Source organism: Chenopodium quinoa, unplaced genomic scaffold, assembly GCF_001683475.1.
Source record: "Chenopodium quinoa cultivar QQ74 unplaced genomic scaffold, ASM168347v1, whole genome shotgun sequence".
In the NCBI taxonomy this organism is placed as follows: domain Eukaryota; kingdom Viridiplantae; phylum Streptophyta; class Magnoliopsida; order Caryophyllales; family Amaranthaceae; genus Chenopodium; species Chenopodium quinoa.
This window is the reverse complement of record NW_018743047.1, coordinates 908,808-980,896: the sequence shown is the minus strand read 5'-3', so window position 1 is coordinate 980,896 and position 72,089 is coordinate 908,808. Positions and strand designations below refer to the sequence as shown.

The window sequence follows — 72,089 nt, the reverse complement described above, 5'->3', positions numbered from 1 at the left end:
GAGTAGTCTCTTAGCTAGGGTTTCGGGATGAAACCCGACCTAGGTAACCTATGTAATTGAGGATTGATTTTGATAAACAGATTGTGATTAAATTGATTATATGCGATTGCATGTTAATTCATTATAATAGGAGTAGCTAACCTAGAATCTTGAATTTGATTGCATGATATCCTTGATTTGAACAAGAGATTGTGAATTGAGTATTTCATTGTTGAATGTGGTTTGATTATGTATCGAGTAATGTTAAGTGCATGAGAAATCCAAGCTTAATATTGCCCGTTGTCTTCCTACCTCATGATATTGATCAGACATATAGTCTTTGCATATCCCGTTTGTCTCTGTGATTCCTTGTTGCGTAGTTACCGATGGTTTGGTGAATTCCCGTCTTCCCTAGTGTCTTAGTTTATTTGGTTTATCCCATCTTATTAGTAGTATTTTAGAACACCATTTTCCTTTGATTTCGAACTAGCTTAGGTTTAAGATTGATTTGCAATTACTCTTGTTCCTCGTGGACCGAACCTTTATTTGCCATTATACTTGGTTATAGGGTGTTCGTATAAGTATTGTTTGATTGAGAGTTAGACTGTAGCGACCGATTTAACCCTTGTCAAAGCCCTAAACCTAGATCCCTACGCCTAAAAATAGGGGTCTTCATTCAGCATTAAGATGACCGAAAATTCAGAATTAAAAATCTAGTATTCTCAAAACCCTAATCTCTCAACTTCTCTTACTATCATACTAATTTTCCCTATTTCTTCCCAACTAATCTTCAACCCTAATCCATCCATTGAAGCTCTTGAAGGTACGAAGAAGAAAGAAAGTCCATAAACACATTAAACGGAGATTTAACATAAAAGAAGAACGGTTAGTTTCCTGAGCACTTAGATAAATCACTTTTCCTTTATTGTTTATATAACTTTAATTGAATAAATAGTGTTTTTTGATCACTTTAAACAAAATTTTAATTAATTAATTCACATAGTATTCTTTTATTAATCAAGAATAGAATTTGATAATTAATTTTTGTTTTATCACTTAAGACGAGGCAAATATTGTTTATTTTGTTCTTTTCACGAATATTGATTAAATAAAGAATATCAACTTTTGCAATGTAATTCCTACGTGATAAATGCTTGTAAATAAAATAACCTAACTTAGTCTTTAGGTATCACATTGCATATATTGTTTGGTAATGAAATTGTGAAAAAGGAATAGCTAGTAGAGGTCGTACTAAGGCTAGAATAGCGATTCCTCCGTAAAAGGAACATTATTTTAGTACCCTCGCTCCCGAACTCATATCTTGTTTATGTAGACCAATTTGGGCATGGGTAAACTTCTGATTCGTGCTAATTATTCCATGAACTCCACATGGAAGAAAGGCATGAACGAGGTTTATGAGTTTTCCTAAATCTCATTGGCAACTCCTACTTGTTTCTTACAAAAAAGCGTGATGAGAGTATCATTTCTAATTCAAGGTCTCCCAAACAGTCAGGAATTCAAATCCTAATACACCCTAACAAGTGTAAAGTCCTAGGATTTTAAGCAGCCATGGGCATCTAAGGAAGGACCCCCTACAATGGGATCACCCTCCTTACAGTGTGCCTAGTGCTAATGTATGAGGAATTATGTTTGTAAAAGGCTAGGCTAGAAAGAGGGAGAGAGAGAATAAGCTTTAGCTTAGAGAGAGAGAAGAACTAGAGAATTGTGGTTAAGAGTTGATGATTAAAAACGGAGGTCCAGGGACCCTATTTATAATAAAATAGTCCGGAATTGATGGAACGAATCAGAGTTTGAAAAGGAATAAAATACGCCTCTGTCGCCAGGCGACAGGGTCTGTCGCCAGGCGATGCAGGACAATTTTTTACGGGTTTTTGTTTTTATCATATCTTTTAATCTAAAAGTCCAAATAAGTCATATAATATGTCGTTGGAAATCTCTCAAAGTCTAATTTCAAAACCAATTAAAAACAGATTAAAATATTTTGTAGATAAAAAGATATGGCCGAAATAGTGGAAGGGTGTCAGTTTTGGGTAGAGTTTCGTATCTCATTCATATCTTTTTCGTTATAGCTCGGAATTAATATTATAATATATCATTGGAAAGATAATTTCAAGATATATACATCCATATAAAATTTGGATAAAATATTATGAGGTACCAAAATAATATCAGAATATATTCCATTTCGTACAAAACGAGGATTCTCAAAAGGAGTAGTTTTATTCAATTTCAAACTATTTAAAACATCCTAACTCCATTAGGATTTAAGAGAACCTTCTAGAGTATTCTAGAAGACTATAATCAATCCTAATAGCATTAGGAATGATAATTAATAATAGATCTTCCTCTAGATCATTGGACCGCATGTAAGAACTAATTCGGGCCTAGTTTAGTATTTTGGCCATAACTTCCTCATTATTCATCGGAATCAAGCTTATAATATATTGTTAGAAAGGTATTTTAAAGCCCCATCCAAATACACTATTATTGGACCCTTGTCATGGATCAAACTAAACTGGATTGAATATTTTTATAAAATAGAGCAGGTTTTCGAAAACAGAAAGAGAGATTTTTTTAATAAAAACTAACCCCAAAATTAGACTTTCCACACTTTCACCTCATTTGATTATGATTTGATGCAAAAGGTATTCATCACTGGGTTTGGTTTTTGGGAGACACATTTGGGTGTCTACATAGACTCAATCCAATCTTATCGCAACCAAAGCTCCCACTCAAATCATCAGGCAACCAGGAAACACCCTTTATAATCTCTAGTTATGGGAAGACGTTTGAATGTACACAGTTACATCAATCATTGAATGGAATCAGTGTTCCACTCATATCAAAGGAATCCACTAATATATCAGGAAGCTCTACACTTGAGCTTCAAAGTAGGTCTATAGTTCGATCATGCATCATTCATTCATATCTATGTGATTAACCGACCTTCAACACACTCCTATAGCCCATGAAACAACGCTATCCAATAAATCTTACATGATAGTCCATTTAAAGAGGTCATTTATGTCCATTTTAATAACTCCGGACTAGGAACTAGAATAATATATGGATTTTGTTCAGCTGTGGGGTTTCATTCACCAGGTCATCAACCTGATGAGTCCATCAATCCATAATTATTTTGGACATTTTATTTAATATCAAAAACCATAATTAAATAAGATTGAAACTTTGTTTCAATTGATAAACATAATTTTGCAAGTTGATGTAATATGCTTTCTCAAAACATATACAACTTAAATTACATAACTTGCTTCAATCCAAGAATCCTTAGTATGAATCTCATACCTTGATCATGAAAGGGGTTTATTAAGTAGAGTTCATGAGACATTCTCATAAACACGATTTTTGCAACTTCTAAATTTTATAATAATATTTATCTCCATACACTAAGAATTCTCCTTCGTCCTTTCGCAAGGAACTTAGGAATTTCTAATTTATATTCCAACGTTACATTGGATTTCGATTTGAAATCTATCATCACTTGTCTTTAAAACACGTGAATCAAATAGACGAGTATAGTCCATGATATGCATGATGCATCCTTCGCAAACTGCTTAAAGAGCATCACTCAAAACATTAACTCATCAAACTTTCTTATTAAAGCATTCAATCTTTAATCAATGTGTCATGGGACTGAAACTCCTTTCAATATAATGTTGAACTTTATAAGAATCTTATCAATATAAGTTTCTTAACCATGCTCAAATATACTTTAAAACCTATCTCTATAGATCTTGAATCCCAACTGTACTCATCTTCCTCTTCCAGGTTTTCTTATAAAATGCATTACTCACCACATGACTCTTTAAGCAATGATCGAATAATGGCTCTTTATACTAGACCAAGAAGACTGTAAAGCTCCCACTAAACATCTTGTATACACAAGACCTTTTCTTTGTTTTACGAGAACATCAAACGATTTGATTAACTCGCAAAATTAAGAACATCAATCAACTCCATGATGCTAACTTCAATCCATTAAGGATCTTTTATGCATCCTTAGGATTATTATATTTTCAAAATCATTCTGATTGTATCATATACAAATCTTCTTTCATGAACAATTTCAAGAAAGTGTTTTGAAATCCATCTACCAAATCTCATAAGGTAGAAATCACTAAAATATCTTTAATAGATCTTTGCAACATGACTAATATAAATTAAATGTTTCATCGTAGTCATAGTAATACTATGAATTAGTTGAATCCTTTAACAAGTCGTTGCTTAGTTAGAAAACATTTTCTTTCTTGTCTGTTTTGCTTATAATGGGTCTCACCCAATTAGGCAAATTAATCAAGTGTCATACACCTGCTTATAGACTAAGAGTATATTTCAGATTTCCTGGTTTTTAAACCACTTGGAGTTATCACTTGTCAAATCATCTTTATTATTTGCATAATCATCATGTTCTAAAATAAATTTTTTATAACTCTTAGTCAATATGAAATTATATTTCTTTGGCTAAGTTTTACATATGCTAGTCATCATTGTGGGTTTTTATGCAACGATTGAAACTTATACAAAAACTTTGTGTAGTTTCAATGAGAAACGACAATAGAGGATGTGCACTAGAATGTACTACCTTTGACACATGGTTATTATTCCCATTTCATTTAATGAGACCACACGTTGTCATTTGTAACATGAGGTGAATCATGCTCATATTGTTGCTTTGATTCGATTACTTCTCAAATTTCTTCAAGATATTCGAAATCACTTTTCTTGAACTCTTTCAAGGCTCTCAAACTTTTCGAGATTCTTATACTCCCACTTGCATTTTAAGGAGGCATATTTAGCATAGGGTGAACCAATCATGGTTTGAACCACGCTTGTTTGTTTCTTTTCTCGAACTCTTTCGAGATTTATACTACTCCCACTTGACCTTTTAGAACAATTTCCATAAGGGCACTTGCTTGAGCAATAAAAAGTTTGTGCTAAGTATGATTTGTGTAGTAGTACCCCGTGCTCTGTATAGGAATTGATCGGGCATTAAAGGATTTAGTACAACTTTTATTCCTTGCTTTGTAGAAAGACTTTATAAGACCTCTTCTTATCTATATAATATTTGGAGTCTTTGCTACATTTGATTTGACATATATAGTTTGTTTAGTTTTGTAACTATCTTACAAGTATATCCCTTGAACAATGGTTGGAAGATAGGTAATTTTCATCCATTATCGAAATATATCTCATATAGATTGATAGCTCCCTTCATAAACACTTCACAAGTTTTTCTTTCGAAGTTTGTCGTAAAACAATTTCACAACTCTTGAATGTTCATCAAGGACTTGGCTTAATTCTCATTGTTACGATCATATCGCAATATTTTGAATGTGTTGCCAAGTAAATGTCTTAACTCAAACTTTCATCATTACAATCATATTGTAGTGTATTTATTATCTTGTCAAGTTGATTCTGAACTTCATACTGGACGTTTTTGAACTTTTCAAAACTTTCACAGTTATGCTTCAACTAAGCACAAGTGATCATATCACAAATGAAGTTTCATTGTCCGTCTCAAGCCTTTGAACCTTTGGTTTTCTTACATCAATATGTATTCGATCTCGAGTTCGCATTATCATTTCTCTAAATGGTGACTTTGTCAAAATGTCAAATTAGAATGATAATTACATATATCAAGAGATTCACAATCTAATGATATTGAAAGTCAATCCCTTTGGATTTTGCGCATGTAACGTTCATTTTTCCTTCGAATTAATTGACATATTAGAGACAATTTAAATATAGAAATGGTTTAACTATTTCTATCATATAGAACTTTAAACCTATTTAGCAATTCAAAACATATTATGACTTAATGAAGCATAGAATAACATTTAGTCCATGTTTTTTAATCTTCAATGCTTAGTCATTACTAACATTAAATGGGTATGTTTTGATAATGACAAGAATGAATAACATTTATTTAATTCTAGTCAATAACGAGGTAAGGTGAAATATAAGTTCTAATTGTAAAGTTGCAACTTTTGCTTCTAAACTTGTACATTTTACTTGTGAAGTAGCAACATTTGCTTGTAAACTTGTAGATTTATTTCTCCCTTAGCCATAAATTCTTCCTTTAGTTCAATCACATTGTTTAATGAGTTAACTAAACAATACATCGTATGTCCAAGAAGTAACAATATGCTAAATCAATTTCTATAATATACTTCTTAAATTGGAACATTTCCATTCTTTTACCTTCCAACTATATGAGGTAGTTTCTAATCAATTGGAATTGGTTCATTCAATTTGAAACATTTGTTGCATAACAACTTTTAGCATGTAAGTAGTTCTAGATTTGAGAAGTAGCAACTTGTTTGCATTTCTTGGCCTATAACTTCTTAATGCAATCCTCATATATTCCTAAACCTTTCCCATTTGAACCACTTAGAACACTTCTCTTAGGTTCAAAATGATGCTTTGCTTAAATACTTTAGCACATTTCATGATTTTGCTAAGTATATTCAATCATTATTCATATTAGAGTTTAATCAACCATTTAACTCTATATGAAATGGATGAAGAGTAATGTCATTTGATCGACTTTTGATTATAGATATTTCCAATCACTTTTTTATATTCAATCACATTGAAGATAAGAGATTTAATTGGACTTTTGTACTTGTCTTTTCAGAGGATTTGTACCTCCTATCTCATTATATCCCTTGAAACACCTTTCAAAATGAAGATGTGTTGGCATTTTACTCAAACATTATTTTAATAAAACCAACCTTAGACATGTGACATGGGTTTCTAAAACTTTCCTTTTGGAACCATCTTAGCAAAATTGGAATATAGGTTTATGGATTATCTTTTAACCTTTTAAGAACGTTTCTCAACTTTATTTTCAATCGAAGAGATTATATATATAATAATAAAATTAGAATGACATGTTACTTGTAAGTAAACACAAAATTCAATTATGTTTAATAAAATTTTAAAGTACCATAAGCGAATTAAATTGGTAACTTTAAAGCATTTATTCAATATTAAATTGATCCCTATTGAATTAAATGATTCCAAGACCCTTTATTTGTGTAATAGTTGACCGGATTGAGGCCCTACCATCAAGCATTACATTTTCAAGGTGAGTAAAATTTTTATTGATTATAACTGTTGTAATTCTTTGTTGAATAATTAACCATCACATGTTTAATTATTACCCTTAGCTTCAAGGTTCTTAATGCTTTAGGTAACCTTGTTGAGTATAACCAATTAAATGTGTAGAACGTGATCCACCCCAAATTACCTACGATAACAAGTGACACTCTGCTGAGGCTGACCCATCACTCATGATCTAAGTATGGTTGGGTATTCAATTGGAAAAGCTCAATATTACTGGGACCTAGATTATTCATTTATGTTGTGATTATTTAGTGAATTCTAACGCATCATCAATCAAAATAAAATAAATCTAACATGCATAATCTACTAATGCATAAATAAAACATGACATAGTATGGCCCCTTAATCCTAAGAAAACTAATAAAGCAGAAAAAGCTCCCACTTGAATCTTCATGGATCTTATCCATCTTATTCCTTTGGGCCTCCACTCCATTGGATTCTTGGATTATCTGCAACCTGTAATATTGTTCTATTCTATCTACTACTTAAATAAAATAAAATAAAATTACAAAAATACTTAACGGTACACAGACCGTATTTAGATTACAAAAATACGAAACGATACGCAGACCATATTTTAGAGTCTATGGGTCATACTAGTCTATACATAGCAATAAATAATATCATATATTATAAAATGCCACATAATAAATCACTCATCATGCTTTCCTAAACTACAAAACCAAATGTTCACAATTAAGGAAACATGGCTCCAAAATATTTCATATTTTAATTAATTACTGCAATTAGCTAATATAATATATTATTTCTAACCAACCATAATATATCATATATTTTATTTTAGGTAAGAGATAGAATCAAATCATATTTTAATTATGGAAGATAAATCATATATATTTTCCATGATTATCGTAACTAATTTAAATAAAAACAAAACATATTTTGTTAAAATTAAATTAATCTTAATGTGGTCCAATTAATTTTAAAATTAAATCATATTCAATCTTGAAATAAGGGTTCTTCATGAAATTAATCCCTAATTTAATTTAACTCTTAAATTAAATAATTTGATCATGAAAAATTCATAACTTAACATGAAATCAAATAGATTAAATTCTTTAAACACATAATTATCGAATTAAATCAAAATCGAAACAAAAATTTCACAAATTAAAGTTTAGGGTTTCAAAATTTTCAAAATTTAGGGTTGGGGGTTCAAATTTTTTCGAGTGATTAGGGGCAAAAATCGGATATCTTCATGGCTAATTTGGAACAAATTAAACAACTTTTAATGATTCTATATTGTTAAATCACATTTAAAATAATAATTGACCCATAATTAAATTATTCTCCCTCCTAATTGAATTAAAATTGTGGACTATCAAAGAATTAATATACAATATATGTACATGCATAGGCTAACTGATACCACTACAGGAGTTTATAGGTAAGAATGCGGAAAACATGAATCATATTCATATAGCACCTAATCCCAAGATCATGCATAACAAATAAATAATTAGGATTAATACCTTTGAAGCATGATTCCACGTGTGATCGAACAAGAACAAGGGAGACAAAGAACCTCCAACGTGATTCCTCTACTTGGTCCATGGGCACGGATTAAGACCTTCACTAATGCTAGTTAGTTGCAATTGAACCCTTCAATTGACCTTCTAAGGAGAAGAACGAGCAACGAATCAACCACAAACCACCATGAATCACTACACGTGCCATTGAGGGTGGCCGGTCGTGAGTCCAAGGGGGGAGGAGAGAGAGTCGTGGGTTAGAGAGAGAGTGTGAGGGTTTTGGGATTTCTAGTTTCTTGATGCACAATCAACTGTTAATTGTGTTATCTTATACAACCCTAGGCATAGACCTTATTTATATATCTCATCTCTAAATAACAGTCCATGACAAAGCCCAAAACCTAACTCTAATTTAACTATGCTAGGCTAATCCAATTCATGATTAGTTACTTGTTCATGAGGCCCATCAATGGGCCTCTAACTTGCTTAACCCAATACCTTTGTGTGTGACATCATATGATCTATTCTAGTGGGTTTTGGACTATTTAACTAGCCTAAAGATCATTGATCACAGTTTAGCAACAGAAAATGACGACCCAAAAGAACGAACTTATTATCTCCATAATAGTGGTCCTTGATATATCTAGTAATTGCACTTATCGAAGACAGAACTCCTTCATTAACGTCTTCAGCAAGGGGAGTCCCCACAGAACTTGGACTGCGTTGTACGTATGTGACGAACAAACTAGACCAAAAAAAAAATTAATAAACTAGTTGCACAAAATTTAAAATTAAATAGACTATACACAGATTACTTACATAATCTATGACTATGTATAAAACGAACATGAATATGATAGATTTCTAAACAAAGATTTAAATTTTTTTAAAAAAAGTACTACTTACTTTAGATGTCTATGTGAATCTTGTGGTGGAGGCTGACAATTAGCAATATGATTGCATGTGGTGGTTGATTGTCTGAATTTATATGGTCTTGATCTCTCATAAATTACGTTTTGAAGGAGAAAGAAAGTAGAAATTGATACAGAGACTTAGAGAGGAAGAAGAAAGAGGGAGTGAAGGGAGTAGATGAGAATTAGAGTTAAATGTCGGCTAGCTACTGGAAACATCATAAAAAATCAGTAACCCTAAAAAATTTAAGATCTTTATTTTTATATTTGTTTATAAAAATATATATTATAATATTGTAAAACGGTTTGTGGTGCGGTTTGGTTTGAAATTTTTTTGAAACCGCACCAAACCGCAAAACTGCGGTTTGGCCAAATTTGAAAATCGCACCGCAATTTTCAAACTGCAAACCGCACCAAACCGCAAATTTGCGGTTTGGTTTGCGGTTTGATGCGGTCTAGACCGTACTCTGCACAACCCTAACTATATTTGTTTTTATAGATTAAGATAAATTTAAAAGATTCTCTATTTTTTTTAAAAAGTCAAAGATTCCAAATAAGAAAATCATTGTAGAATAGAGGGAGTATAATTTTACCACCACTTAACAATTTCCGTCCAAGAATCCGTTATTTGGAGTCTATAGTGACACGTGTTGATATACGATTTGTTAAAATAAAAGAAAAAATAATTAAAAAAAACCATACACCGGCCAACCACCACCACCAACACTTCATCCTCACCCCACTTGAACCCACCTACCACTAGAACCCAGCTTCAACCTGCCAACACCGTAACCGAGCCCCGTCCACCAGAACCCACCTTCCTCCACAACCCTGACCATTGGAACCCATCCCCACCCATTCCCGCACCTGTAAACCTTCCCAAATGAAACCATAAATTCTGAAATGGCAAGGAAATCGGCCAATTATGGCCGAAATTGTCTGTTTTGGTGCTGAGTGGCATTAACCAACAGTGGCCAAAATAGTGGTCGGTTGGGAAAGGGAGCTGCGATTTGGCAAAGCTGCGGTGGTTATGGCTGCGGGAAAAAGGAGGGGGTAGGTTCCAGTGGGGCTGGATTAGGTTAGGGGAGGCGGTGTGCCGCATGGAGCAAGGGCCAGAGTCTTCGCTAGGTGAGGGCGGAGAACAGGGAGGCCCTGGTGGCATTGGGATGGTTGTGTAGTTATAGTTTTTTTTTTTTTTTTAATTTTTTTCTTTTTTTGACCAAACACAAAGTGACACATGGCACTGTGGACCTCACTTAACGGATTGTTGGACGAAATTAATTAAGTGGGTTAATCAAATTTGTATAAAAAATTTTGGTGTTAAAATTAATTTTAATTGGGGTGTTAAAAACCATTTTCTAGTTTTTTTTTGGGTGTTAAAATAAAAAAAAATAAAAATTAAAAAAAAATTAAAAAAAAACTGAAGTTGTTATTTTAGTAACCGATAAATGATATTAATTATTTATTTATTAGTTATAAATTCAATTGAATTTCTACATAACTATCTAACATCAATAAATAAGGTCATTATATATACATAAGTGTGATAAATATTTCCTAAAAAAAGAGTAATAATTGATAAACAATAATTCATGCTCGCTTTTTTTTTTTTTCTAACAAGAAATAGCTAATTAATCAAAGTACTTTGTATCATATGTTCTAATTAAGAAAATGATCCTTTTGTTGATTTACATTTAAAAAAATTGCATCAGGCTATTATTTAGATAGGCAATATAGAACACCTTAGAGGCGTACTTCAACTAGGGTGCCTTATAAAAAATAAAAGACGCCTCTTGAAGGCATTCTATATTGTATTTCTTACAAATTGCCTTACTAAGCTAACGGCTTCCAATTTTATGTCCAAAATAACTAAAAACATGGAGAAAAGAACGGTTAGCTTATGGCAGGCGTTATGTATTCATATAAAAGAGAACGCCTAACATAGGTGACAGTTCTCTTTTTTCCTTAGAATTTTTTTATTATTATAATTATAACTATAATTATTATTGTAATAAAAATTACTATTATTATTAATTTTCTTTGAATCAATTACTTTTATGGATTAATAAATAGAACACCAAAATTACAACATTTTATTAATTTTTACAATTTTTTTTTACAAGTACTGTAGTATAATTGTTGTAAGTAAAGACGAAATAAAAAAAATGTCAACAATACTCTTCTTCAATATATTAATACAAAGTATTTCAATAATACAAATTCAATATTTTACAAAGAATTAATCAAACGAACTGAATGACTTGGAGCATATTCAAGTAATATATTAGATTACAAAATAATGAACCAAAAGAATCAATACATTCTCCAATTGAACGAAGTTTCTTCTTCTTAGAAATTAAACTTGCAAAAGAAAATTCTATATTGTCAAAGTATATACGATTGATCCATATCTTAGACTTTGTTCAATCTAATAGATTTAAGTATGAGGAGAAAAGGTAAAGGAAGAATTTTTACTGAAGAGAATGTGCAGTTGGATGAAGAGAGGGAGAAAACAGAGATGAGGAAATAGTAGAAAGGAGTCAGGAACAAATATGAGGGTTTGATTTTTAACTAGTGGAATGGTGGGTTAAATAAAATAAGTAGTACGAGTAACTGATAAATCAAATAGAACTATTAACAAGGGGGGCATTCTATTTGATTTGACTTACAATACGGTCCTCGAATTAAGGCGTTCTATTTGATTCTAGAGAACGCTTGTCCAACTTGACATTATGTATTCAGTGTTACATTTTTCACATTTTGTGGTAGTAATTCTCTTATGGTGGACGATAACAATTTTTATTATTATTATTATTATTATTATTTACTAGTATTACTACCAAAATTTATAAAATTATTTATTTTTGATTGTTTAACTGCCTTCATCTATGAATATGTTAAATGGAGAGAAAATAATAATTTTCAGATGGTCATTTAAATAAAATTATCTAAGGTAGTTGTATGGAATTAAAACTCGCTTTACTCCATTATGTAACATAATTTTTATTTATCGCTTTTTCTTATAAGGAATAAAAGTAATTTAGTAATTAAGTATTCATTTTATGAAAATGGTATTCCGTATTTTAAGTGATTATTTGTTTTCTTTATATGTTATTGACTCATTATGATAGTATACTTATATTATGTTAAAAGAATATATGCTTTATTAGATTTTAAGAGGTAAACAAGGCATAAAACCATTCATGTGAATTTTTTTTGAAATGTTTACACTGTGTTACCTGCGGTCCATCCTATTTATCTTTTATAAGTCATTTTTGTGCATTGACCACAAGCTCGTTAACGCGATCGAGAGTGCAGCCATGGTTTTTTTTTTTTTTTTTTTTTTTTTTTTTTTTTTTTTGGCTATAGGTGGTTATTGTAGGGGATAGCTCCTGCTGAGCTATTCCTTCCAGCTGGGCTTAGTTAGAAAGACTTCAAAGCGCAAACAAGAGCCGGCATGAGTGACCTCATACCACCTCTTGAGGGGCTATTTGTATAGGGTAGCTCCCGCCGAACTATCATCCGGCTCCCAAGGTGCACACTTATCGATGGAAGAATAGCTAGAGGGGCTCACTAACCCGATAGAGTCATCCCACGGGCTTACCAAATAAGAATCCCCACAAAGGAGATCGTACACCTATAAATAGAGGACAAAGTACAACGGAAAAGAGGTTAGCCATACAAGTTATTACACTCTCTCTATCTAAGTGCACTTTCTCTCTCTAAACGAATTCTAACTTAAGATTTGGAGGGGGTTCCTCGAGCCACCCCTGAGGGTAGTTTACGTCTGCTACCTTGCGCAGGTTGTCAACAGGACCCCGTCCGTACCAGCAGAACCCTTGGATCCACAAATTGGAACAATTGGCGCTAGAAGGAGGGGAAAGGTCATCTAACCTGAGGTTCCAGCTGAGCAAGGGACTAGTTGACAGACCACCATGGCCGGAGAGGAAGCTACGCAAACACCGGTTTCTAAGATCAATGACACTAACCAAACACCAGAAAAAAGTATCAATAACACTCGATCCGAAAGGATCAACCGAAAAACCCAAATCTAGCATTTCCAAGAAATCTAACCCCGTTGGATCAACACATGCTGCAACCAAAGCGGCAGTAAAACCAGCAGATCCGGTAGGATCTAGTTCTTCTTTCAAGTTCGGAATGCCACCAACTGGCACGAACAACGAGCCCATCATTTCAACACTAATAACCCAGAAATTACAGCTCGTCAATATGCCTGCAATCCAGCAGAATCTCTTTAACTGTTGTAAGGAGCGACTGACAGCTATGACGACAATCCTTACCAACTTCGGTAAGGGAATAGACACCTCGCTAGTAGCCACCGCCACAGAGTCGACCATGAAGAAGGCGACACCCATGACTTTCACCCTAGAGCAAGTAGAGTTGGTCTACCTGAGGAAGAAGGTACTGGAGCTGAAGGCAAAAACCTGAATTGAGAGTGGAGTGTAGACGAGGCAGCCCTAGAAAAGGGCAGCCTGAAGGTTCGGATTACCTACAATAGATCACTAGCCTCTGAGCGGAGATCACGCATAGATAGGGAGAAACGAGTGCGAATCTAGTTTATTCTAGATGATTCCCCATTTTGTAAGGAGATTTTGGAAGAACCGATGGAGAAGATAAAGATGTCTCGCTGTAAGTACAATTGAACCACCACACCGAAGAACCACGTGTTAGCGTTTGAAAATCACATGGTGCTGTACACTATGATAGACTCAGTCTAGTGTAAGGCATTTCCACCGACCCTAGAAGGGTTGGCAGCTGAGTGGTATGGGGCCATCCAAAAAGGATCTGTGTACTCTTACAACCAGCTGAAGAGGATGTTTATGGAGCAATTTATCACCTTGGTAGATCGTACAAAAATGACACCAAGCTGATGTAATTGGTTCAAGGAAAAGATGAACCTATAAGAGAGTTCATCACCCGGTTCAACAAAGAAGCGACAACCATCCCACACATGAGACAGGAGGTAGCGTTGCTGGAAATGCAGAGTGGTTTGTTGCAAATCTCACCATTAAGAGCGTATATGGGGCGTAAGATCCTCAAAACATTGGCCGAAGCGTTGGGAAAAGCGCATGAATTCATAAAAGCAGAAGAAACTGGCAGGGTAAGGCTAAATAGGAAAGCACCAAATGACCCAATTAAGCAAACAGAAGTCACCCGGGCTGAGCATACGGCCAAGGTGGATCAACCGAACAAAGCCGAGCAAGGTCAGAGGGACGCAGACAGAGCGGTCGAGGTGATAAGGTCGGATTAGAACCGAGGAGGTAGACTAGGAAGGTTTGACTATTACACTCCGCTCACTCATTCGAAGTCTCAAATTTTCATCGTGAACAAGCTGGTGACAAGTGGCAAAGACAACCCAGAATGGTGAATAGAAATCATGGCCCAAGTAAATGGTGCAATTTCCACAAGGACCATGGCCATACCACCAATGAATGCACGCACTTGAAAGATAACATAGAGGACTTAGTTTGAAAAGGATACCTGAATTAGTTTAAGCAGCACTCTAACTCTTCCAGGAGAAGGGAACAGGACAGGTCTTGCCATGACCGTAAAGAAGGTCACAAAGGTCAATCTGGGGGCAAAGACCGAGACAGTAAACAGAAGGGCAGAGTATATGTGATCAATGGATGACCAGTGTATGGTGGGACTGTGAAAGAAGCGCAGGCTGACTTGCGAGCAATGATATAGCAGATCAATTACAACGAGAAGCGCAGGTGGCCACCTCTTCCCCCACTGCCATGAGCTACATTTGATGAATTTGACCAAAAAGTCATAATTTTGATGACCCTCTGGTAGTAACAATGAAAATTGTAAATTGGGAGGTGGACAAAGTATTTATAGATGGTGGCAACTCAGCCAACATCATATACATCAGTGCGTTTAAAGAACTAAAGTCGGACAAGAAGGATCTGAAAAGGGTGAGCTACGAAGTCACCAGGTTTAACGGATCTGGGTTAATCCCTGAGGGTATAATTGAACTTTCAGTCCGAGTGGGAGAAAGGTCAAGGATACATGATGTCCGAGCAAAATTCTTGGTGATAGACTCTCCATCGTCGTACAATGTGATCATGGGAATACCGCTCATTCACAAGATAGGTGGGGTGGTTTCCACCTACCACCTTGCCATGACATACACAACCAATGAGGGGCGGTCAGCAAAGCTTAGGGTAAGTCAAAAGACAGCCCAGCAATGTTACATACCAGCCTTAAAGTAGCCAGCCAGGACCAAGCAGCAGTCAGGTAGAGAGCCCAAGTCCGTTGAGCACGCTGAAAGGAAATCGAGGAAAAGGAAGCGAGAAGAATATCACAGGGAGAAGAACAAGCAGAATTTAGCCATGGAAAACTTCAAGCCGACAAAAGAAGAGGTAGCTAGATCACTTCTAAGCGGGGAGCACGTAAATATTGAGCTTATAGAGGGTGATAATTAAAGGACAGTTTAAATTGGAAAAGATATTGACGCTGGGGTAGGGTTACACCTCATAGAGATGCTAAGGAAGAATAAGGACATCTTCGCATTCTCCGCGAATGAAATGCCGGGAATTAACCCCGGTGCGATGGTTTTCACAGGTTCAATGTGAAAGAGGACATCAAGCCGGTTTGGCAGAAAAAAATGATGCTTCTCCACGAAGAAGAATCAAGCAATCACGGAGGAGGTGGATAAGCTCTTAGAAGTGGGATTCATAGAGCCTTGTTATTATCTGGAGTGGTTAGCCAATGTGGTCATGGTCAAGAAAGTAAACAACCAATGGAGGACGGACGTTGACTTCACAGATCTCAGCAAAGCATGTCCAAAAGACTTCTACCCACTGCCACGGATCGACCAGCTGGTAAACTCAACCAACGGTCACGTCTTGCTAAGCTTCATGGACGGATTCTCAAGGTACCATCAGATCAGCCTGCACAAGCCAGACAGGCAGAAAATCGACTTGCCTCTCGAGAAGCGCTTCTTTATAAGGTCACTAGCTTGACCATGAGAAAATTTTCATTAAGGAGGAGGCTTGGGATCCAAAGGATTAAGCCGTAAACGTTCAATGAGACCGTTCGCATCTAACTCAAAAGAACTATAGGGAGTAGTCTTTGATACCACAAAAGGCCTCGACCATTTGGACTTGAGTTTTCCAGGAAATAAACAAAGCCTTGAGTTGAAAAACAACACCTTATCTCCAACCTTAAAGCTCTTGTTTCTTATATGTTGGTCGTGTCACCTTTTGGTTTTCTCCTTGTAAAGCCTTGAGTTTTCATATGCGTCATATATAAGCTCCTCATGTTCATTGAGCTTGAGCAATCTCTTTTCACCGGCCAACGACATATCCATGTTTAGCTCCTTAATAGCCCACCAAGCTTTATATTCCAATTCCACCGGCAAATGACAAGGCTTCCCATAGACTAACCGATAAGGGGTTGTACCAATTGAAGTCTTGTATACCGTTCTAAAATCCCATAGCGTGTCATCGAGTTTGAGCGACCAATCCTCCCTCGATTTTTTCACCATCCTTTCAAGAAGATGCTTGATTTCTCGATTCGACACCTCCACTTGCCCTTGAGTTTGAGGATTGTAGGGAAGACTAACTTTGTGATAAACCCCATATCTCTTGAGAACAACTTCAAATTTCTTTTTAGCGAAATGGGAGCCTCCATCTCTAATTAACACCCTTGGAACCCCAAATCGAGGAAAAATGATCTTCTTTAGAAGTTTTAGCACAACCTTATGATCATTGGTAGAAGAAGGTATTGATTCAATCCATTTAGTAGCATAATCCACCGCTACCAAGATATATAAGTTCCCACAAGAGGAAACAAAAGGCCACATAAAGTCGACTCCCCACACATCAAAAGGCTCAACTTCTAAAATGTTTTGTTGAGGCATTTCATCTCTCTAGGTTATGCCACCACTTCTTTTACACCTATCGAATCTCAACATAAACTTGCGAGCATCCTTATGCATCGTCAGCCACAATAAGAGAGATTGGGAAATATTTTCCACCGTCATGTCAACTCCGCCATGACCTCCACATGGCAACGAGTGGCAATACTTAAGAATTCCATCAATTTCATGGTCTGGCACACATTTACGAAAAAGGGCATCTCCACATTTTTTGAAAAGGTATGGGTCATTCCAAAAGTATCACTTCGCCTCCTTGAAAAACCGTTTCTTTTGTTGAGAAGAGAGTTCCGGGGGAATTCCCCCACAAGCAAGAAAATTTGCTATATCGGTATACCATGGGCTAGATGCCGAATCCATATCCATATGGATTTCAAATCCCATTTTGGCATTGATTGTCACATCCTTCTTGTTCTCAAACGGAAGCCTAGACAAATGATCTGCCATATAGTTCTCTTCTCCCTTATTGTCCCTTATTTCCATGTGAAAATTTTAGAGAGAGAGAACCCAACGGATAAGTCGTGGCTTTGCTTCGTTCTTAGTCATGAGATATCAAATCGCTATATGATCCGTGTACACAATCACCTTAGAGTAAATAAGATAGGACCAAAACTTGTCAAATGCAAACACCACCACTAACATTTCCTTTTTCGTTGTAGTGTAGTTCCTTTGAGCCTCATCAAGAGTTCTACTTGCATAGTAGATGACATATGTGAAGGAAATATGTCATCGACTCTCGTGCAATTACTAATATAATATGGATCGTATTATGGAGATACTAAGTTCGTTTAGTTGGGACGTCTTTACGTCTTGCTAAAGACCAATATTGATAATTGGGTTAAACCAATGCCAACTAAATGGATCCTATGAGGTCACACGTTAAAGTGTCAGGTCGAACAAGAATACCGAGTCCAAAAGTTGGGCTTACTGAATGAATGGCTATAAGGAGTAAGATAGGAATAAGTCTTTCCCTAATTAGATAATATGATTATATATAATAAAGGGCTTGGGAAAAAAATACACTGACGTTAATCTTTCATAAATAAACAATGTAATATTTTTCCCTTCCTCTCTCTTTACAACCGGTTAGAAGTTCTCCATAGAAGAGGAGATTAATCCCTCCCATCCAACTAGCATTAGTAAAGGTTCAATCTACACTCGTGGACCAATATTAGAGGAGCAACAAACGGGGCTCTAATCTCCGCAAGAAGGTAGAAGAAAGCTTGGGGAATTCACGCATCGAAGGTTAATTCTAAACTATTATGTGTTCCTTTATTTGTATATGCATGAGATCCTGTTTAGGTATGTATGAATGAGATTCATGAAATTCCGCTTAGAGTACCTAAAACCCTATAATGGTATCAGTTAGCCCCTTGCATATAATTTATCGGTCACAATAATATGATTATTTTAATGTGCAGTGTTTTATGTGAGTTTTAATTTGATTAAGGGGAGGAATTGAATTATGGATCGAATAACCCAATTAAAATATGTTTTTGATTGATTAGAATTGATTAAATGGAGATTTAATTGCTCAATTTTATTCTAAACCCTAGCCGAATTTTTTAAGCCCTAAATGCATTGATTAATTTTCTAATTTTTGTTGTGTTATGAATCCTAATTTCGAAAATTATTGTGTTAAATTCATATTATTTGATTTAATTTCTCATGCTTAAAAGTTTTTAGTGTGATTAATTAATTCATAAAAGAGTTTTATATGAATTAGAAATCGAATTCTATGAAAAGCCCTAAATTATTTAAAATGGAGATTCTAGATTAACTTTTGAAATTATGCATAAAGGAGTTTATGTTGTTGCGGTGGATGTGACGTGGCTGGGCAGTGTGTTCAGTCACGACAATCCCCTGTTTTTCAAAAAAATTAAAAAAAATAATTAATTTGAATTTTGAAATTTAAATTTAATTATCGATAAGTTTTTCAAAATCTTTTTAGGAGATAAATGAGAAATTCCAATTATGGCTATTTGACTTGGTTTATGTGATAATCCATAATTTGATTTTTTTAATCTAATTAAAATTAGATGGTTAACTAGTGATTAGGATGGAATTTTAAATTGGTTAAGATAATCCTAGAATATAAATGTGATTTATTTTCTTAGATTATATATTTATTTCATTTCTTCTCATTCCTAATTTAAATATATGAAATTTTAATTATGGTAATGAATAATATGGAGACATTATATAATCATGTCTTAAAATATGTGATATTTTGAAATATATGTTGCCTTAATTAATAATATCGAATATTTTAGTTTAGGCAAAGTATGATATGGAATTTATTATGTGGCAATTGTATGTTATATATGATATATTATTATTGCTATAAATGACTAGTGTGGCCCAAAGCTTAAATTAGAAAATACGATCTGCATATCGTTAAGTATTTTTGTAATTAATTTGAAGTATGAATTAGTTTAATTATTTAAATACTTGATTAATCCAAAGAAGAGCCCAAAATGAGAAGGCCCATGACGAAGGTGGACGGAGATCCGTAAAGAGTTCAAGGAAGTGTCTAATCAAGCTTAGTTCTTAGGATTAGGGGCCATACTAGCTCATATTTAATTTTATTCATTTTATTATTATTCTTAAAATGTTTATAAGTTTATTGAATGTTGTTATCAAATGCGCTAGAGTTCACTAATTTATAATAACATAATAAACTTAAGTCCCACAAATATTGAGGCTCACTTTTCCAAATATAAAGTACTTATTAAACCCTTGATTAATAGTAATGGGTCATGCCTCCGCAGGGTATTATTAATAATCTTGGAAGGTAAGGTGAAATTGCAAATTTTGCACACTTAATTTGGTCATCCTCAACAAAATCGTCAAAAGCGTTTTGGATTTTGAAGCAAGGGGATAGTTGAACATGTGATGTTATCTATCCAACCAATAATTACAAGAATTTGTAATTAGTAAAGAAGTTTACTTACCTTGAAAATGTAACCTTAAGGAAGGGCCTCCGTCCGCTTAAGGCTACATAGGGATAGGATCTTGGAATCACGTTATTCATAAAGGGACACAAAATGAATATAGTGTAAAGTAGATAAAATGATTTCAAAGGATATTTGAATCATAAACTACTTTGATATGCATAGTTGAACTTTGTATTTATTTGCAAATATTATATCTTAATTGATTAATTTTCGTGTTATATATGTTATCTCCTCGATTAAATGAAATATTGAGAAACGTTCTCAAAACTAAAAGAGTATCCGTAAACCATTATCTATGCTTTGCAAAAAAGGTTTTAAAGGCCAAAAGGAGTGTTAAAAAAACCTATTTAATAATGTCACATGTCTAATTATAGCTTCCAAGAACTCAAAAAGTTTGAATAATTCAATGGCTCCACCATTGACTCATTTTGAAAATGTTTCAAGTTATTGGACTCGATGGAGAGGTACAAGACCTCTAAAGACAACATGAGTGCGACTCACATGAAGAACCCAATATTTTTATTTATCTTTGATCAATATGATTGAACATGGTGAATGACTTGGATTTTCATACTGTCAAATGTTGACTAATTTAAGTGACATCATTCTTCACTTATTGCATGCGGTGTTAAGTAAAGATTAAACTCCAACATGAATTGTGTTGAATGGTTTTAGCAAAATTATGTAAGATGCTTACAGTAGTTGAGCATAGTATCATTTTGAGCTTGAAAGAAATGTTCTAGATGGTTCAAATGGGAAAGGGTATAGAAGGATGGGGACGACAATAAAAGCCAAAGGATAAAAAAAAGAGACAAATAATTTGTCAATTGATCTCAAGGCTATAAAATGTCAAGTGCTATTATGAATAGCAAATGTTTAAATTGAGGACTAGCTCCAAGAGATTGAAAACTACCCCATAAAGTACAGTTGGAAGTTAAAGAATGGAAATGTTCCACATCAAGTATTTATAGAAATTGATTTAGCAAAAAAATCTACTTATTTGACATGTGATGTCAAGATTAACTCTCTCATTGAAGAATGAGGTTGAGCTAAAGAGTTGAAACTTGGTTAAGGGAAAAGTAAATCTACAATGTGAGAAACAAATGTTGTTTTACATGTATGACTTTACATTTCACTTAACTATATATAGTTTAGCATTGACATAAATAATCGTTATTACATTCTTGCTATAATCAAAACATTATTCCATTGTAGTTATTAGTGAATGTTAAAGATTCAAAGCATTGAACAAATGTTATTTTGTGCTTAATTGAATCAAGAGATGTTTTGAAACACTAAATAGGTTAAAGAGTTCTATATGTTAGATATAGATGAACCATTTCTATATATGAATCACTTCTAGAAATGTCAATTCGATCAAAATAAAATAGAATTGCATACGGAAGGTCCAAAGGGATGGACTTCTAACATCATAAGATTATGAATCCATTGATGTATGCGAATCTTAATGTTGTTTGATGATTGAAAAGTTTATCTTTTGGAGAAAAGGTGACGTGAACCTATGGTTGAATACATAACGATGTAATTAAAAAACCTAAGATTCAAAGGCTAGAGATGAACATGGACCTTCATTTGAATATGATCACACATGCTTACATGAAGCATGAATCTGAAAATTTTGAAGAAGTTCAATATGGTTCAAAATGAAGAATAAAAGAGACTTGACAAGACAATAAAACATTGCGATATGATCGTAACAATTTATTTTTGAGTCAAATTGCTAACTTGGCAAGAATTCAAAATCATTTACGATATGATTGTAGTGATGAGCATTGGAGCAAAGAACTTGATGATCATCTCAAGGATTGTAAAATTAGTTTACAACCTACTCCACTAAGAGAAAATGTTTTCAAATGGAGGAATTAAACTATATAAGATATAGCATAATTCATGATGAACTGTACCTATCTTCCAAACAATAGTTCTAAGGATACACCTTTAAATTGAGCTTTTTACACTAATAAGGATTGCGTCAAATCACAATGTAGATAAGACATCATATAAGATATGGATAAGAGAAGTTCTTATTTTGTTTTTCTACAAATTTAAGAATAAGAAACTTGTATTAAACTGTTTAGTGCAATGTTGAATTCTAAAGCTCAGTACATGGGTACTACAATCACAAAATGTTTTGAGGATAAATTGTTTTTTATTCTAATTGCCTTTTGAAAAAGATATCATTTCTAAAAGGAAAGTGGGAGTAATTCTCGAAAAGGTCGAGAAGAGAAACAAACTGGCTTATCCTATGCTAAAAGAGCTTTTTTCATAAGGCAAGTGGGAGTGTAAGTCTCGAAGGTGTTCGAGAGAACCAAAAAATGAGAATGATTCACACCATGTCAAAAACAACAACACGTGGTCTCATTAATGTAATGGGATACATAATCATGTGTCAAGGGCCACATTCCATGTATACCCATCTTATGTTGTTCTTCATTGAAAATAAGTTTTTACTTGTTGCGTATAAACCCACAAAGTCTAGTAAATCTAAGCCAGATAAATAATTTTTATGGTTAAGAAATTCTAAAATATTGATTTTAGAATGTAAGATTTGACGAGTCACAACTCCAAAATAGCTTAGTACAATGAAAATCTGAAATGGTTTCCATGTCTGAAATTGAGTGTGAGACACTTGGTTGATTTGCATGAATTGGGAGAGAACCATTGAATGCAAAGAGTAGACAAAGAAGGAATTTTTTTTTCTAAGCATTGATTATATAGTCACTAAAGGATTCAACGAATTCATAGTATTGACTATGGTGAAATCTTTCGTTGCTAATATTGCTTATATCTATTCAAACTCTTCTCGTGATGTCAACTCTATGTGATGTGGTTGATGGAGTTCAAAACGCTTTCTTGAAATTGTTCATGAAATATAATGGGTATGTGATACAAACATTAACGTTTTGAAAGACCAGGAAGTCCTAGAAATGCATGTCCATTAGTGGATTGAAGTAAGCATCATGGAGTAAAATCTTCGATTTATTAAGTTAATCAAATTGGTTGATAGTTTATAAATGAAGAAGCTTGTACATATAAAAATTTTAGTGGGAGCTATGTAGTATTCTTGGTTTTGTATGTATATGACATACTTCTTACAAGATACGATGTTCCCATACTTGAATAGGTCAAGTAATGGCTAATGAATTGTTATTGTATGAAAGACCTTGAAGGATTAAATGAGTACATCTTGGGAATCAAGATTTATTGAGATTGGTCTTGAAAGAGGATTGAACTTAATTGAGAAACTTATATAGATGGGGTTCTCTCTAGGTTCAAGCATGAAAACTCCAAAATAGGTTTCACTCCTGTGTAGCATAGCACATTGCTTATCAAGACTCAGTGCAAACCAAAGACTAATGAGATTTAGCGAATGAGTAACATTCCTTGTGCATTTGCAAAGGATTCTTCATAAAGGCTACGTAGTATACTCATTAGATGCATTTGTGCAATTTTCAATCGAATTCTGATATGTGATATTAGAAATTATAGAGTTAAGAGTTTCCTGAAGTACTTGGAGAAGAATAAAAGGCAACGTCCAAGTATATGGAGATAAACTATCATAAGAGAAAAGGTCGCAAAGTTCATATGGATGAGAATGTCTCAAAATTTGTTAACTAAACTATTTCAAAAGCCTAAATATGAAAGTCATATTAGGTTCAATAGAAATTGAACATATTAGATGGCTTTGATTATATATTGGACACAGTTGAAAAGCTATCAATTGTGTTCTCCTTATGTTTATCAACGTGAAACAAAGTTTCATACTTATTTAATCATGGTTTAGTATTAAATTAAATGTCCAAGATATTTTATGAATTTCAATGGGTTTGTCAAATTCGTGATTTGATGAATGAAACCCCATAAGTGAACTGAACTGAATTCATGGAATATTTAAGTTCCTAATCCAAGTTGTTAAACCGGACATAAATGACTTATTGAAAAGGATTAGCATATAAGATTGATTAATAGCGCAGTTTCATGGGCTATGGGAACATAGAGATGTTCAGTCAATTATATGGATTTGTATGGTTGATACATGATCGAACTGACCTATTTAGAAGTTTTTGAAAACTTTGCAATTATATTAGTGGATTCCTAAGACATGAGTAGAACACTACTTATCTTAATGATTAGTGTAACTTTGATGTTGACAAACGTGATGCCGTAAAAGGGGGCTTTAAAAGCAACACTTAGGTTATACTAAAAGTTGAGTGGGAGTTTTGGTTGCCACAAGATTGAAAAGGTCCTCCTATATTAGATAGGATGGGTGTCTTGGCCTCTTGAAGAGTAAGGATTGGAAATGCATGGCCATGCTCAAATGGATTACTAGATAATCATTTGTTTAGCAATTCGAACACGAATTTCAAGAAACGATTTGTGTACTAGTATGGATGACATAGAGATGTAATCATACTATCAAATTGGACACTAAGAGACTTAAGGAATTTGAAGATTGCACGCTTGTCTCAGACAAGTGGGAGATTGAAGGAAATGTGTCCTCGACTCTCGTGCAATTGCTAATATAATATGGATCGTTTTATGGAGATAATAAGTTCGTTTAGTTGGGTCGTCTTTACGTCTTGCTAGAGACCAATATTGATAATTGGATTAAACCAATGCTAACTAAATTGATCCGATGAGGTCACACGTTACAATGTTAGGTCAAACAAGAATACTGAGTCCAAATGTTGGGTTTAGTGAATGACTGGCCATAACGAGTAAGATAGGAATAAGTCTTGCCCTAATTAGATAATATAATTATATATAATAAAGGGCTTGGGAAAAAATACACTGATGTCAATCTTTCATAAAGAAACAACGTAATATTTTTCCCTTCCTCTCTCTCTACAACCGGTTAGAAGTTCTCCATAGAATATGAGATTAATCTCTCCCGTCCAACTAGCATTGGTGGAGGTTCGATCTACACTTGTGGACCAATATTAGAGGAGCAACAAATAGGGCTCTAATCTCCGCAAGAAGGTAGAAGAAAGCTTGGGGAATTCATGAATCAATGGTTAATTCTAAACTATTATGTGATCCTTTATTTGTATATGATTGAGATCCTGTTTAGGTGCGTATGAATGAGATTCATGAAATTTTTCTGAGAGTACCTAAAACCCTAAAATATGATCTTCCTTATTTTTTTTGTCCAAGCACGACACCTACTGGAAAGTCACTAGCATTGCACATTAGCTCAAATGGCAAGCTCCAATCCGAAGCTTGCACAACGGGAGAGGAAATGAAAGCTTCCTTGAGCTTGTGAAATGCCTCAAGGAAAGCCTCATTGAAGCTAAAAACAACATCCTTTTAGAGTAATTCAGTCAAAGGTTTGGCGATTGATGAGAAATCTTTAATGAACCTTTGGTAAATACCGGCATGCCCAAGAAAAGCTCTTACTCCCGTGATGGAGGTAAGAGGGGGCAACTTTGCAATCACCAAAACTTTGGCCGGATCAACCTCAATGCCATTCTTTGAAAATTTACAGCCAAGGACAATTCCCTCCTCAACCATAAAGTGGCATTTTTCCCAATTCAAAACCAAACTCGTCTCTTGACACCTTTTCAAAACTTTTTCAAGATTATAAAGACAATTGTCAAAAGACGAGCCACCAACACTAAAATCATCCATGAATACCTTAATTTCTTTTTCAAGAATATTAGAGAAAATAGAGGTTATGCATTGTTGGAAAGTTGAAGGAGCATTGCATAATCCGAATGGTAATCTTCAGTATGCAAATGTTCCATATGGACATGTGAAAGTAGTTTTCTCTTAGTCACTTGGATGGACAGGTATTTGAAAAAATCCAGAGTACCCATCCAAGAAGCAAAAGAAAGCATGGTGAGAAAGTCTTTCCAACATTTGGTCCATGAATGGGAGAGGAAAATGGTCCTTCTTTTTATTTTTGTTCAATCTCCTATAATCAATACACATCCTCCACCCGGTCACCGTTAAGGTGGAGATATATCCTCTCTTCCTTCAATTTTGACGATGGTCAATCCACCCTTTTTTGGAACTACATGAACTGGGCTAACCCATTTGCTATCGGAGATAGCATAAATGATGCCCACTTCACGTAGTTTCAAAGTCTCTTTCTTGACACCTCTTAGAGGTTAGGGTTCAACCTCCTTTGAGGTTTAATGGAGGTGGATTGATCATCTTTAAGGTGAATAGGATGCATGCACAAGGAAGGGATAATACCCTTGACATAGCCAATGCTATACCGTATCACATCTTTATATTTTCTCAAAACATCAAGAAATTTTTCTAAATGAAGTCCATTAAGGCTAGCATTGAAGATAGTGGGATATTTTCCTTTATTATCAAGAAAAGCATATTTTAAAGAGGGAGGAAGGGGTTTGAGTTCTACCTTGGGAGGATGCTTTCTTGTTCAACCTTGATTTCCACTTTTTTTTTTCATTCTCATCCACCTTCGAGTTTCCTCCAAAGCCCTAAAGAAATATCTTGCCTCTTGTGAATGAAACTCTTCCTTGCAAGTAAGAGTTTCAATCATCAGATCTTGCGGCCTCATCAATACCCTCCCCAAACGATCCAACTCCTCATTAACAACATTAACTCGGTAGCATTTCTCAACCATGGGGTCTTGAGTAACATGGAGAACTCAAAGACAATCTTCTCATCGGCCACCACACATGTAATGGTGTTGTTCTTGCAATTGATGACTACCCCCAAAATTTTAAGAGCTTCATGACCCAAGATTAAAGGAGTATCAACATCTTCCTCCATATCCATCACTACAAAATCACATGGCACATAGATATGCCCAACTTTAATAGGAACATCTTCAAGTTCACCAAAAGGAAGTTTGACCGAGTGGTCGGCTAGTTGAATTATTTTTCTTGTGGGAATCATTTTAATTTTGAGATTTTGTTCAATGGGGAGGGAAATTAAGCTAACACTCGCTCCTAAATCCGCAAAGGCACCCCTAGGTTCCATGTTACCAATCTTAATTGGTAAAGTAAAGCTTCCCGGGTCCTTCTCTTTCTTTGGCATCTTGTGTTGAATGAGTGTATTAACTTGATGAGGGAGGGTAATGAGCTCGTTATTAAGCTTCCTCTTGGTGGTTAAGATATCCTTGAGAAACTTAGAGTAGGAAGGCATTGGGGTAACAACGTCGATGAAAGGGAGACTTATGTGTAAGTTCATCATTACACTAAGGAATTTTGCAAATTTATCATTCAACTTTCTCTCCGCAAGCGAACTGGGAAAAGGAACTGGCTCATCTAGATTACTAGTCTCACTAGGACTTGAGGTTGTTTTCTCATCATTGTGCTTCTTCTCCTCTACATTCTCTTCCTTCCCAACACCTTTGTCTTCTTCAAATTTCTTCTCCAGTCTCACACTTTCTTCTTCCTCTTCTTTAGGCCCTACACAGGATGTGTCCAATCTCAATGTAATTGCATTGCAAGAATCAAGTTTTAAGTTGTGATAGGGGTTAGGTTGTGTTTTCCCAGGTAAGGTAGAAGGTGAGTTGAAAGGTACTCTCTCGGCCAATTAGGCTAGTTCTGAATAAACTATCTTGTTATTAGCTTTGACCTCTTGCATTTGTTGATTAATGGCTTGGAGCTGTTGGAGAATTTGGGTTTGTGTGGAATCGAATTGTGATGCTTGATCTTTACTCCTTTGAGACCCTTGATTTTTATTTTTTGTATTGGTTTTGGTTGTTGTATTGGCTATTTCTTGGGTAGTTACCCCTTGGGTTTTGGTTTTGAGGTGGAGGTGGGTTTTGATATTGAGGGTTGGAATTGTATGATGGTTGAGCTTGTTTCCCCCATTATTGAGGTTGAGGTTGAGATGCAAATTCGGGTGGTGGTTGTCTCCAAGCTACTCCTCCACCACTTCCCCTAAATCCATCTTGCCTTGTGTTGTAAGCCGCAACATGTTCGAGGCTCAAGCCTCCACAATACAATGTATCATGGTTTGTACCACCACAATTTTGACATGAGAAAAAATTGACATGATAATAGCTTGCCCCACTATTAACACTTGTGTTCAACTTTGCAAGCCCCTTATCAAAAGCTCAATTTGAAGTTGCAATTGGTCAACCTTCTCCAATTCATACATCCCACCTTTATTCAGTGCATTCCTTCTTCTACCACCCCAAGAGTAGTTCTTCACCACTTTTTTTATTGTTGCCTCAACTTGTTTTGGGGGATCTTGATCAATTGTCCACCGGCCCCCGCATCCAAGTTAGCTCTAGACATTAGTTCCAATCCATCATATAAGAATCGCTTGAGTAAGCTTTGATTGTATTCATGATGAGGACATGCTTGTACCAACTCCTTGAATCTTTTCCAAGCTTCACTAAGACTCTCATCCGTTTCTTGTTCAAATGATGCAATATTCCTTCTCATCTCGGCAGTCTTCTCCTTGGAAATGAACCTCTTCAAAAATGCCTTGACTATCTCTCTCCATGTTGTGAGAGAATTTGACATCACTTGCTTGAGCCACTTCTTAGCTCTACCCAAAAGAGGTTGTCAAAATAGATGCATTCGGATGTACTCTTGCGAAACTTGATTGGTTTGAATCATGGCACATAGCTCAAGGAATCTATCAAGGTTCTCAATGGGATCTTCACTTGGTGAACCATAAAATTGCCCCCCTTGTACCATCCTTGTGTATTGGGGATGGATGGTAAAGTTGGTTTCCGTGATGGGAAGCAAAATACCTCCTGTGAGCTCGTAATCGTCCGGATTCCTTAACTCACGAAACAAAACTTCATCCTCTTTTCCCGCCATTGTCTCACTTTGAGCACTTGAAGAACAAGAGCCACTCCCACTATCCACTATAGCACCAAGACCTCTTCCCTCTTCTTGATAAAGCCTACGGACTTGTCTTAAAGTTCGGTTAATTTTGTGGTCAATGTTTTGTATGGAGGACCTTAGATCTCCTAAGCATCCACCAAAGCTAAGAGAATGATTAGAAATAAAAAGTAGGATAAAGCAAGCAAATAAAATGACTCTCTAACAATAGCAAAAATACATGCTAAACAAGCCCTTTCCCCGGCAACGGCACCAAAATTTGATCTAACTAGGTGGAGTAGGTCGTTGGGACTACTACCCTAATCAAGTTAATTATTTATAAACATAAACCTTTAACTAAACTAGTTAGTGTAAGGAGGGTGATCCCATCGTAAGGGTGTCCTTCCTTAGATGCCCATGACCACTTAAAAGCCTAGGACTTTACACTTGTTAAGGTGTAGTAGGATTTGAACTCCTGACTGTTTGGGGGACCTTGAATTAGAATTGATTCTATCATTATGCTTTTTATAAGAAACAAGTAGGAGTCGCCAATGAGTTTTGGGAAAACTCATAAGCCTCGTTCATGCCTTTCTTCCATATGGAGTTCACGGAATAATTAGCACAAATCGTAAGTTTACCCATTGGTCTACATAAACCAGAAATGATTTCGGGAGCGAGAGTACTAAAATAACGTTTCCTTTAGGGGGGAATCACTATCTTAGCCCTAGTACGACCTCTACTAGCTCTTCCTTTTTTACAATTTCATCACCAAACAATATATGCAACGCGAGACCTAAAACCAAGTTTGGCCCTATTCTCTTCACCTTAAAAAAATAAGGAAATTTTGACTTTTACCACCTTCAAATAACCACTTAATTGAATTTACCACCTCCAAAAAAAAAGATTTACTTTACCACCTCATAAAAAAATTAAACATCAGTTTTACCACCAATCACCTCCAACTAATGGATTCCGTCCATAAATCCGTTAGTGGGGCCTACCTTGCACACGTGTCGCCATATTATTGGGTAAGCTTTAGAAAAAATAATTAAAAAAAACAAAAAAAAAATTAAAAAACCTCATCCATCAATTGGTGGCTGCTGCCACCGTCGAGACCCCACCACCGGACCGACTACGACCAGCCCCACCACCTGACCGCTACGACCAGCCCCCCCACCTAACCGCTACCAGCCCCCACCACCTAACCGTAACGACCAACGACCCCACCACCTAATAACTACCACCGCACCGCACAGCCACAACCACCGCACCGCACCGCACAACCACCATACCGATTTCGACCCCGTTTCCACCAATTTCCGACCTCAAAACCCTAGTCACCACCTAATCACTACGACCAACGACCCCACCACCAACTTCCGACCCCTCCCTTGCCCCCACACGAAATTCCGACAACACGAAATTCCGACCAACGACCCCACTAATCCACAACCACCGCATCGCACCGCACAGCCACAGCCCCCACACCGGATTTCGACCCCCTTTTCACCAACTTCCGACCTCAAAACCCTAGCCACCAAATTCCGACCAACCATATAGCCCCCCTAATTCCGACAACTCTTAAAACCCTAGCCACCACCAAATTCCGCACTCCTAAAACCCTAACCACCACCTAATTCCGATCACCTCCCTAGGTTACACTAAATTCCGACCCCTCTCTTGCCCCCACACGAAATTCCGACCAACCATGGTGTGTTAATTTTGTTGCCGGCTGGGTTGATATGGAAATCGGGGAAGATGAAGAAGAACCGTCAAAAAGGTGGGCCCTACTAACGGATTCATGGACGGAATTCGTTAGTTGGTGGTTAAATCGAATTTTTGGAAATTTTTATGGTGGTAAAGTAAATCTTTTTTTTTTGGAGGTGGTAAATTCAATTAAGTGGTTATTTGAAGGTGGTAAAAGTCAAAATTTCCTTATTAAATAAAAATAGTTTCAGTTTAGTAAAAATAAGTCCAGTTTAATAAAAATAATATCAGTTCAGTAAAAATAAGTTGAGTTCAGCAAAATTCAGTTTTATTAAAGAAGAATTATAAAATAAAATCAGTAAAAATAATTTTAGATCAGCAAAAATAAATTAAGTTCAGTAAAATTAATTTAAGTTCAGTAAAAATAATTTAAGTTCAGCAAAAATAATTTTAGTTTAGTAAAAATAATTTTAGTTCAGCAAAATTAAGGTGAAGAGAACGGGGCATTAGTTGATTTTATTTACACACATTAATTCACGTAGGAATTACATTGCAACTTCGTTATTCTTTATTTAATCAAATTTGTGAATATGACAAGAAATAAATTATATTCGCCTTGGCTTAAGTGATCAACCAATAATTCATTATTCAATTCTACTCTTTTTTAATGCAAGATACTATGTGGAATTGATTAATTAAACCTTTTAAAGTGATCAAGCAACACTAATTAATTAATTAAAGTTCTTTTAAACAAGAAAATAAAAATGATTTATCTAAGCGCTCGGGAATTTACCACTTCTCTTTGCTAGATCTCCGTTTAGAACACTTATGGACTCCTTCTTGTTCGAAACCTCCACCATAGTAACAAAATATCAAAGGGGTGAGTGTTTAGGACAAGAGGGGTTAGGTAGCACAAGTTCACAAGTTTTTCCCCAGAGTTTAAGGTTAATTTTCTATATGTTTAAGCCTCGGATTAATCCTCTATTTATAGGGAATAAGTAGGTTAAGGGTTTTTAACATTCCGCTGCAGAAGGTGTCTCGCGAAACTAGATGAGTTGCGCGCGGCATCCCATCACAAGTGATTGAGCTGCGCTACCTGTCTTACGAGTGGCTTTATGGCAAGATTCAATTTTCCATTTTTTTGAAATTCTGAATCTTTCACGAGCGCAACTCTGGTAGTTTCGTTGAGTGTCACGCGCAACTAAATTAGTTGCACACGCTAGCCTAGCGCAACTCCTTGAGATGCGTGCGTTATTTTCTGCGGCAGCTCTTATTTTAACCTAGGCGCTCCTAAATCTGTCATTATTGGGTTTTAAGTAGAGGCTTAAGACTAATTATGATTGAATTTCATTAATTAGACTTTGTTTGGTTATGTTTCTTGGTTTGGGATAGTCTTTTGTGTTTTGTGGTTTAATCAGTTATCCATAAGCATTCTTCACTTCGATCCAACACGAAGATGGTTTTATTTATCGTCATTGCACTTCCTGTCAGGGCAGGAGGCCAAAAGTAGGTGTCTACAGTTATCCCCCACTTTGATTGAGTCTAGAATAGACGATGATCAAAGTAGTCAAGGAAAGAAATCCGAGACTCATTCTACGAAGTTCTCAAAGAGTAGAGAATCTTTCAGAAATGCTAAGGATGTAGAAACGATCCTTGATTCGCTAAGTGTATGAAACAAGTAGCTATTAAGGCCAGAAAAAGTTATTTCTAGTCTTAACATGCTAAAGAATCTAGATTGATCCTTTGCTTTTGTAGAATGCTTTTACAAGTAAAGGTGTTCTTAGTGATGTCAAATCATGAGAAGAGATCGATTTAAAAAAGAGTAAAAGGGGGGTGATTTCCTCTCAATCATGTCATTGAAACTTTAGCCCGACTTTAACAAAGTAAAAAGATGAAAAAGGTGTTTTTGGCATTCGATCCTAGATGTTTTCGGCATTCGAGCCTAAATGTTTCGGTATTCAAACCGGATGTTCACAAGATAGAAATACATGTCTCAAGACTGGAGGCAAATATTCAAATCTAGTGAGAGAGAACAAAGTCAGCAACTCTCTACGTTTTCCTTCCCGGTTGCTTCCAATCAAGAAGAGTTTGTTCCTAATGGTTCAGCGCGCCTGTCGACTCGTGAGCTAACGCCTAAAGTAAAGTAATTCTCTACCTTTTCCTTCCGAGAGGTAGATCTCGCAAAGCTTGGGCTGAAGTGAAATTTTACGCAACACCTACGCCATTCAATTTTACGCTGTACGATACACCTTGCATTTTTACGCTGGATGATGACGCCTTCCTTTTTTCTTTGGACGTGAAAAAAAGAAGAAAAGCCAGACATTTATAACGTCAGTACAGTAAAATGACAAACCTGTCTATGGGAGCTTTTATGTAAAGCACCACTATGGAACGTCTTGAGACAAATTTACAAAAAACGTTTAATATGTATGCTTAGGCATGTGCATCGTTCTGAGTTGCGCTGGTCTGTTGAAAAATGATCAAACGGATTAAAATCTGGATAACGGTTATTTTAGTGATCGGTATCCGCGCGTAACTCAGTAGGTCGCGCTGGCCAGGCATGTGCATCGTTCTGAGTTGCGCTGGTCTGTCTTGCACAACTGATTCAGTTGCGCGCGACATTTAAATCAGCAAAAAAAAAAATTCATGAGTGCGATTTTCAGTTGGCATTCTCTCTTCTTCCTTCATCATTTTCGACCCTTTCTCTCTCTAAGCTCGGTTGTTTGCGATTTTTGAAGGTAAAAGAAGTAGATTTCATCCCTTATTCATATTTTCCATAATCTAATGTAAGTTTTTTACTAAATTTCGTTCGTTTTTGGCTGAATTTGGGCGATTTTCGAATCGTTAAACCCCAAATTTCGAATTTGGGGGGTTTTTTATTCGTTCCATCATTCTTGAAATTGTTTGTTCCATGTTGTTATTTCATGTTTAAGGAGTGTTTTGCAACAAATTTCATAAAAAATGAATAAGTATTGAGCCTTGTATGAGCATTTCTTTTTTTAAGTTCGTTCTTGCTCTTTTTCTTCGAATTTTGCTTGAATTTGTTGCTTTTTCTTGCTCATTTTGGTTGCATTTGCTGATTATGAAGTAGATTATAGTATTGGAACTAGTATTACTTTCATAATTCATATTTTGCAAATTTTGAAATTTTAAAAAATGGCGCTAAGCATACTCTTAGCTCGTTTTTTGCCATGTTTAAACCTCAAAATTGTATGGTAGACGATAATCATGTTTTTATTACTGTTTTTCGTCAAGGAGTAGTTGACTCTTTGAGATTTTTGAAATACAATCCCTTGAATGCTTAGTTGAAACTGGTATAGGATGGCTTTTGCGGGTGTTAGAGGCCCGTTTTTACTGAGTTTAACTGCAGGTACCGTAGCCCCCAAGTATGGGTGGCATTCGATTTTTGTGTTTTTCCCTATCGAAAGCCGTTATGCCGCCGAAATGGGTCTAGAACACGTTTATTAGCTTATTTTTAGAAATAAAATAAACTAATAAAGATATCTTATCCAATCATAGCATGGACTTGCCTCCATTTGTCGATGATGAGGAGATTCTAGAAGGTCCTGACGAGGTAGTCCCCCCTCGAAAGAGGGTGACCCGTCCTCGTGAGGAGCTTCGAGAGCGACGAGTCGCAGCCGATCGACGTCACCAGGAGGATGTGGTTTTGGAGGCTCCTCCCAACTGGGACCCTAGGGTCCTTAAGTGGGACCCAGACCATCATGTCTCGATTAGAGGGTGGCGCGGCATCGTGAGTTCTTTGCGTCTTCGTTTTTCTTTTTTTGTTTTTTCCTCCTTTTCAAACCATAACCTTTTTTTAAATGAAGTTGTCACACATTTTATGTATTAATCTTCGTTTGGATTTCGCAGGATGTGCAGTAGCCGTCTGGGAGTTTCCAAGCATCCTGACCTTCTTTGTACACATTTTTTTTGTTTAGGAAACAGATGTACATTTTGTATTATTTTTATTATTTTTTGTTTTACATATGACACATTTTTGTATATATATGTCATTATTATTTTTACTTTGTTTCCATGCGTACATTTTTTTTATATAAATAAAAACAAAAAATAAAAAAATTTCCGAGGGAAGGAAGGGTTCCTGACTTGCCCCCCTCGAAAAATAGCAAAAAGAGACACAGGAGAGAGAGAAAAGAAAAAATGGAAAGCGAAGCGGAAAGAGAAAGGAAAAGAATAAAATAAAAATAAAAATAATATAAAATAAAAAAAGCAAAATAAGAATGAAACAAATAATAAGAGAAAAAAGAGATACAAGAATTGGGAAATGGCAAGCGTATAATTAGTCTTAAGATTTCGTCAAGATTCCTTCATTATGTAGTCCAAAACACGAAAATAAATCTAATTCTCATGTCGCGACAGATCAGAAGCGCGCAACTGAAAGAGTTGCGCGCGGCTGTCTCGTGCATGTAAATTTGTTGTGCGCGGATGGCGCACGCAACATGCAAGTTGCGCGCGGCATCTCCTGGTGAACTTCCTTTAAGCGAAAATTGTCGAAATTTTGCCCTTCTTGGATCTATTTAAATGTGGTTTTGTGTAGGCTTTTGATCATCTCGTATTCTTTTGCTTAGTGATATCATAAGTAACTCTAAATTCTCTCTTCTTCTTTTTTTTTTTTTTTTAATTGAACAATGGTGAACACCTTTTAACAACGTTTGAAGCAATGGGTCACTTCCCTCTCAACCGAGGACAAACTAGCTTTCAAAATTTACCACCTAGACCCTCTATTGAACTACATGCAACTAGTGATTAATTTTGATTTTCTTCATGCCGCCGTCAATCATTGAGACTCCAACCACCATCTTTTATTTCTTGTTTAAAGGGGACGAAATTGTCTCACTACCTGGTGAGTTTGAGGCCTTGCTAGGCTTCCCTGCAAATACTCTCCCTTTTACCTATGCGCCTACCTTGTCGGATCCCAAACCTATATTCCAAAGATTTTTTGGTTTGTCTGACAATGATATGACTAACATTAGAACTGAAGAAGGCGTGAATTTGATCCAATTTATTGAACACTGTCACCCCTCGTGACAACATGACTAAACAACACTTTAAAATCTGTGCTTTATGTTATTGTCTTGTTGTTAATTGTTTACTTTGGACAGGTAAAGAGTATGGAGATTATTCCATGGTGTCCATAGTGGAGCAAATAGAGGGATGTCATTCACCCGCTCCGTTGGCTTTGGCGGAAATAGTTTTATGCTTAAATCGTCTTAGAGGAGACCCTAACAAAAACGGTTTCTCGAGAAGTCCACTCCTATTACACGTACATTTTTTTTCGTCGTATAGCAGCGCAATCTTCAGCGATGCGCGCAGATGGCGCGCGCAACTGATTTTGATGCGCGCAATTAATTTTTTCTCTCTTTTTTTTTTTAGATTTGGCTCATGGAGCGTTTAACGAATTGTTGATCAGCCACAAAACCTTGAGGCTAATGGAGTAAGGACATTCCCTGGATGTCGAATTCTATACAAGCACAAGAATGAAGAAGAATGGACGTCATTTTTCTGTCACGGGGTTCCTAACATACGCTTTGTGATTCCATAGTGGAACATAAGTTGTATTTTTGGAAATAGTTTTAATTATCCTTATATTAGGTTTCTAGGCCTATCTAGTACTACTTATATCTTTCCTTGCAGGGTGATAAGACAATACAGGATGAAACAAATTATTCCCCGCAAGATTGTGATGCCCCTAAAGATGTGATCTTTAAACCCGAACGAAATTGCTCGTTGGATGGAATATTGGTCAAGTCTCCCTAGATGGGTAGTACAAAACCCTATTGGGAGTATTGTATTATCTTCCTTTTAGAAGGCTTGGATAAATGCGGCGGATAAGGGCGAATTGAACAAGGCTCGATCACAACATCAATCCGCCACAGCTCGCAGTCCACCTAAGCCTTTGATGCATTCGACCACCACTACTCCTCCTATTTGTCAAAACAAAGGAGTGAGAAGAAAATTAGACTTCTCATCTCCTAAGGCTCGTTCGAAGGAACCAAAGAGAAAGGTTCCTCCTAAACATGCGCAACAAGGGGTGAAAATTAAAGAACCTTCACCAAATACTCGCAAGAAGGCTCCAGTTGTTAAAGGAAAAGGAAAACAGGTTGCAAAGGCCCTTATCCCTAAATTAAAGAACAATGTTTGGGTGAAAAAGAAGAATGAAGGGGAAAGCTCTAAGGCTTCTGAAAATACTGCGATGGAAACTACTCCATCATCCGTGACAATCAAGGACATAGTAAAACCTCAGAGTGTTACACAATCTTGTCATTAGTTTAATTTGAATAAAGTGTAATCACTACTATGTTCTTTTTTTATTATTATTATATATCATCTAGTTCAATAATGTCTCTTATTTTGAATTTTGAATGAAATAAAATGAGCTTTATATTTTTTTTATTTTGATATGACCGAATCATAAAGATTGTCGACGTATTCGTCTTACGAAATCAGGTCTTTGGTAGTTCTTTGCAATTATTATATATATATTTTTTATTTTTCTTTAATCTCTTATGTAGAAATTAAATGAAAAAATTAATCAAACTTTGTTTAGACAAAGCTTAAATCAGAGTTTAATTTTTTTTACTTTCCAAGTATATGTTATTTTTGAGAAACACCCTTTTTTTATCGCAAGAAAAAGTCGTAGCTTTAATCAAGTGTAAAAATTTTGGGTTCGCAGTTCGTCCTCAGGTGGCGCGCGCAACACCAAAGGTTGCGCGAGCCTGTCGTGCGCTACTAGATTTGTTGCGCGTGACATCTGCGCGCAGCCATTCTGGTTGCGCGCGACACCTGTACTACGAGTGTTAATTTTTTTAATTTTCTTCATTATTACCCCTCCCCCCCCCCAAGTTTGAAGAGTATTTCGTGATGTTCAAAAAAACCTGAACACTTAGAATGGTCTATTATTTTTAAATTACCCCCCCCCCCCAAGTGTTATGTATTTTACCGTGTTATTCGGTTAAGTGCATAACACTTAGAATCTTTCAATTGAATGCTAAAAATGATTTGTTTAATGAATGAACGAGTTTATCCGGATTTCATATGTAATATTTTTTAAGTCGATCAATGTTTATTAATTAGCGAGTTTCATCACCTCCAATATCCATTAATCTGACGGCTCCTCCTGATAAGATTTCAATTACGCGGTAGGGACCTATCCAATTAGGCTAGAATTTCCCTTTTGGATCTGTTGGTGGACCCCTAACTTCCTTTAGTACAAAGTCACCTTCTTTGATATTTTTGGGTTGTATCCTTTTATTAAAATGACGTGCAATGCATCGTTGGTAGACTTGTACATAATGCAAAGCTCTTAATCGTCGTTCATCGAGGAATAAAAGCTCTTCATTCCTCGTTCTTACCCATTCAGGTTACGGTAGCTTACTTTCGAGTACGATGCGTAGGGATGGTGTTACTAGTTCGACTGGTTGAACTTCGTCCATTCCAAAAACTAAGGAGTATGGAGTTACTCCTATTCATGTTCGTATAGATGTTCTATAACCTCATAGTGCGAAGTGTAGTTTATTCAGCCAGCCTTTATAATTTTCTGCCATTTTCTTAATGGTGACTGTTATGTTTTTATTTGCCGATTCTACAGCTCCATTCACTTGAGATCTATATGGAGATGAGTGATGATGTTTTACTTTATAACGAGTTAAGAGGCTCTCGACTTCAGCTTTGAATTGAGATCCCTGATCACTAATAGTTCATGTGGAACTACATATCTACAAAATATGTTTCGTTAGAGAAACTTTGCGACGTGTTTAGAAGTGATTTTCACGTAAGAAGTAGCCTTAATCCACTTGGTAAAGTAATCGATGGATACTAATACATACTCGTGTCCTCCTGCTCCTATTGGAGAAATTTTACCAATTATGTCAATTTCCCAAGTTGAAAAGGGCCAAAGGGAAGTGAGATTGTATAGTTCGGATGGTGGAAGGTGTTGAAAATTAGCGAACATTTGGCACTCTGGACATTTTTTAACATATTGTATGCAATCATGTTCCATAGTGGACCAATAGTACCCTTGTCGTGAAATTATTTTTGCTACCATTTTACCATTCATGTGAGGTCCATAAACACCTTTGTGAGTATTTTCCATAAGGCGTGTGGTTTCAGGTTGATCTATACACAATAAACTTTGACCATTAGGTCCTCTTTTGCATAATTTACCATTTAATAGACTGTATTGGGATGCAAGTGTTCTCAAGGCTCGTTGGTCTTTCGATGAAGTATTTTCGGGATATGTGCCATGGGTAATATATTGGAGGATATGATCATACCAAGGATTGTCTCCTTCAATGTCATTTATTTCCTCTATTGCGTTGCAATATGCTGGTTCTTCTTTTCTATCAACGCATAATGGCATCATATTTAAGTGATCTGGAATTTGATCATTGAGGCTAATTTTTCTAGTGCATCGGCAAATTGATTATCATCCCTTGGGAGATATTTAAAATCAATATGTTCAAAATGCTCGATGAGTTAGTCTAGGTGTGCTTGGTATAATATCATTGTGGAGTTCTTTATTTTCCATTTTTTCAATATATAATTTATAATCAAACTTGAATCTTCATACACCTCTAATTTTTGCACACTTATGCTAGCTGCTGCTTCTAATCCAATAATGCACGCTTCACATTCTGCGGCATTATTAGTAACTTCAAAGTCTATTTTGACAGAGATTGGAGTATGTGCTCTCTCTGGACTTATGAATAACACTCCTACGCGACATCCTTTTTGATTGGACTCACCGTCGAAGTAGATTACCCATTTGTCATCTTGTGTCATGAGAATTTATTCATCCAGAAGATAAGCAGTTTCTGCATGACTTGTTTGAATTGGATGTTGGGCTAGAAAATTGGAAATTACTTTCCCTTTTATTGATTTTTCAGGAATATATTTTAGCTCAAATTCGGCCAAAATTACCAACAACTTGGATATTCTTCCTTGTATAGGTGGGTGTTCAAACAAATACTTTATCGGATTTTGTTGAGAAATCACATGAGTAGTGTGTGGTAGCATATAATGTCGTAGTTTTTTAGTTGCCCTCACTAATGCTAAACTTGTTTTTTCCAAGGTGCTATATTTTGTTTCATACTCAATAAATTTTTACTTATGTAATATATTGCACGCTTGACTTTTTCTACCTCTTGTGCTAACATGGCGCCTGTGGCCGTGTCTGTAACTGTGATGTATAGCCTAAGAGGTAGTTTGGGTATTGGTGGTGCTAAAATTGGTGGACTTTTAAGATAATCTTTGATTTTCTGAAAGACCTTTTGGCATTGATCGTCCCATTCATGTTTTTCTTCTTTTTTCAACTTTTTAATTATTGGCTCACAATGAAAGGAATGGTGTCCTTTGAACAAGTGTATTATTCTGATAGCGGGTTCAGAATTATTAGAAAGCTAATATATTCAGTAAGGTCAAGTGATCGGAATGCCTAGGTGGAGGCCGCTTCCGATCAGTAATATTAATATAATTAATATTACAGGTTAATCTTGACTGAACCCTTCGGATCACACCCAAGCAAAATATACGAACCGATTCGACGAATTAATTCGGAAGAAATTAATTCGTCGCCCGAGTGTTAAATATTTAGACGTCGGTAATTCGAGCTTGGAGCGTCGAAATCGATCGTCGCAAGTCGAGTCAAAAATAATAAAAAGACGAGACGCGCAAAATAATAATAAATCGACCATATTCCAAAAATACCCCTAGCATCGGAGTGCCCCGAGCATCCGAATGCTAGGGGCAAAAATGTCCAAGCATAGGTGGCTAGCAAGCGCACCAAGCCGAGCCTAGCATGGCTGGCTAGGTGCGTGCTAGCGCACCGTGCTAGCTGCCACGCACAGCAGCAGCTAGAAGCCGCGTGCACGTGGTGCGTGCGGCAGCTAGCTGCCGCAAGCTAGGCGTGCTAGCAGCGCACACACTAGCAGCCACGCTCAGCAACAAGCCCGCACCAAGTGCGTGGCTTGCGCGCACAGCAGCAACCCGCATCTTGGTGCAGGGCTGGGCTCGGGCTGGGCTCATGGCTAGGCTCGTGGCTGGGCCATAGGGCCGGTCACTATGGGGAAGCTTGAGGAATATGGGAGCAAGTGGGTAAGGACATGTGGCACAAGGAGAGTATTGAGTGGGGAGCAAGTATTGTCCCCTACTCTTCATGTGGTCCTCACCAACCCATTTCACATGGTAATGCCACTTGTAGATTTATTATTAGTTTTCAATTTTAATTTAATTTAGCTTTAAATTAATTTGTGGAATTTCATGATCCCACATTGATGGGATAGAAATTCCCACTCATACTTTCCTCTATAAATACCAACCTTGGGATTTGGAGTAAAGTGCTTGAGTGGGAGTTAGAAAGAGCATTCCATATTTTGGAAAAACTCTTAAACTCCATTAACACTTGGGTTTTGGTCGGACCTTGCTAACTCCAAGGTAGCGGACCTAAAAAGTCGTGTTCGTCCTTTGTGGGTGGATACTGTTGGAGGCACGACATTTGCGGTGCTCAAGGCTTTCAAGTAAGAGCCCGTTTTGAGAGAGCGAAGCTCGCTTCAAGGGTATGATTCGTTCTTCCTTTTCTTGTGTTTATTTATTTATGATTTATGGTTTTATTAATTACGAGTGGTTCCTTGGGTCGGGGTTGTTTCCGCGGTGAGTCGGACTCACCAAACCCCAACAGCGGTATCGGAGCCCCGCTCGTTTATTTTTATAATCATGTTTTTCAAGGTTTATTTTGGCTTATTTTTCTGGTTTAAGTTGCTAATTAGATTAGTAGCTCGGTTTTATTTATTTTAATCCCGTTTTTAATGTCGAATTTGGCCCAGAACCCAGATTTTCGCCCAAAAATAGTGAATTTTGGGTGGAAAAGAAGTTCTGGAATGGTTTTTATCCCTTTGGGGCTGTGATTTTAGCCAAATGCTGACCAGATATGCCTTTTTCGAGGAATTTGTCGTTTTTAACGAAAAGTTTTAAGTCTTTTCTAACCTTAAAATTAATGACATAACTTGTTGATTATGTTGTTGATTATTTGCATTATTTTCTGCATTTTTAAGTCCCCTTAAAGACACTTACTTGGTAGTATTTGATGCTTAAAGGTTGATTTATTTTCACATAATTGCAAACTAATTGCTTTTTAGTGTGAACTTTTTTTTTTTTGAGGCTTCCTAAGTGTTAAAGATTCAATCTTTATTTGTGATAAGTGATTGAAACTTTAAAAACCACTAAATTCCATGTTATTTTGTGTTAAACTTTGTTGTTTTAATCATTCAAAGTTGATTGGAAACATAAAGTTTCAATTTTTGTGATAGAAATTTGGTTATCTTCATGTTGGAAGATATAATTTTCAAGGATTCACAAAATTTAGATGTTGGAATTTTCATTTGAACATTAAAGTTCATAATTTTCCAACTTCCCCTTCCTTTGTCAAATTCTCAAGTTTAATTTAAATTGATTAAATTAAAAGTGAGAAATTGCCTCAACTTTGTTATTGCACCAAGCTAAACCAATTTAATTAAGAATGGTTCTTGGAATTATTTTGGTTATTTGCACTTTGAAATTTTATTAAGTTAGACTTGTTTAAAATTTTATGTTTTTGCTCATTGAGTTAGTTCTAAAATTAATTTAGAATTAATTAATTATGTCTCGCGAAACGGGATCAAATCCCGAGGCCATGGCACGCAAAACGAGGCAAAGAACCACCCTTGGCTAGCCGGGCTGCATAGCAGCACGCATGTGGCTGCCAAGGTGGCTGCCCCGCCTTGCGTGCGGCCACACGCGCGACAGCAGCACACGGCCGCAGCAACCACGCACCAGCAGCCATGGCTGTGCGTGCGGCAGTGGCAACAGCCCATGGCTGCTTGCTGCGATTATGCTTAGTGCGGTGAGGTGAATAGCCTTAGTATGCTTGGTTTTCATGAGCCGCGATTATTCGAGTTTCCTTGGCAAAACGCTTAAAGCGAAAGCCACTTGAAATGCGGTTGGCTTAATATTGCTTATTTTGCCGTTTTATTTATTTTAATTAATTTTGTTTATTTTAATTAAAATTTTGGGAGGCTAGGCCTCGGTTTTGAGCGTCATTGGCTAAATTTTATTTTGACAAGTTTGGGTGCTACCGACTTAATTAATTGGATTAATTAAGGGAAATGCGGAATTTAGTTGGAGCTTCAATTAATTAATGACGTCAAATTACATAATCGGTTAAACAACTTTGACTAGTTTTAATTAGGCGTGTTAATTGAATTAACCACCTAGATTAGTTACTAGTGCGCGCGTTGTTTAAATGCATTTTACTTGTTTGATATTGTAAATTGCATGGGCCATTAACAAATAGTGAATGGATGAATGGAATATATATTCTCTCTCACAGGTTTTATGAAATAGCAACTAGTGGGACCCGATTAGGATAGAAAATACGGACTACGTGCCGTTATGTATTTTTGCAAATCTAAATACGGTCTACGCACCGTTAAGTATTTTTGTTCCTTAATATTTAGATTATTCCTAGTCGTAGACACTAGTATTTGCATAGTTTGGTTAAGTCTTGAAGACGGCGTATCTTGGAAGACAAAGTCTTGAATTGCAAATGAAGACCTTTTGAAGATTTGAAGAATTCAAGGGGTCATGCTAGTTGCCAATATGCATCTATAATTTCGCTTTATATTTTACGCTTATATACATGTGAATTATTCGTTAGATGCATGTTTAGGTTTTCTTTATGTTGCGATGATTAGTTAAGTTCACTTAAATCAACCAACATAGAAATCCTAGGTCCCTAATAATATTGAGTCAAACTTGCCTTTCCAAAACAACACTTACCAACCGAACGAGGGTGATGGTAGGCTACGCCAAAGCGAGGTGCCATCACTTCTCCAAGGCTCATAAGGCACACCGGGTGTGCACGATGGTTTTGGTTTAACTCATCGGTATGAGTGAGGAGTCCTCACATACCGTGGCAAAAGAGATACATCGTCAAAGATGCATTAGATGCGACGATTGTCTAACCAAGAGTGGCTTAGAGCCATTAGCAAGGCAATGCTTACCCTAGAAGATTGAGTGTTAAGACAAGCCAAAGCATGCTTAACCACTCTTTGTTTCTTCGGATCTTGGAATCGCCTTATTTTCACAAAATAGGGACAATTTTACGTGTAAATAAGACGCTAAATAAGTATTGAAAATTTGCATGAATAAAATTCAATATTATTTAAGTAATTTTGAATGGTTTTTCATTAAAATTCTTTCAATTGTAGAATCATGTCTTCAACTAATGACAACGACCTTATATACCCGGAACTTCCCGAAAAGTTACCATTTTTGCTCAATTTGGTGAACTTTAAGGAATGGGAAGATGAACTCCGAAATTGCTACCTAGAGCATATCTTGGACACTCTGATCCCCAGTTTCTACTCGAAAGGGATCATGAGTGATGAAGCTCATGAAGAATGGAGCATGGATTGCAAGAGAGTTTCGAAACTCATGGCAAACTCCATCCCGGTTCAATGGAAGGAGATTTTCTCCGGCTATTTTCCGGACATGATGCTCAAAGCTCTTGAGGATGTAGTCAATTTGAGTATCACCAAAAGTGCTAGGGGCAATTATGATGGTCACGTGGAGGATGTGACTAGGTCACTCTCCAAAATGAGGATCAAGCCACCGCAAGATGGTTGTCTCTCGAAAGAAAGACAAGAGGTGTGGGGAAAAGTCTACAATGCGAGACTTAGGCCCGGAATGCCACTTCAAGCTCATGTAATTAACATGACAAGGCTATTAAACCATCTGGAGCTAATTGGCAAACCAGTGGAAGACGAGCAAGCGGCTCACATGCTTCTTAGCTCTCTTCACTCGGGATATGTAGGGCTTAAAATGCGTCTCACCGCCAATAGGGATACACTGTCCTTAAGGGAAGTCATCCAAGAGCTCCAAAAGACCTATTCCTGCAAGAAGGCTAACTTTGCCCTTAGACCAAGGAAGAAGGAGTTCAAAGACAAGAGAAAGATGCGCTGCTTCTATTGTGGTAACCCCAGACACTACAAAAGAGAATGCAGCAAGTATCTGGATGATGAGGCAAAAGGAAAAGTAACCTCAACCTCAGGTATCATCTTAAACACTTGAATATAAGCAATTTTAAAAGGTATTAGATACCGGAAAATTGACTCACAATACACTCCTTTTTCAGGAACCAAGTGAGCGGTGCTTTTTCATGTGGAAATGAGTACACAAGTAGGATGAAGGTGATCTATCCAAGAAAACTTGTAATCACATGTTTTGTCTAAATAAGTAGAACTTATTTAGTTTTATGCACCATACTTTTGATGTATTTCCGACGTTGGACGTCGTTTTCATCAACCAAGACTTTTGTTTTGATGTCTTGAATATATTTATGGAATGACACTTCCACGTGTTTTTAGACAAAATGTTTGATACCAATGCAAAGAAATCTAAGACTACACCGTCTAGTTAAACTTACTTGTGGCATTGTCGTCTTGACCACATTAACATCAAACGCATCAAGAAGCTTCTTCAAGAAGGTATTCTTGACTCATTTGATTTAGAATCCTTTGAGAAATGCGGATGATGTTTATTAGGAAAGATGATAAAGAAACCATTCTCCAAGTTGGGAGAAAGGGCCGGTGACTTGTTGGGACTAATACACACCGATGTATGTGGGCCAATGAGTACACCCGCAAGGAGTGGTTATCGCTATTTCATAACCTTCATGGACGAATATAGTAGATATGGTTATGTCTATCTAATGTCGCACAAATCTGAATCGTTTGATAAATTCAAGGAATTTCATAATGAAGTTGAAAACCAACTCGGCAAGAAAATCAAAGCGCTTCGATCAGATCGAGGTGACGAATATTTGAGCCAATAATTCGATGACCATCTAAAAGAACATGGAATACTTTCAGAGTTGACACCTCCGGGAACTCCTCAATGGAATGGAGTATCTGAAAGGAGGAATCGAACCCTTTTAGACATGGTCCGATCAACTATGGGTCTTAGTGAACTTCCAATCTCTTTCTGGGGACATGCAGTTTTAACTGCGGCACTTACACTAAATCGTGCTCCGTCAAAGGCAGTTGAAAAGACTCTATATGAATTAAGGACAAATAAACCTCCAAGGTTGTCTTTTCTCAAGATTTGGGGATGCGAAGCATATGTCAAGAAACTCATTTCTGACAAAAGTATTGGTTGCTCGTGATGGTGTCTTTTTGGAGAAGGAGCATCTCTCCAAAATGACAAGTGGGAGGAAAATCAAACTCGACGAAGTTCGAGAGGACGAGCAACAATGACAAGTTGACAATCAAAGTGCTTAAGAAGCATCTGTTGACATTGGTTAAAGTCAAAATATGCAAAGTCAAACCGAAAATGCAAATGCTCAGTCCATCACCCTACGTAGGTCAACTCGGCCAAGATCTCAACCTGACAGATATCTCGGTGTTGTATTAACCGAAGATCAGGACATCCTAGTAGTGGATGGAGATGAGCCGGCAACCTACAAGCAAGCTATGACGAGCCCCGACTCTGTAAAATGGCAAAAGGCCATGAAATCCGAAATAGACTCCATGTTTGAAAATCAAGTATGGGACTTGGTTGATTTACCCGTAGGTTACACACCTATCGGATGTAAATGGATTTTCAAGATGAAAACCGACAAAGATAGAAATGTATTCATTTACAAAGCAAGGCTGGTAGCAAAAGGTTACAGGCAAATTCACGGCGTTGATTATGATGAAACCTTTTCTTCAGTAGCTATGCTTAAGTCCGTTCGAATTCTTTTAGCGATTGCTGCATATTACAATTATGAAATATGGCAGATGGACGTTAAAACCGCCTTCCTCAATGGAGTTTTGGAAGAAACTGTGTACATGACACAGCCTGAAGGTTTTGTCGACCATCAGTAAGAAGTCCATTTATGGATTAAAGCAAGCAAGCAAAAGTCGGAATCTGCAATTTGATGAAGCCATCAGTAAGTTTGGTTTTATCAAGAATCCAGATGAGTCTTGTTTTATAAAGAAAGTCATTGGGAGTGACATCGCCTTCCTAGTCTTATATGTCGATGACATTTTGCTCATTGGAAATAGCATTCCGTTGTTAGAGTTTGTAAAGGCTTGGCTCGAGAAATGTTTTTCAATGAAAGACTTGGGAGAGGTTCAGTATATACTAGGAATAAATATCTATAGGGATAGATCAAAGAGGATGATAGGAATGAGTCAATGTACTTCATCGATAAGGTACTAGCTCGATTCCAAATGGAAGGAGCCAAGAGAGGGCACCTACCCATGTCACATGGCATAACCTTAAGCAAGAAGCAGTGTCCAAAGACACCTGATAAGCGAGAAAGGATGAGTCGTATTCCATATGCTTCGCTTATTGGATTGATCATGTATGCCATGATATTTACTAGGCCGGATGTATCGTATGCCTTGAGTGCTACGAGCCGGTACCAATTAGACCCAGGAGAGGCGCATTGGACTACGGCCAAGAATATTCTGAAGTACCTGAAAAGGAACAAGGATAAATTCCTGGTCTATGGCGGTAAAGATGAATTGGTTGTTGAGGGATATACCGACGCAAGCTTCCAGACAGACAGAGACGACTCCAAGTCACAATCCAGATACATATTATGTCTCAATGGAGGAGCATTTAGTTGGAAGAGTGCAAAGCAAAGCACAACAGCTGATTCTACAACTGAAGCCGAGTACTTGGCAGCATCTGAGGCAGCCAAGGAGGCAGTTTGGATTCGCAAGTTCATTGATGAACTTGGCGTTGTACCCTCCATCAAGGGTCCAATAGACCTCCATTGTGTCAACAATGGAGCTATTGCTCAGGCTAGAGAGCCACGAGAAAATCAGAAGGTCAAACATGTCAAGAGGCGATTTCACATGATTCTAGAATGGAAGACAGAGGGTGAAATCAGAATTTGCAAAGTGGGAACGGATGACAATGTAGCCGATCCACTTACTAAACCCTTGTCTCAAGTGAAGCACAACAAACAAATTGAGGCAATGGGAATCAATCATGTCGTGAACTGGCTTTGATTTCCATATTATAGTGTTTTAATTAAATTTTGGACAATGTTAATGTAAAGCACTATGATGAACCATTCAGTTTTTGGAGTAATTAAAATTTTTCATGCAATTTAATTCACTCCGTCTCTATTTAATTGTGGTTTAGAATTAAATAATGAGTCCATTCTATTTTAATAAATATTCAAAATTGGGTATCAAGTCAATGGCTTGGATAAAGAAACACCTATTAAGTGAACATTGAATATTTTAATCGAAAATTATCCCTAATCAAGGTCATATTTTTTGTGGACGATTAATGACCATTAGAGATTAGTGTGTAGTGTGATTTATAGCACCGTTTCTTGTGATATGAGGATATAAATCATTTGAATAGGTATTGGTTTAGAACCATACTGGATCGACCTATGAGAATACTTTAAGAGATTTAAAATCGTCATAAGTATTTTTCTCATTATTACTATCGGAACTCTTTTCCTTGACCATAAGTAGTGGGAGGTCTCTTGTTTGAGTACTAGTCCACTTTGGTATCCGCCAAACGTCTGCCGTAACAAGGGATTATAACGACAGATATCGGGCGGCTAGGTCTTCTTAGTAAGAGAAGCTACATTACAAGACTGGAAATGTCCCCCTACTAACAATAGGGAAGATGTCCTGTTGTTTACAAGGCCTCTCGAAGAGCGAGACAGTGAAAATGCATGGCCGTGCTCAGATGGATTTTAGAAATCATCTGCTTATTGACAGTCAAACTCGGATTTCGAGAAACACTTCTGGACGTAACAGAGATGACGAGTAATCTTACTCTGTAGTTCATGAAGAGACATGAATAGACATAAGAAAGGGGATATACACTAAATGCATACTTGTCTGGAAGGACAAGTGGGAGATTGAAAGGAATGGTGTCCTTCGAACAAGTGTATTATTCTGATAGCGGGTTCAGAATTATTAGAAAGCTAATATATTCAGTAAGGTCAAGTGATCAGAATGCCTGGGTGGAGGCTGCTTCCGATCAGTAATATTAATATAATTAATATTACAACTTAATCTTGACTGAACCCTTCGGATCACACCCAAGCAAAATATACGATCCGACTTGACGAATTAATTCAGAAGAAATTAATTCATCGCCCGAGTGTTAAATATTTAGACGTCGGTAATTCGAGCTTGGAACGTCGAAACCGATCGTCGAAAGTCGAGTCAAAAATAATAAAAAGACGAGAAGCACAAAATAATAATAAATCGACCATATTCCCAAAGTACCCCTAGCATCGGAGTGCCTAGAGCATCCAAATGCTAGGGGAAAATATGTCTAAGCATAGGTGGCTAGCAAGCGCACCAAGCCGAGCCTAGCATGGCTGGCTAGGTGCGTGCTAGCGCACCGTGCTAGCAGCCACGCACAGCAGCAGCTAGCAGCCGCGTGCATGTGGTGCGTGCAGCACCTAGCTGCCGCAAGCTAGGCGTGCTAGCAGCGCACGCACTAGCAGCCACGCTCAACAACAAGCCCGCACCAAGTGCGTGGCTTGCGCGCACAGCAGCAACCCGCATCTTGGTACGGGGCTGGGCTCGGCCTGGGCTCGTGGCTTGTCCATAGGGCCGGTCACTATGGGGAAGCTTGAGGAATATGGGAGCAAGTGGGTAAGGACATGTGGCACAAAGAGAGTATTGAGTGGGGAGCAAGTATGGTCCCCTACTCTCCATGTGGTCCCCACTAACCCATTTCACATGGTAATGCCACTTGTAGATTTATTATTATTTTGCAATTTTAATTTAATTTAGCTTTAAATTAATTTGTGGAATTTCATGATCCCACATTGATGGGATAGAAATTCCCAATCATACTTTCCTCTATAAATACCAACTTTGGGATTTGGAGTAAAGTGCTTGAGTGGGAGTCAGAAAGAGCATTCCATATTTTGGAAAAACTCTTAAACTCCATTAACACTTGGGTTTTGGTTGGACCTTTCTAACTCCAAGGTAGCGGACCTAAAAAGTCGTGTTCGTCCTTTGTGGGTGGATACCATTGGAGGCACGACATTTGCAGTGCTCAAGGCTTTCAAGTAACAACCCGTTTTGAGAGGGCGAAGCTCGCTTCAAGGGTATGATTCATTCTTCCTTTTCTTGTGTTTATTTATTTATGATTTATGGTTTTATCAATTACTAGTGGTTCCTTGGGTCGGGGTTGTTTCCGTGGTGAGTCGGACTCACCAAACCCCAACACACAAGTCATACTCAATTTGTTGATAAATCGACTAATGTACTATAGTTTGCCAAGGAACCCCCTAATTTATTTTTCTGTTTGAGGGAGAGACATATCAACGACTGCCTTTATTTTAGAGGGATCGATCTCAATACCACGTGTGCTTACTACGTAACCGAGTAACTTGCCGGAAGTTACTCCGAAGGCGCACGTTTATGGATTTAATCGCATTTTGTATTCTTTTATGCGACTGAAAAATTTGCGTAAAGCTTTTATATGTCTCATTCTATCTTTGACTTTACGATCATATCATCCACATACACTTCTATTACTTTATGCATCATATCATGCAAGAGAGTCGTAGCCGTTCTTTGGTATGTAGCTCCTGCATTTTTTAAACCAAATGGCATGACTGTGTAGCAATATTTACCCCAAGGGGTGATAAAGCATGTGGTATCAATATGTGGTAGAGGAAAATCGTCTTTAGGGCTAGCCTTATTAAGTTCCCTAAAGTCGACACACATGCAAACTCGTCCATCCTTTTTAGGTACCGGGACGATGTTCGCAGCCATAATGGATAATTACATACGCAATTGAAACCCGCGTCTAATTGCTTTTGTTCTTCTTCTTTTATTTTCAGAGCGACATTAGGTTTCATTCATCGAACTTTTTGTTTTAATAGTTTAGAGATAGGGTTCAAGTAAATGGTATGTTCCATAATTTCCCTATCTATTCCTGGCATGTACTTGTATGACCAAGCAAACATGTCTTCGAATTCTTTGAGTGTCGATATGAGAGTTGATCGCTCTTCCGGATTTAGAGTTAAGCCAATTTTGACTTCTCTTTTGTTTTCATTAGTTCCTATATTGATTGTTTTGGTTTCTTCAATTATAGGGTTCTTTTGTTCTCGTTTATTCATTAGTTTAATCAATTTATTAATATTATCATCTTCATTAGATTGATTTTTATAGCATTCAAAAGACTTAAGAGAAGGCATATACTCGGAAATAGAGCTCATATTATTAAATTAAAAAGAGAGTACATCAAGAGAAGAATCCTTTTTTGGATCTTCAACCTTAGAACTAGAAAATAAAGATTAAATAATGGCCACAAGGCCTAAATTTTCAGCTTCCCTAGAGTCTATACTAGATTCGTCGTCCAATTCTTCAAACATCTTCCTTTCGACTATGATGATTTCCAGCTTATCGCCTTTCTGATTGGTCTATTTGAAATATTTCTTCCATCCATGCTCAAAGGTTTCTTTAAAAGGGGTAATCAATGAGGTTGGGTCGAAAGCTTCATCTTGAATGACATTTTGATTAGTCATTGTAGTGACATGATTTTGCTCTAGTCCAAATAGCAAGTTGAATGCTTGCCCATCATAGCACCCTGGAGTTGGGTGTTTTGATTCAATGATTTTAAGATCGTCATTCAAGAGGTAGCAATCGTGAAATATTTCAAATCCAGGATTCTTGATTCCTTCCAGAACTAGTGGTTTTGGAAAGTCATAGCAAGGGTAATCTTCTCCCTCCCTAATGAATTGTCCATTAAGGGTTTATTGGTAAGATGGAGCAAAGTGATTATCCTCTTTTTATTGTTGTCTCTACGTGCTATGTTTTTATCATCATGAGACTCTAGTTCTTTCTTGGTTGGTTTGTATCCCAATTAAAAGGAGAGACTTTTTCCTTTGAGTAAAAGAGATTTCTTCATCCCTATTCCCAAAGGCATCCCAGGAAAGTAACTACTCTTAAACAAGATGTTGTTTACTATCCGGATGGAGTATGGATCAAGCTTAAATGATTCTTCAAGGCTCTCTTCTATTTCGATTGTGTAGATTGGCTCCGCGGCAAATCCCTACGTGTCCTCTTCATCATTATCATGGCTTATTTCCAAAAGTGATTGGTCATTTATAGCGAATTTGAGTGGAGAAGCATGTATAGTCATAGAAAGTCCTTGATAGTTCAACCTAATCATTTGATGAAGTGAGGATGGTATTGCACCAAGCTCATGTATCTAAGGAACTTCAAGTAGAAGGTTGAATGTGGGTTTAATATCCATGACATGGAATTCAACCGTCTTTTGAATTGGGCCTGTGGTGACTGGTAGCTTAACAGTTCCACACAACGATCTTCTCGAGTTGTCGTAGGCCCCAATGCTTTGTGCTGTTGAATGAAAATCTTTTCTGGATTAAGGCCTAGATATTTTGCTGTTCGTAATGGGCACACGTTTACAGCCGACCCATTGTCTATCAAAGTAAAAGGGATATTGTATCCCTTGCACCCAACAGTTAGGTATAATGCATGGTTGTGGGTAGTGTATTTTGAAGGCAAATCATCTTTAGTGAAAATGATTGATTATTCGGATTTCTCTCTAGTGAGCAAGCTGACGAGATCCTGAGGGGTTGTGTCCGTGCTTATAGATAAAGTCGTTAGAACGTTCATAAGAGAATTCCTACGTTCTTTAGAAGTACTTAGGAGTTCCCAAATGCTAACATTCGCCTTAAATTGGCGAATTTGTTTAACCAATGGATCTTCTAGCTACAGTGGAGGTGGTATTGGATTTCGTACTTGACCTTGAGTTTGATTTTGTGTGGTCAAAGATCCATTTGGCGGTGATTGGTAAACTCGCCCAGAACGAGTTAGATGATCTATCTCATTTGGGTTAGTTGTAGGACTCATAAACCAACTTTATTCTAGAGGCTTTGAAGGTGCCTCCATTTCAAGATGTTCCATGAGTTGTGCTTGATGTCATTGTTCATAAAGGAGATATTTGATAAGTCTTGTGACTTCCCCAAGAAATGATCCCAATCAAGCGCTCCATTTGTCTCATTTTGTAAACAAGATGGAGGTGGGACGGCGGCATACTTAAGGACATATAAGTCTTGAAAGTCGTCGCCCCATAGTCCACATACTTAATTAGTTGCCCCTATGAGTATTGTGGCTAGAGGTTCTACTATAGGTGTGATATAGTCCAAAGGATTGAACATATCACTTCCTATATGGTCCTCATCAGTATAAAACACCCCTAATGGGGATGAATTTTGTTAGTTTTAGGTGTGGGAACTCTCCCATCATCTACTAAATCTTATATTTTGTGTTTTAAGACGTAGCAACGTTTAGTATCATGCCTAACGCCTCTATGATAAGCACAATAAGCATTACCATCCCAACTAGCAAATCTTTTTTCTGGTGGAGTGGGTGGTGTTGCGTGTTGGCCCTGTTGGTGCAAGAAAGCCTTTTTCGCTTAATTTTTCTAATAGTTCTTTATAGCTTACAGGAAATGGTGTAAATTTTCTTTCTTTTGCCCATCTTCTTCGTGGATCATTACTGTTATTATATTGCGTGAAAGTCGCAAATACATCAATAGATGATGAAATATTATCATTCCCCTTTTGTAGTTATTCCTAGGTTAATGATGATAAGGTTTGTTTGTTTTTTCTTTAGCAAGATCATCTTCAATCCTAGTAGCCACATAATAGACCTTTTGAAAAGTGTCTAAACCAAGGTAATGTAGATTCTTGTTGTGCTTTTCATGACAATTGTCAATAAAATTTTGTACAAACACGAGTTCCGGTGGCCTTTGGGCAAGGTGAGCCGCCTTTTCTCGCCATCTACCATAGAAAGCAAGGAAAACTTCATCGTCACTTTTGTTAAGAATTTCAAGTTCACGTAGAGTCGATTTGAACTCTACGTTACTCTCATATTGGGTAATGAAAGCCGAAACTACATCTTCCCATGTTGTTTTGAATTTCGGATCTAACCCATAGTACCACTCTCTCGCGATTGGGTCTAGAGATAAAGGGAAAGTCAAAGCATAAAGCTTAGGATCAACTCCCTATAATGCCATGGTGATAGTAAAACACATTAAGTGGTTTTGTGGATTATTGGTCACCTTAAATATTGGCAAGTCCGTAGCTACAAACTTTTCTGGTAAAGCAAGTCCTAAGGGAGCAACAAACTTTTCTGCGTCGAAGTACTTGTTCCCCATGGTGGAACGAAGAACAAGCTTCTCTAACGACTTTTCTTTGACGGATAATTGTTCCATCTTTTGTTGCAAGGCTAGAGTCTCGACATTTTTCTTTTTAGCCTTTTCAAGTTTTTTAATTCTTCTTTCCTTGGCCTCTTGAGCCTTTTCTTCTCTCAAGCGAGCAATCTTTTCTTAGAGTTTCTAGATGGTTGACATTGTTGTTGGACTAGGACTAGTTGTCGAGGAAAGGTGGTTTGAAAGGAGTGGATTGTTTAATGGTAAACGTAGAATACGAGCGCCCGGGAGTCTTCGTTCCCAAGCTTGGAAACCGGCCCCAAATGAAGTACGAAAGGATAAGTAAATCGATACGCTTGTTTAGAAGAAAGAAAGAAAGAAAGAAATGGCGCAAGATATATTCGAACGGATAACATCACCCTTATACAATTCTTTGATGAAGATATTGTTTGAATGAGTCAATTTGTTTTTTTTAGAAATCAAATCGACTCGTAACAGTGAGCGCAAGCAAGTGATTAAGCTGCGTGCGCATTAGAATCACTTGCGGTGGTAGGGGTCGCGCAACCTATTGAGTTTTGCGCGCCACCTGCTCGTAAGATTTTTTTTTTTAATTCGAGCGCTATTTTTTTTGTCATTGTTTTTTTTTTTTTTTTTTTTGTGTTACCCTTTGAATACGACTCAAAATTACGAAGGGACAACTTCATAATTGGGATCCTAGACCAAACTAAAAAATAAATAAAAGAAGACTATCCTAACACGTTGCACATAGTCACATAATCACATAAAGCATGTCATAAGCCAAGATTCACGCAATGCCATTCTAAGGACAAAAGGCTTGGGTGTCCAAAGGTACCATATCTTAAGAAATGACACACAAATCAATCACTCAACGTGTTGACTCATGACATCGCTCTCCCAACATTTTGTTGGCGATATGGGTGGGATGATTGTTATTGATTTTGGGATAGAAGCCTAGTGTTGGCGACCCTTAATCAATGAGCCAATTCCCAAAGGTTAAATTGTGCTATAATTATGCATTATGCAATGTTCCTTGTTTGGTTTTTACTTTTGTGAAAAAGGAAGAGATTATGCGTTCAAGTCTCGCTCTCTAACTAGAGATTATCCAAGTTAATTCCCGTTACAACCCATAGGCAACCTAGTGTTGGAAACCTTGGACCATAACTAAGAACTCATCATGTAACCTCTAAGTTCCCAGTGGAGTCGCCACTGTAAGGAGGGTGATCCCATCATAAAGGGATCCTTCCTTAGATTCCCATGGCCATTTAAAAACCTAGGACTTTACACTTGTTAGGGTGGAGTAGGATTTGAATTCCAGACTATTTAGGGGACCTTGAATTAGAATTGACTCTTTCATCATGATTTTTGATAAGACACAAGTAGGAGTCGCCAATGAGTTTTGGGAAAACTCATAAACCTCTATTTATAGGGAATAAGTAGGTTTAGGGTTTTTAACATTCTGCTACAGAAGGTATCGCGCGCAACTGGATGAGTTGCGCGCGGCATCCCATCGCAAGTGATTGAGCTGCCTGCTATAGGCAGCGCAGCTAATGGTCTTGCGCGCGGCTTTATGGCAAGATTCGATTTTTCATTTTTTTGAAATTCTGAATCTTTCACGAGCGCAACTCTGCTAGTTGCGCTGAGTGTCACACACAACTAAATTAGTTGCGCGTGCCATCCCAGCGCGACTCCTTGAGATGTGCGCGTCATTTTCTGCGGCAACGCTTATTTTAACCTAGGTGCTCCTAAATTCGTCATTATTGGGTTTTAAGTACGAGCTTAAGCCTAATTATTATCAGATTTAATTAATTGGACTTTGTTTGGCTCTGTTTCTTGGTTTAGCCTAGTCTTTTGTGTTTTGTTGTTTAACTAGTTATCCATAAGCATTCTTCACTTCGATCCAACACAAAGATGGTTTTATTTATCGTCATTGCACCTCCTGTTGGGACAGGAGGCCAAAATTAGGTGTCTACAGTTAGAGGCAAGTATAGGGTTGAACAACGAGGAAGCACATAACATCAAATTCACTAATGCAAGAGTAAACGGGAGAATATTTTTTTTGGCTTTTTTGATTAAGTAAACTAAAGCAATAAATAAAGAAAGATAAATGGATTAAACATAAGATAAACAACACTAGGGGTATGGGGTTGTCAAACTTGATCAAATATAGATGGACAATGGTGATTATCATAAAGAACATGCCATAGAATACGAATTTCTACTCAAACAACTCATTTTCATGCAATTGCTTAAGCAAATCAATGAACAAGTCTTGTCCTAATTGAATCACTTTCATGCATCCAATTAGTCACTAATCATGGCAAGAGATTAAAAGTGCACAATACATAAAAAATTACTTAAATAATTCATTTTCATGCAATCATCAAAGTAAAGGTGATCTTAATATAATCCAAATCATTTTCATGCATTTGGATTAAGGAACATCAAATAATATCCTACTAATAATCTCAAGCTATCAAAAATCATATCTTTCATCAATTTATGGCATGAGTTCAATCTAATCATCATCAATCATCAATAATAACACATGTTTTCCACCCCCTTCCCCTAGCTTAAAACTTAACCTAGGAAAGAGAAACTAAGGATCATAACAAAACTAAACAAGGATTTAATAAGCACAAAACTAAGCATGATTGAAACTGATAAAAACAATAGCAACAAGTTCAACAAAGGATAAAAGAGTGGCATAAATTCCACTCATCACCTATTTATAAATAAAAACGCCCGGAAATAATTAGAAAAGATTTAGAATTCGAATCTGAATAAAATTTCTTTTGACGCGGCAAGATAAGGACTATCGTGTCGCGATAGCTCTATCGCAGCGCGATAAAATAGTTTTTTGCGGATTTTGTTTTTATCATAACTTTTGATCCACAAGTCTAAATAAGGAATATAATATATATGATTGGAAAGCTCCTAAAGTATCATTTCTAACCCAATTAGAATCAGATTTAAATCTTTTTTAAATATAAAGATATGTCCGAAATAGTAGAAGGGTGTCAGTATTGGATAGAATTTCGTATTTCTTTCATATCTTTTTCGTTATAGCTCAGAATTAATATTGTAATATATCATTGTATAGACACCCATTTGTGTCTCCCCAAAAACAAAAACCGGTGATGAATACCTTTCACGTCAAATCATAATCGAATGAAGTCAAAGTGTGGAAAGTCTAGCGTTGCGGTGAATTTTTATCAAAAATCTCTCTTTTTCAAAAACCTATTTTATGAAAATAGCCAATCTATTTTAGTTTGGTCCGTTACAAGGGTCCAATAATAGTGTAGTTGGATAGGGCTCGAAAAGAGATTTCCAACGATATATTATAAGCCCAATTCCGATGAATAATGAGGAAGTTATGGCCAAATTACTAAATTAGACCCGGTTTGATCTTTATATGCGGCCCAATGATCTAGAGGATGGTCTATTATAAATTATCATTCCTAATGAAATTAGGATTGATCATAGTGTTCTAGAATCTTCTAGAAGGTTCTTTTGAATCCTAATGTGATTATGATTGATAATTAAGTTTTATGAGTTTTATTTGGAATAAAAGAAGCGTTTTAAGTGAAATTATGATTTTACCCCTCGTACGGAATTTTACGACTTAATTTTTTCAAAAAATTGAAAACATGTGAGAAAACCTCCTTCAGCGCCGAACGTCGGGCTGTCGCCTAGCGACGGACCTTGTCGCGTGGCGACAGGGGCAGTTGTGGCAACATCGACGTGTTTTATTCCTTTGCAAACTCTGATTCTTTTTAATATTATATCCTGACTATTTTTATTATAAATAGCGTCCTTAGACCTCCATTTTAAATCACCAACTCTTATCAAGAATTTCTTGATTTACTCTCTCTCTCTTTTTCTAAACCAACTTTTCACAAAAAAAAAAAACTCCGCATTCATAAGATTTAGACACGCCTAGCATATTTCGAAGTTGCCTTCGCCCTAGACGTGAAAGGTTTGATATTTCGTTGGGTTTGGTCCCAAATCTCTATTTCAATTATTTAATTCTTTAATTCTTTGATTTTTATATTTTCCTTGAAGTTACTAACGTTTGTATTTTGTTATTAGAAAGAGATACGAGGCATCCAAGTAAATAATTTAATTGTTTTTATTGATATTATGATATAGAAATCATGTTTAGGTTGTTGTTTTGATTCCTAGTATCATGTTAGGATGTTTCCTTAGTATCATGTTAGGATGCTTTTCTTAGTATAATGTTTAGGGTACTGAATAAGTTCCTTAAATCATGTATTATTGTTATGATGCTTCCTATTTTCTTTCCTAATGTCATGTCAGTATCATGATAGGGCTAAAGCTTTGATTTTTATATGTTTAGTGACATGCTAGGATTTGTTATTAATCTTGTTAATATCATACCTAGGATCTTGCTATTATGCTTTATTGTTAACATGATTATTATTGTTTTTATGATTATAATTATTATTAATTATGATTATTATTATGTTGCTTGATATATATTTATTGTTATTGCTTGATCACGCCTTTTATGCATGTTTAAAGGAAATTTGTACATGTAATCATGCTTAATAAGATAATTAATAATCTTGTTTATGGATAATTTGATTATAATTCAAGTGATCGCCAATAATAGTTTTGATTGTGCAATAATATTCAACCAACATAGATAAATAGGTTTATGATAAACCTAATGATAGCATGTGAGTCAGAAAGCGCACATGAATACCATAAGAATAAAGTAGAGGCCTATTATTAGGGCAGGTTCTTTCACTTTTAGATTGGATTTGTACCTTCATCCCCGAACTTCCAGTCTTGGTTCTAGCTAGACCTATTGGAGTTAAAGATCTTCTGGATCATTAAGGGGTGTAACCTTCACCTTGTGAACAGTTTACAAGTTCCTAAAACTTGTTGGCAACTCTTTTTCTCTAGCTTCCTTCCCTTTAGACGCAACCATGCTTAAGTGTATGATCATAGTGGGGTTCAAGTTTGGGGTAATGCTTGAAATATTCCCTATAGTTTTTTGGTGACTCCACTAGGGAGGATTCCTATTTCAATTCCTAAAATTTATTTTGGCAATTATTTAGAATGAGTGGATGAGACTAAAAAAGTTTTAAGTATTTCATGTGCGTAATTTTGAGCTCAAGAAGCAAATGGCTAGCGTTACCGAGGCACTAAGGACCTTTACCATCCAAATCAATGACCCTGTGAAACAACAACAAATGGTTCTCATGCAAGAAAACTTGAGTAAAATATCCAATGACTACAGATTCTAGAGCATTAGTTCACAAGGGGTCTCGGTGGACGAGGAACTCCTTCCGCAGAAGTTCAATGCCAACGACATCCAAAAGTTCAAGGCTACATACAACCCTTATTTCCACTTAAGGGCATTTGAGACCATAATGAACATTAAGGGGATCGATTGGAAAGTCTTTCATTCCTTGTTTTCTTTATCTCTTGAAATCGTTTGTCAACAATGGTTATTTTCCCTAGACAAAGAGAAAACCTCTTCTTGGGATTCTATAACAAATGCTTTCGTAGATAGATATAAGTGCAACATCCAAGACGAAACAGACCACAGACAACTTTCCATCACTGATGTATCAACATCTAGCACACTGTGGTCTAAGGAAGTACAAAGTGGGCTATGGAGATGTCATGTCTACTGTTTTTGATCACTAGGTGTAAAATTAAAGGGAGTCTATGAGGGTTTAGAAGAGAAACCTGAGAATGTGATAGATGGTGAGACACTACAGGGCATAAGTCTAGAGGTTGTGAATGGAAGAGTCAGAAGAGTAGAAGAGAAAAAGAGTGCATGAGGCAAAAGAAAAGGGAAAGAAGTTCCAGAGCAGCCTGTGAGGAAGAGTAGGAGACTATCTGTTAGTTCTGCTCCTAAGACAAGTATGGAAGAACCTCTGGAACTTGAAGAAGACAAGGTTCTAGCTAGGTAAGTTGTAGAGCTGCTTGATCGGGTTGAAGTTGCTGAGAAGCAGCTCAAAGGAGCCATGGGGGAGATCAAAGCTGTAACTGGAAAGGTACAACAGTTGGAGAAAACTTTGCACAAACTTGAGAGTAGCCTCAGATCTCAAAAGCTGGAGTTCCAGATGGTTGTTAAACGTATGGAAGATAAAATGGAAGCTTCTGCACAGCAAACCAAGGAGGACAACCAGAGAATCCTAGAGCTCCTTCAGACCTGATTCACCTTCAATCCTAGCCTAGCCTATTTTAGCCTTTTCTTAGCCTTTTCTTATTTCAGTCTTGAACATTTCAAAATTTTGTTTTTAAGTTTTTGGAAAAAAATTTATTTTGATTTGTAAAAAATTTGTTCAGCAGGATGTTTATTTTTTTTTAATGAATGCTTTTAGAACTGCCTATACATGTGTGTATGTGTATATTATGAATGCTTATGTAGGAAAGTGGAACTAACTAAAGGGAAGTTAGCAGCGCTGCCTTCAGTTTCCCACACTCGATGAATTGCTTGTGGGACTGTGGCTAGATGCTTAATAAAATTGAAAAATCAAGTCTTTTTGATAATGCCAAAGGGGGAAAAGAAGAAGCAAACTTGGATGCTGAAGTTGTTTTGGGTTCCAGTTGATAAAGTATCAGATTTTTCTCTGATATGATGCTATAGTAGTTTTGTTTTATTTCTTTTTAGTTTACTTAGTTTATTTTTGTTCTTTTTATTTTTGTTTTTATTTTAGTGTGTGTTTACTTTCAGTCAATAAACCAAAAACACAAAAATACGACCTTCTATTTTGTTTAACTTGTTTCTAGAGTTTGCTTAAGTTTGTCATCATCAAAAAAGGGGAAATTGTTGAAGCATAAAGGTTTTGATGATGAGGAACTTAAACTAAAGCAAACTCGACTAATAAAGGTTTTCAAGTGTTTGATTAGTTTAGGTGAAGTTGATCATGGTGATGGAAGAAGTAGCTGGAACTAAGAAGACATGAAGAGATCTTTATCAAAGAAGTTAAACAAATTAGAAGAAGAGTTCTCTAACTAGAACTAGTTCTCTAACAAGAACTTAGTTCCCTAACAGGAACTTGAAGACAACAAGCTTAAGTTCTTTGGTGGAACTTAATAAGCTTGGAGCTCAAGTAATCTACCTGAACAAAGGCGCGACGTAGCAATTATTTTAGTTAAGGTTTTTATCTTCTAGATTATTGTTAATATGTTAAGTAGGTTATTGCACAAAATTTATTAGAGGCATGACAAGTTGACTTAGTAAATAAAATAATACGAAAAGTAATAAAAGATAGATTTTAGGAAAAGATTTTCTAAAAAGTTTTATTTCCTTTAAATCGGGTTGTTAAAAAGATAATTCTGTTTAACAAAATATCTTTTTATCTTTATTTTCCGAAAAAGATTTTATTCACTTGATTTACATAAAACCGTGTTTTAAAGATAAGTTAAGTTAACTTATTTATCTTTTAGAAAACCCACTTTCTATACGAGTGTTACTTGTATAAATAGTGGAGAGCAAAATGGTTTTAGGTTTTTGTGAGTTTATGCGTGAAGAAATCATTGTGCTATAATTGAGTAAGTTTACCAAGCTTCTAACTTGTCATATTAGTTTCGGATTTCGTGCATTGCTTACCTATCATACTAGGTGTCGTACACTTGTATTGGGTTGGTTATTTGGGTGAGTTTATTGTTTATCTAATTTTACACACAGTTTTGTTAGCTTCTTGGTGAGGCTGAGAGTTTTGTACTTTGGCAGTACGTGTAGTACTTTGGTGGTACGAGTGAATCTAAGTGTGGTGCTTAGGTTGGGTAGGATAAGGTCCTATCAAGTAGCAAGTCCAGTGAGGATCTTGTGAAACTAAAGGTCCGTGTCTAATAGGTTGTAACTTGGTGTTTGCCCTATTATAGTGAAGTTTGTGTGTTTGAAATCCTTAAGCCAGGGTCGAGGTTTTACTTTCAGTTGGGCCTTGAAAGGTTTCCTCGTAAAATCTGTGTGTGCTAGCAAGTTCCTATATGCATTGTTTATTAATCTACAAACAGTAGTCATTAGGAACTCGATACAATTCACCCCCCCCCCCTCTTGTATTAATCGTCTCAACTAACAAAGACGTTCGAAAACTGCAAGATGTCATTGCCATGCTCTTGAATGTGGTAGAAGGACTAGCAAATCGGATGATGGTTAACGAACAAATTTCTCACCAAGAATTTAATGAAGAACTCAATGCTCCTAAGCCACGGGTAAAACGGACCACTGAAGAATACACACCAATAAAACTGGCTTATGATGAAGCTTTTGACTATCGTCATGATCAAGGTCTCATTCGTCCTGTTGGCTCCAGTCAAGACCCACCACTTGAGAAGCGATCTCCCAATTTGGATCCAAATTCTTATTGCAAATATCATAGAGGCCATGGTCACACCAGCGAAAAGTGTTTTACTCTCAAGGATCGCATTCAAGATCTCATTGATTCAAACAACCTTCATGTTCCTCTGAGCAACAAGAAGGCCAAGAATAAGAAGAATAGTAAAAGTGGCTGGAAAGGAAAGAAGAACGACAATCCTTATTCTTCCAAAAATACATACTCTAACAACGTTAGCTTGGATGAGGTCCTTGCCATGAACAAACGAGAGCAAAAGAGAACCTTTACACCTATTTCCATAAGTTATGACATAGCATTCGATCACCTTCATGCTAGAGGTCTCATAACTCCCATTGGACCTATTCAAGATCCCGCACCTAAGAAGAGGTTACCTAGTTAGAATCCAAATGAACAGTGCAAGTACCATCAAGGTAGGGGTCATACTACTGAGAGCTGCTGGAAGCTAAAAGAGATCATCCAATATCTAACACAAAATAATAAGCTTCCCATACCTCTAAATGGAAAGAAGTCCGAGTGATGATAAAGAATAAGACACGAGGCGAGCTTTAGCGACAAGATTTTGTGACCTCTTTTTCTTTTCTTTTTTTTTTCATTTTTACTTTCCCCAATAAGTCTAGCATAGGCACCTTCTATATATTTTTCCTTAGAGTTACTTTGTAGGCTTTTTCTTTTTCCCCTTTTAATAAAATGAGCATTTATTTCCTTGCATATGATCATAGCATGGCCTAAAAAAAATAATAAAAAAAAAAACATTGTCAAACTAAGCACAAGGTATACCATTGATTTGAGGCACCCCTTGTAGCCACATAATATTACCTTTCACCCTTCAAATATACAATCTTTTCTTGATAAACCACTTTGAGCCTCGTCTAATGATAGACTTTTCTTTCTTCAACCCACATATACTTAACCTTGGGATGGGACATTGTTCAACTTATACAATTTAAAAAAAAGGCTTGAATGATTTCAAAAGATCAAAATAAATAAAATAGCAAAAACAATAAGAGTGTACAAAAGGGCAAGTATTCCAATGTCTTTGATATGAACACGTCTCAGATTGCATGTCTTATCGAGTGCTCGGTACCGTGCCTGAGAAACATGAATGCCAAGTGAGTGATAGACCGCATGATCGGGATTGCCCACACTTATAAAAATAAACAAAATGCTAAAGCAAAAAAGAGAGCAAAAATAACAAAAAAAAGCTTAAAAGTGAGAACCCTCAAGCATAATAATACAATGATTCAAAAGCAAGGTTGCACACCTTGGGGGGGGGGGGCTTATCTAGGGTCTTGAGCTTTTATCCCTTTCTTCTTTAAACCTTTAGTCTAACCACGTTACAACCCTTAAAAAGACCTTTTGGAGGTATACACACACTTGTGCAAGTTCGGCTAGAGCTACGTTCGGCTTGATTCCTATCGGATACATAGGCAACCTCACATCGAGGTGCATCCGTAATAAAAATTCATTCATTCATATCTACTTTCATAAATGATCATTTCAAGGGATCCCCTATGCTCATCCCTATCTACTTAGAGCTAGACTTGGGGGCTTGATCTCTACATTATTAGCCTACCTAGCCTAAGAGTCACCATCTTTTGGCTCTTATCAAAATAATATTTTTCCATACACTTAGCATCTTCGGCCTAACCTTAGTGTCACTTTCACACACTGCACAGATACATGACCAAATATACTTCCCTTAGGAACCCTTTGTCATGAAATCTTAACACAATGCTGAAGCATGCTTTGTCATATCAAGATCAATCATCATTGCATCATAAAGTATGAAGTGCTTAGCCTCCGTGCCTAAGTTACTTAAATTTTTTCATCTAAGATAGCCTATGATAAATTAATCCTTGCACCTTGAGAGATAGTATCAAACAACATTTGACTAACCTCGTTCAACATGCACCATCAAACACTTCGATTCTTTTTCGCATCTTTCTTTTTTGGGGGAAAGTCGGTACCCTCCACAAAAATGACGGAATTTTTTTTGCTTTTTGGCATTTCGAGTCAAGATACAATGCACACATGGGTCATGAGTCACACGTGTCAATCAGTCACGTTGAGTCAACCTCAAGTCAGTCAAGTCTTAGGTCAACCCTAAGAAAAGCACTAGCAAAGTCTTTTGGCAATCTTTTGATTTTTACAGGATACAACTATTCAGAGAAGCTCCTGTTCGCAGCTAACAAGACGATCGCAACAAACATTCAAGTATCAAAGCTCTTTTGTTCAAAGATGCGTGGGCATATCATCAAAGCTCTTTGTTCAGAGACGCGTGGACATATCAGCTCTTTTGCTCAGAGACACGTGGGCATATCATCAAAGCTCTTTTCTTAGAGACGCGTGGAATACCATTAAAAGATCTTTTTTCTGAGATGCGTGGACATAATAAACAAAAAATCTCCATTTGTTCGGAGATGAGTGAACATCAGCAGCAGCAAGATAGTGAGATGGCGGTATTCCCTAGCTTGAGGAAGGTCGTCACCACAAAATGCAGTAAACAAACCGGTTACTATCAGAGACATGTGCTAGACGGTGCAAGATACGCGTTTCTTAACTCTCTTATCTGTTTTAACTGATGCTAGTTTGTAGGTAACGACGTTACAAGAATGATTTAGGATCGCAGAACGTTCTGAATCATTCTTCGTCCCTATCGCTACTTTGACTTTTGTTTTCGAAACTTGCGTTTCTCCAAACTCAGTCAAAGTGGGGGCTTCTGTAGACCCCCATTTGTGTCTTCCCAAAAACCAAACCCGGTGATGAATACCTTTCACGTCAAATCATAATAGAATGAAGTCAAAATGTGGAAAGTCTAGCGTTGCGGTTAATTTTTATTAAAAATCTCTATGTTTCGAAAACCTATTTTATGAAAATAGCCAATACAATTTAGTTTAATCTATAACAAGGGTCCAATAATAGTGTAGTTTGATAGGGCTCGAAAAGTGATTTCCAACGATATATTATAAGCCCAATTCCAATGAATAATGAGGAAGTTATGGCCAAATGACTAAACTGGGTCGGTTTGATCTTTAAATGCGGCCCAATGATATAGAGGAGGGCCTATTATGAATTATCATTCCTAATGCAATTAGGATTGATTATAGTCTTCTAAAATATTCTAGAAAGTTCTTTTGAATCCTAATGTGATCAGGATTGATAATTAAGTTTTATGAGTTTATTTGGAATAAAAGAAGTGTTTTAAGTGAAATTATGATTTTACCCCTCGTACGGAATTTTATGACTTAATTTTATCAAAAAATAGAAAACGTGTGGAGAAACCTCCTGCAGCACCGAACGCCAGGATATCGCCTAGCGCCGGACCCTGCCACGTGGCGACAGGGGCAGTTGTGGCGACACCGACGTGTTTTATTCCTTTGTAAACTCCAATTCTTTTTTAATATCATATCTGGACTATTTTCATTATAAATAGCGTCCTTAGACCTTCATTTTTAATCACCAACTCTCATCAAGAATTTCTTGATTTACTCTCTTTCTCTTTTTCTAAACCAACATTTCACAAAAAAAAAATTCTGCATTCACAAGATTTAGGCACACCTAGCATAATTCGAAGTTGCCTTCGCCCTAGACGTGAAATGTTTGATATTTCTGAGGGTTTGGTCCCAAATCTCTATTTCAATTATTTAATTCTTTGATTTTATTATTATCCTTGAAGTTACTAACATATGTATTTTGCTATTAGAAAGAGATACGAGGCATCCAAGTAAGTACTTTAATGGTTTTTATTGATATTATGATGTAGAAATCATGTTTGGGTTTTTATTTTGATTCCTAGTATCATGTTAGGATGTTTTCCCTAGTATCATGTTAGGATACTTTTCTTAGTTTGATGTTTAGGGTAATAAATAAGTTCCTTAAATCAAGTATGATTGTTATTATGCTTCCTATTTTCTTTCCAAATGTCATGTTAGTATCATGTTAGGGCCAAAGCTTTGATTTTTATATGTTTAGTGACATCCTAGGGTTTGTTATTAATCTTATTAGTATCATACCTAGGATTCTATTATGCTTTATTGTTAACATGATTATGATTGTTATTATGATTATAATTATTATTAATTATGATTATTATTAATTATGATTATTATTATGTTGCTTAATATATATATATATATATATATTTATTGTTATTACTTGACCACGCCTTTTATGCATGTTTAAAGGGAATTTGTACTTGTAATCACGCTTAATAAGATAATTAATAATCTTGTTTAGGGATAATTTTATTATAATTCAAGTGATCGCCAGTAATAGTTTTGATTGTGCATTAATATTCAACCAATAGAGATAAACAGGTTTAGGGTAAACGTAATGATTTCTTGTTAGTCAAAAAGCTTACATGAATACGAGAAGAATAAAGTAGAGGCCTATTATTAGGGTTGGTTCTTTCTCTTTTAGATTGGATTTGTACCTTCATCTCCGAACTTCCAGTCTTGGTTCCAGACCTATTGGAGTTAACAATCTCTTGGATCGTTAAGGGGTGTAACCTTCACCCTGTGAACGGTTTACAAGTTCCTAAAACCTGTTGGCGACTCTTTTTCTCTACGTACCTTCCTTCCCTTTAGACGCCACCATGCTTAAGTGTATGATCACAGTGGGGTTCAAGTTTGGGGTAATGCTTGAAATATTACCTACACATTAGAAAGATAATTTAAGAGATATCCAACCATTTACTATTTGGGTAAAAATTATGAGGCACGAAAATAATATCTGAACATCTTTGAACATCTTTAAATTTGAACAGAATTAAGACATTAAAAAGGAAAGTTTTATTCAATTTCAAATTCTTTAATCTTATCATTTCAAAAAGGATAATTAAGATATTTTAGAAACTTATAGAAGCTTCTAATTAATCCTAACTGTATTAGGAATGAGATTAAAGCCTTTGAACCCTCCACATGATCATTGGGTCGTAGGTAAAATTCGGTTTGAGCCCAGTTTAGTATTTTGACCACAACTTCCTCATTATAACTCGGAATTGGGCTTATAATACATCGTTGGAAACGTATTTTCAAGCCTCATCCAACTACACAGTTATTGGAACCATATTATATAGTAAAATAAACAGGACTGGACATTTTTCATAAAAAGGGTAAGAAAAGAAAGATTTTCAAAAACAAAAAGAAGTATTTTTATTAAAACAGATAAATCACGAGACTCTTCAACATTTCACCTTGTTCGATAATCAATGACATGAAATGTATTCATCATCGGGTTTGGTTTTTTGGGAGACACAATCAAGTGTCTACAGTAACACACCACGAAAGTAAACAGTGTCGAGGAGAATGGAACTTCCTTGATAAGGAAAACATGAGAGAGCCGAGTATATGTTCAGCAACAATGGTATGCACCATTAAAGCTACTTTTCGAAAATGTAAACACCAATTCTCGATCTTATATGGCCGCTTGCATCTAGATGAAATAGGAGCATCATTTAAAATAATGGTAGAATGATCTGAAAAAAATAGGTTGATGGACAATAGAAGTATATGGCCTTTCAAAAAGCCCCTTAGAAGTAGCATAGGCCTTGTCCAGTCTCTCAAAAGTAGGATTACCAACCTCCTGCCCATTACTCTAAGTAAATTGAGGTCTCGAGAACGCAATGCCAATCAAACCATTATGTAATTTCCAAGTCATGAAATCCAAACAACCTGAAATATTTAGATTGCCCCCTACTTTGTCTGATAAGCATTCAATTTGATTAAAATCGCCCAGTAACATAATATACATGCGGAGAAACACAATAGGATCAACTAGAATTGGGGAAAACCAAAACACACAAAGCCCAACACTAATTTAAACCCATGAAATCTACACCCACTTAACCTGAACATGATAGGAAAGATACCTTATGAAAAACAGAATTTACAGACACCATAGTTTCAGCTGAAAACACAATATTAATACCTCAAGAGCATACTAAGGACATGATGTAAGGATCTTTAGGGAAGTCCGCCTGACCCAAACCCTTACAGTTCCAAGCCACAATCTTCATCTGGCTTTCTAGTGGCCTTGAACGGGCGGCCACTGAGCCCTCAGAAGAAGAACCAAAACGAGACATCTGAGTTGAAGAAGAGAAGCCAATCCCTTTCCATTTCTTAAAAGGAAGACACGATAAACAACCAGTAACAACAACCTCCGATCGTTTTTCCCATGATAAAGAATTGAATTAACGGCAGAACTCAAAATCGAAACAAGAAACACCCTTTTTTTCTCACTTGGCACCTAAATAGGAAAACAACCAAAACCTCGACTTTCCAGCACTACTCCAATATAGTGGGAACCAAAGGTACAAGCACTCCATCGGGACTTTTAGCTAGGGCAGCAAAATCTGACCCACTTATGCACCTTCTATGGACCCATTACCTTTAATGCAGAAGACCTATACAGTACCCTACCTGTGAACCCTTGATAATTAATTGTTCCTCAACTACGTGAGTGTCACTAACCGAAAAATTCGTCGAAGAAGGGGAGTATGGTGGAGTACAGTCCATGGGAACTGCATCATCACTATCACAGACCAACTCCAACACCAAGTTGGGACTATCAAACTCAACCAAAAAATGAGACAACTGGCCACATTCGAAAAATTCGTAACAGACCTTGAGTAAGGGGACAAGAATATAGGAACACACACAAAGGGTCTTTGTATTGATTGGTTGTGCTAGGGTTTATTAAATAAACAATGAAGATTGTAGGGAATATTTCAAGCATTATCCCAAACTTGAACCCCATTGTGATCATACACTTAAGTACGGTGGTGTCCAAAGTGAAGGAAGCTAGAGCAAAAGAGTCGTCAACAAGTTGTAGGAACTTGTTAACCGTTCACAAGGTGAAGGTTACACCCCTTAACGATCCAGGAGATTATTAACTCCAATAGGTATGGAACCAAGACTGGAAGTTCGGGGATGAAGGTACAAATCCAATCTAAAAGAGAAAGAACCTGCCCAAATCTTTATTTCAATTATTTAATTTAATTGTTTGTGAAAGGGTTGGTTTAGAATAAGAGAGAGAGAGTATCAATATTTTCTTAATGAGAGTTGGTGATTAAGGACGCTATTTATAATGAAAATAGTCCGGAATAGATAATAAAGAATCGGAGTTTTAAGGGGAATAAAACCCGACGCTGGAGCCGCAATAGCGTATGTCGCTGCGCGACAGGCTTGTCGCTAGGCGACAGCCTGGCGTTCGGCGCTGCAGGAGATTTTCCACACTTTTTATATTTTTTGATAAAATTAAGCGTAAAAGTCCGTACGAGGGGTAAAATTGTAATTTCATTCAAAACACTTCTTTTATACCAAATAAAACTCATAAAACTCAAATATCAATCCTAATCACATTAGGATTCAAAAGAAATTTTCTAGAAGATTCTAGAAGACTATAATCAATCCTTATTTCATTAGGAATAATAAATCATAATAGGCCCTCCTCTAGATCATCGGGCCTCTCATAAGGATCAAACCGGGCCCAATATAGTAATTTGGCCATAACTTCCTCATTATTCATTGAAATTGGGCTCATAATATATCGTTGGAAATATCTTTTTGAACCCGATCTAACTACAATTTATTGGACCCTTGCTATGGACTTAACTAAACTGGATTGACTATTTTCATGAAATAGGTTTTCGAAAACAGAGAGAAAGAATTTAATTAAAACTAACCGCAACACTAGACTTTCGACACTTTCACTTCATTCGATTATGATTTAACTTGAAAGTATTCATCACCAAGTTTGGTTTTGGGGAGACACAAATGGGTGTCTATAGAAGCCCCCACTTTGACTGAGTTTGGAGAAACGCAAGTTTCGAAAACAAAAGTCAAAGTATCGATAAGGACGGAGAATGATTCAGAACATTCTACGATCCTAAATCATTCCTGCAACGCCGATACCTGCAAACTAGAGTTTGATTAAAATAGATAAAAGAGTTAAGAAACGCGTATCTTGCACCGTCGAGCACACGTCTCTGTTGGTAACCAATTTGTTGTATTTGTTGTTGTGACAACTTTCCACAAGCTAGGGAACGTTATATTTCTTCTTTTGACAATCTTCCTCAAGCTAGGGGATATTTCCTGAAGATTGATACGCCTGTAACTGCCTTCAATTTCCGCTGTGATAGTCATATGCAAGCTAGAGAATCCAGGATACATGATCGAAGATTGCTTCGCCTGAAGCCATCCTCAATTGTTGCGATAATATTCCAAAGAAAATTACCAAAAGACCACTGCTTGTTGATCCTTAATGCTCGCTTGAACTTTGTTGTTGATGCTTTGGGTGATGACAATCCTCTTTACTTTGGGAATAGTTGCCAACACAACTCTTGTATGATGTATGAAAACCCAATTTAGAGAAAGTTGTCAATGCCACGTAACAATCCATCTTTGGAAATGTTGCTACGAGGAAGCGACAATCCGTATCTCGGAAAATTTGCCAAAATCCAATTTTGGGCAAAGTTTCCAATGTTTCGTAACAATCTGTCATAAGAACTTTGCTACGATTGACAATCCGCATCTTGGAATATAACTCTTGAAAGCAATCCACCTTGGAAATTTGCCAATGCTATGCGACAATCCTTTTAGTAAAATATTGCCACTATTGACAATCCGCGTCTTGGAACATTTGCAAAAAAGAGTCGACTGACAATCCACTTTGGGAAAATTTGCCACTTACTGAAATGAATTACAATCCACGTTGAGGAACTTTTGCCGAAATTTATGATAAATAGAGACATATGATTATTCTTTGGGAAATTTTACATAGGGAACTGGGTGTATGATAATCCAATCTCGTTAAACATGCCAGCGATGACAATCCAAACTTGGAAAAAATTGCCAAACAGAGAAGGAGCATGACAATCAACGCTTGGAAACTTTGCAAGAGATGACAATCCAATCTTAGAAACATTGTCGTTTAAGATGAATGCGCGACAATCCATATTTGGAGATATTGTCGGTTGGGGATGACAATCCAATCTTGGAAAAATTGTCGTATAAGTGCTTGCTTTTGAACCGATGCCTTTGTTCTTGCAATGAGCCAATGCTTAGGTGCTTAAGCTAAGTGAGACGATCGACGTCAGGTTAATCACTTACTGCGATTGTAATCGAGCCGACCGCTAATCATGTCAATTTGCATATAGGGGCTAACTGACATACCAAGGAACCCGAAATTTCCGTATGAGGTCCGCATAATCCAGTATGGGACCACGCGTCTTGTCGCTGCTGCGGCGCTCGCCAGAACATATTGTTACAAAAACCGATTCTTCATGCTAGATTAAAGTTAAACTATTTATGGACTACAAAAAGCATTATGAAGTAACGTGAAACCCATTTTAAGACCAAGTTGTCGTAAAGACTTGTCCGATTACTAATTAGGCCTAAAACGTGTTCATACATGCTTAAACTTGATTAATAACGAACCCAAATGTGTCAAATACAATGATTAGATCCAATGGAACCTACATTGTTGAAAAACCGAGCCAAAAAAAAACCAACCATCACATTATCGTTCAATTCCTATACAGATGGATATCCCTTTCAAAAAGCTTTCCAACGGTATATTATAAGCCCAATTCTGAGCCAAAATGAA

The 72,089-nt window shown here is 36.6% G+C and overlaps 1 protein-coding gene across 1 annotated transcript; it reads right to left on the bottom strand.

Moving 5' to 3' along the window:
* Positions 1 to 26,959: 26,959 nt before the first annotated feature.
* Positions 26,960 to 29,187, bottom strand: LOC110730719. The gene is made up of 2 exons (XM_021910542.1): positions 29,118 to 29,187; positions 26,960 to 27,816 (listed from the first exon to the last, which is right to left on the bottom strand). Exons 1-2 carry the CDS (start codon positions 29,185 to 29,187, stop codon positions 26,960 to 26,962), a joined length of 927 nt encoding a protein of 308 aa, XP_021766234.1.
* Between the last annotated feature and the right edge of the window lie 42,902 nt (positions 29,188 to 72,089).

Coding starts and splice junctions, on each gene's coding strand:
- LOC110730719 (XM_021910542.1), bottom strand. CDS start 29,187: ATGGCGGGAAAAGAGGATGAAGTTTTGTTTCGTGAGTTAAGGAATCCG. Junction 27,817..29,117: donor CGATTACGAGCTCACAGGAG/GTATTTTGCTTC, acceptor CATCCTGTGTAG/GGCCTAAAGAAGAGGAAGAA.